Below are 72,089 nucleotides of genomic sequence, written 5' to 3' on the forward strand. Positions count from 1 at the left end.
AGTTTGGCTATTGTGGACATTGCTGCTAGAAACATTGGGGTGCAGGTGTCTTGGCGTTTCACTGCATCTGTATCTTTGGGGTAAATTACCAGCAGTGCAATTGCTGGGTCATAGGGCAGATCTATTTTTAACTCTTTAAGGAACCTCCACACAGTTTTCCAGAGTGGCTGTACCAGTTCACATTCCCACCAACACCTCAAGAGGGGTCCCCTTTCTTCACATCTAGTTGGAATTATAAAGTATTTTGCCTTTTCAAATTTGTTTCTTTCCCTTAGCAATATTCATTCAATATTCTTCCATGTCTTTTTGTGGCTTGATGACTTATTCCTTTTTATCACTGGATGATATTCCTTTGTATGGATGTGCCATAATTTCTCTATCTATTCACCTATTGAAGGACACTTTAGTTGCTTCCAAGTTTTGACTACTATGAATAAAGCTGTTAAAAACAATCGCATGCAGGTTTTTGGTGGGCATCAGTTTTCAACTAATTTGGGTAAATGCCAAAGCAAACAATTGCTGAATCATATGGTAAGAATATGTTCAGCATTGTAAGAAACTTGTTAGACTGTATTCCAGAGTGGCTATACTAGTTTGAATTCTGACCAACAATGAGTAAGAGATTTTGTTGCTCCATATATGCACCACCATTTGCTGACAACTGTTTTGGATTTTGACCATTCTAATAGGTGTATGGTGGTGACTTGTTATTTTGATTTGTAACTTCTTCATGGCATATGATATTAACATATGTTGAACAAATATATGATTATTTGCCATTTACAAATCTTTGGTGAACGGTCTAGATCTCACTGTTCTTCACGTCCCAGCTCATAAGGCACTGATAACCCCTGACAATCAGGAAGCTGAAGCTTTAGTTATTCACCCTGCAATAGATAGAGTGGATTGGGTGCATAGAAAGAGTGGCCACTACAGTGCTCCAATGAGATGGCATATTGCCAGGGATGCTGGATTGCCCTTGAAGTACACTGACCTGATTAACGTAGTAACATCCTGTTGTGTGCTCTAAACAACACCTGGTGCACTTGTCAAAAGAATTTGAGGCCTATCCTGGAGTTTCCAACTGGAGAGGAATTGACAAATTGATAATATTGGCCCTCTCCTTCTGAATAAGGGTTCTAAATATGTCTCGGTTGGTATGAACACTGCATCTGGCCTAATTCAAGCTTTTCTCTGATGCTGTGTAAATGAGGCTCCCACCATTATGGGATTAAATAAATTGAGTATTATGTATGGATACTGATGTCAAATTGCTAGTGATTGGAGGTTACATTTCAAAGGTCATGATGTGCAAATCTTGGTAAAGGAGTGTGACATTGAATGGAGGTTTCATCTTCCCTTTAACCCACAATTACTAGGGTTAGTAAAAAGAAAAATAAATATTAAAGCAACAAATTATATTGTTTTTTTGGGGGGGTTTACATTTTTTTCTTAATTTCTTTTTTTTGTTATTTATTTATTTATTAATGAGACACACACAGAGAGAGAGAGAGAGAGAGGCAGAGATACAGGCAGAGGGAGAAACAGGCTCCACGCAGGGAACCCGATGTGGGACTCGATCCTGTGACTCCAGGATCCTGCCCCATGGCCAAAGGCAGGCGCTAAACCACTGAGCCACCCTGACATCCCCCCCCAAATTATATTGTTAACAGGTAAAACCACCTTGGCCACATGTACTAAAGAATTAACCCAGGACATCTGGGTGGCTCAGTGGTTAAGTGTCTGCTTTTGGCTCAGGACATAATCCCGGGGTCCTGGGATTAAGTCTCATATCAGACTCCCCACAGGGAGCCTACTTCTCCTCTGCCTATGTCTCTGCCTTTATCTCTGTGTCCCTCATGAATAAATTAAAAAACAAAATTAACCCTAGCTTTAATACATTTGAATGACAACCATTTGGGCCTGTGCCCAATATGCTAGTCTAGGGATCTATGACAAGGAACCCAACACCATAAATGTGTGGAAGTCATGAAAAACATCCATTGTCAAAACTCTCACCAAGGATCAATGTGCTGTGCTACTGAGAACACCAAGCCCCATTACACCTGGAAAATGAATTATCTACTGCAATTTGCACTTGAACATCCCCAAAGGATGGGTGAGTTAATTCACACATCTGGGTGAGGGGGAACTGCTAAGTCTCCACTGGGATCCCATTGCCCTGAGGCAAGCCAAACTTATGCAAACTTACTTTACATAAAATGAAGCATGCATCATTGAAAGAGGAGAGAAGATGGGGGTCCTGGTCTGACATATCCCATCCTCAGTCTATCTCTTCATGCCTAACAGTGCTTATTCATGATAAGCACTTATTATGTCAGTCCATATTTATGATATTCATAACAGTTAAAATTCTCAAAGATGCAGCCACATTAACCTCTAAAGAGTATGGCACAGGTGTAATCTTTGTACAAGGGGAAAACCTTCTCATACAAATTTCTACTAAGTGTCTTTTCACCCTTAGACTTCTGCTGCTTCTATGATGTCCAGCAATAGGATGGGCATCTAAAATAAATCAACACTCCTGCTCCTCCGGGACGGGGCTCTCCTGTCCTGGGGACACTCACCCCGGCCTCAGCACTTATTAAACTCAACACCAAAGAAACAAACAATCCAATCATGAAATGGGCAAAAGACATGAACAGAAATCTCACAGAGGAAGACATAGACATGGCCAACATGCATATGAGAAAATGCTCTGCATCACTTGCCATCAGGGAAATACAAATCAAAACCACAATGAGATACCACCTCACACCGGTGAGAATGGGGCAAATTAACAAGGCAGGAAACAACAAATGTTGGAGGGGATGCGGAGAAAAGGGAACTCTCTTACACTGTTGGTGGGAATGTGAACTGGTGCAGCCACTCTGGAAAACTGTGTGGAGGTTCCTCAAAGAGTTAAAAATATACCTGCCCTACGACCCAGCAATTGCACTATTGGGGATTTACCCCAAAGATACAGATGCAGTGAAACCCCGGGACACCTGCACCCCGATGTTTATAGCAGCAATGGCCACGATAGCCAAACTATGGAAGGAGCCTCGGTGTCCAACGAAAGATGAATGGATAAAGAAGATGTGGTTTATGTATACAACGGAATATTACTCAGCTATTAGAAATGACAAATACCCACCATTTGCTTCAATGTGGATGGAACTGGAGGGTATTATGCTGAGTGAAGTAAGTCAGTCGGAGAAGGACAAACATTATATGTTCTCATTCATTTGGGGAATATAAATAATAGTGAAAGGGAATATAAGGGAAGGGAGAAGAAATGTGTGGGAAATATCAGAAAGGGAGACAGAACGTAAAGACTGCTAACTCTGGGAAACGAACCAGGGGTGGTGGAAGGGGAGGAGGGCGGGGGGTGGGAGTGAATGGGTGACGGGCACTGGGGGTTATTCTGTATGTTAGTAAATTGAACACCAATAAAAAATTAAAAAAATTAAAATAAAATAAAATAAATCAACACAACTGTTGGGTATATGTGAAGCTGCCCCTTGCAACCTCATTAAAATTGTGAGTGTAAGTATTGTCACTCCAGGGAAGGGACTGGAAGGCCTTAAAACAGTACATTACAGCAGAACAAGCTAATATAATACCACTAATTCATTTGGTGTTGCCAATACTGACCCAGAAACTTAGCCTGTGGCTTACATTATTAAAGACACTGGATAGGGCCTTTTTTTTTCTCTCAGATAAACTAAAAAAAAAAAAAAAAAAAAAAACAGCTCATCAATTTGCTTATTTAAAAGTTCCTGGAGGGGTGCCTGGGTGACTCAGTGATTGAACATCTGCCTTTGGCTCAGGACTTGATCCCGGGGTTCTGGGATTGAGTCCTATATCAGGCTCCCTGCAGTGAGCCTATTTCTCCCTCTGGCTATGTCTCTGTCTCTCATGAATAAATAAAAAAAAAATAAATCTAAAAAAAATAAAAGGTACCAGAAATATAACCATCAGAGCAATGAGTGACTATACTCAGATTTGGGATGGGTTTGTGTGGTTTACTCTGGGTTATGGATACTTGAACACCTTAGGAATCCCAGGTTGGAAGCAGAACAATCACCCTAATATACGAGAAACATGAGATGAATACCACTGGGGTTGTGTAGTTATTTTGTCATATTAAGGGATAGTGACTGGTTTAGCACTCATTGATTATGACCCCCAGGTATTTATTGGGTAGCATCAAATGAAACCTAATGGCTATGTGGAACAAATCTTTGGCTGTGATTCCCACCTGGATGGTTGGGCCATTACACATTGTGTTCTCCCTGGGGACAGGTAAGAATTCACCACACAGTAACAATGGCTGCCAGTCTCTTTCTCCTCAAGACCAGATTAACATATTCTGTTCTGGTGTGAATTTTTATCAATTAGGTACATTTGAATCACTTGTGCTTCAGCAGTCCAATAAAGCACATACAATGAGGATTGCATTATTTCCATGGAAGTGATTATGAGTGCGATAGAGTTGTAAAATTATTATAGTTATTACTATGGAATAATATATTACTCTTAAAAAACATAAAACAGGGATCCCTGGGTGGCACAGCGGTTTGGCGCCTGCCTTTGGCCCAGGGCGCGATCCTGGAGACCCGGGATCGAGTCCCACGTCCGGCTCCTGGTGCATGGAGCCTGCTCCTCCCTCTGCCTGTGTCTCTGCCTCTCTCTCTCTCTCTCTCTCTCTGTGACTATCAGAAATAAATAAAAATTTATAAAATAAAAAAAGAAAACAGAAAACAAATTTAATTGCATCCTGAATTTCAGTATAACCTATTATCATTAATAAAATTTATAAGTATCAGGATGCCTGGGTGGCTCAGAGGTTGAGCGTCTGCCTTTGGTTCAGGGTGTAATCCCAGAGTCCCAGGATTGAGTTCACATCGGGCTCCCTGCATGGATCTGCTTTCCCCTCTGCTTAATGTCCACCTCTCTCTCTCTCTCTCTCTCTCTCTCATAAATAAATAAATAAATAAATAAATAAATAAATAAATAAATAAATAAAATCTTTAACAAAATAAACTAACTTTATAAGTGTCAACCTAATTAACACTGGTAAATTTTCAGTTCCTTTGGATCTGAATAGTAAAACAATTTCCTTGTTGAGTGAATGCATGGAGCTTAGGTGGGTATTGACAAATTGAAAAGAGGTTTAATCTGAGATTGTTAATAAAATTTTCATTTTGTGATGAAGAAAGTTAAGGGTGTGATTTTAAAACATTATCTGGGTTGAAGTGTTGTATTAATTTATTCTGCATGTCTGGAAGAATGAAAAATAAGAATAAAAATCAAACAGAAACACTACATAAGTTTAAAAAGCCTGATGTACCAAATCTTCATTCAAAGTGGCTCTGAATTGATGGATAGTTTTGGATATACAACATGGGGAAAGGAAGCATTGTTTGTTAGCTAGATATATACCACAAAATTCCTGAAACTTTCAGTCAATCAATAATGTCCTTATTCCAGAAATGGCCATAAATGTGGTTATAACTGAATTAAATATAAAAAATAATGAATATTTAAACAATCTTCATTAAAATATAAGAATTATGTTGTTGCCCAGGACTGTGCTTTTTCAACAATATGTACAAATAAGTGCTGTTTTTAAAAACTGACTGGAAAAAAGAGAGACACTAAAGAGAACTTAGCAAAGCATGAAAATAATTAAGGAATTTACTGTCCAGACCTGCCCTTCTCCAACACCTTCATGGCTGCTCTAGCCACTTCCTTGTTGCGGAGGCTGTAGACGAGGGGATTCGGCATGGGAGTGAGGATGGTGTAGAAGACAGAGACCATCTTGTCCTGGGTGGGGGAACGATCAGAAGCGGGCCGCATGTATATGAACAAAGTTGTGCCATAATACATTCCCACCACCATGAGGTGAGAAGAGCAGGTGGCAAAAACTTTCTGGTGACCCTCTCCAGATGCTATGTGAATGACAGCCACAATAACATGAGTATAGGAAGCAATGATGATCACTACAGGGAAAACAATCATTATTATACAGCAGTAGAAAAGAACTTCTTCAAATGTTGATGTGTCGTTGCATGAGATGATGAGCAGGGAAGGAAAATCACAGAAGTGGTCTATTTCCCGGGACCCACAATAGAAGAAGAAAAATGTAGCTACAGCATCAATGATACAATCAGTAGAGCCCAGGATCCAGGAAGATGCAGCCATAAGTCCACAAATTTTAGGGCTCATAAGATTAGGATATCTTAGAGGGTAGCAAATGGCAATATAGCGGTCATAAGCCATTACTGCCCATAGGAAACGTTCACAGCCAAGTAGTGATGTATAGAGGAAAATTTGTGTAGCACACTCTACCACAGAAATGGAATTGCTGCCAGACAAATAGTTAAAAGCCATCTTGGGTACAGTGGTGCAGATGAGCATGAGGTCCATGAGGGACAGTTGGCTGAGAAAGAAGTACATGGGTGTGTGGAGCTGAGTGTCCAGGTAGATGAGGAGAATCATAGCAGTGTTTCCCATGAAGACCACTGTGAAGATGACCAAAAGCATAGAAAAGAGGAAGATGTGAGTGGGGCTGTAATTGAAGATTCCCAGAAGGATGAAATCAGAGTTAAAAGTCTGATTGTCCAATGCCATGAGGAATGTGTTTTTTATCTAATACAGCAAAAAGTGATGTCACTTCATTAATTTGGTGAACATGTACTCAGTGCCTTACAAAGCATGTGATTGTGGTAAACTATAGGTCAGTGATTATGCTGACATCAATGTTATTAGGAATTTCAAAAAAACAAGAAGGATAATAAAGGGGGAAAATATGTTATCTTGGTACTAATTTATACAAGTGTGGAATTATTCCTAAGCTCAGCTTCTAAACAACTTTTGAAAATTAAGACAATAATATACGTTTTATATAATTGATAATGTGTCTTCAAAAATGGAAATTCCCAAAAGCAATTAGACAGTGCCTTGAAACATCAGGAATCCTTTACAGGTTAGTCAATAGAGAAAGTAAGCATCATTCAGCATGTGGCAGAAAAAGTAACTGAGATAAAAGAGTGCAATATGAAACTTTGCTTTCATGATACGAGGTGATTTTACTGTCAGTTTAACCAAATCTTTACATTTGTCAATTGCTTTGCAATTTAGAGTGTTTTATTTGTAATTTATAGCAAATATTCTATGCAATAAGTGGACAAACTGAGGAAATATTTTAATTACACAACTATAAAAGCTTTGCTCTGTTCTTGTATAGCCCAATGTGGTAGAGTGACTTGTGTTTCCCCCAAAAGAGATGTTGAGTCTTAAGTCCTAGTATTTCAGAATGTAAACTTATTTGAAAATAATTAGCTAAGGGCACAGTTGGTTAAGTGTCTGACTCTTGGTTTCAGCTCAGGTCCTGATCTCAGGGTTGTGAAATAAAGCCCCAAGTGCAGAGTCTACTTGAGTCTCTCTCTCTGTCTCTCTCTCTCTCTCTCTCCTCATCTTCCCCACCTCCATGCTCTCTATCTCAAATATGCAAATATATCTTAAAAAGAGAAAATAATTAGCTAAGATAAGATCATGTTGGAACAGAGCAAACCCCAATCCAATGTGACTGATGTCCTTAAAGACCTCCATGTGAAGACGGACACAAGGATAATGTGTGATGATAGAGGCAGAGACTCAAGTGTTATATTTACATATAAATAATTTTCAATGATTGTTGGTCATCACCAGAAGCTAGGAAAGAGGCATGGAACATATTATCTTTCTTACAGCTCTCAGAATTAACCAACCCTGCTGATATCTCGATTTTAGAACACTAGTAGCCTCCATTACTGTGAGAGAATATAATTGTGTTATTTTAAACCATCCAGTGTGTAACACCTTGTTATGCTTCACTAGGAAACTAATACATCTCATATCTCCTAACTCTGGGAAACGAACAAGGGGTGGTAGAAAAGGGAGTGGGTCGGGGGGGGGGTGACTGGGTGATGGGCACTGAAGTGAGCACTTGATGGGATGAGCACTGGGTGTTATGCTATATGTTGGCAAATTGGACTCCAATAAAAAATTAAAAAAATTACTACATACAAAATGGAAATTCAGAGAAGCTTAAGGTCCACACATTCAAACAATACTTATGAAGATTTATGCATTGGGCACTGGCAGTAAAACAGCACTCAAAAAAAGAAAAAAATATATATCACTTAGCCTAACATATTGTAATCAGATGGTGACAAAAATATCAAAACACTATGAAGCTATGGAAAATAATTGAAAAGAAGATGTTACAATTACATTGGACTGTCCTAATCCAAGGAAGACCTCAGTCATCTGATGGTATCTGACTAAAGACTTGGGGCAAGTAAAAAAAAAAATAGAGAGAGATATAGACCACCCTTTAAGAAAGAGCTACCCACATATAAATTCCACAAAGTGGAACCTACATGCAAAAAAAAGTAAAATGTATAGAAGATATAAAGAAAACAGAGATTTCTAAATTAGACTTATGTTTCATGTTAATTGTAGGATTTAAAATTCCATTTATGAGCTAATTATGCATGCATGAGAAAAGTTCATATATGAAGATGGGTTATTCCAGGTAGTAAATAAATGTCATAAACAGAAAGACAGGTCTGATGATTAGAACAATTAGATAGGAATGCACATTTACTCATTTGTGCATCACATTTTTTTGGACGCCAAAAACAAAACCAAACAAAGAAGCTGTAACCTAAGAGTAGCAAGAGCAAATTAATCTGTAGAAGATAGAACCTTGAATTCTGTCTCATGAGTTTGAATTGAAATTTTTTAAGTGTGGAGGTGGTAAAATACACTTTCTTTAAGTTGTAATTATGTATACAAATTGTGAATGATGCTGTAATAAAGAGAAAAACTCAAAAGTATTTAAATATTTCAAGACATGAATGATCATGACCTGCAAATACTGATCTACCGAAAGGGCATGTCTGCATTTTCATCTCATGATGTCTCAAAGAAGAGTAGCTGGATTTCATGACACAGTGATTTGGTGTACTGTAACAATGGTCCATAACAATGACAACTCATAAACCATGGAAGTCATGCCCAGAAATTAAGAGAAGAATCATTGAGTGAAATAATTGAAAAAAGACATTTACTACCAGGATTTGGTCAAAAAGATAAGTAAAGCATTACAGAAAAATGATGCTGGACACATATTGGTGTCATCAGTTCTGGCTGCTATATTCTTTTGTACAGAAATGATCAGGAAATAAAACAATTGAAAAAAGTTAAAAAAACTCTCACATGATCAAAAGTGACCATAGCAAACCTGTTTCCAATTACAATATACAACCTGCATGAGAATCAGTAACAGGGTGGGATGCCTGTGTGGCTCAGTGGTTGAGTGTCTGCCTCTGGCTCAGGGTATAATCCCCAGTTCCAGGATCGAGTCCCACACTGGGCTTCCTGCATGGGGCCTGCTTCCCCCTCTGACTGTCTCTGCCTCTGTGTGTGTATCATGAGTAAATAAATAAAATCTTTAAATTTTTTAAAAAAGAATCAATAACAGGGTTCATAGCTACACTAACTGAAAACTACACTATCATTAATGAAGCTCAGTACTAGAATGTTGAATTAATAGATGGAAATAACAGATACAAAATACATTGCAGGTAACTTATTCACAAATCCTATGATATGAAGTTTAATACAGATGGTATATTATTTAAGTATATGTGCTGCCAAAGTGAGCACTATTTAAGAAGTGCAGCAGTACTGAAATAATGGTTATCACCAGCAAGGACCAGTAAGGTTATATAATTAGATAGGGTTATGCTAGTTTTCAAAAACACTGGCAATGCTTTTGCAAAAACAATTTGCAAAAATGCTTTATATGTATTAAATTTATTATTAAATTTGAAGTTATATAAAAGAACAAAAATATATATAAAGGTGTAAGGAGGGCACATAACAATGGTAAAGCATCTATGAATGTGAGATGGGCCCATTAAAAGAAAAGATGATGAGGTTTAAACCTGTCTTTCAAATGATGCATTAATGTTCTTATTCTCATCTGCCACTTTTGTCTTCTCACTTGTATTCACCACCAATTTCTTTCTCACTTAAGAATACCAGCATTAGATGAAAAAAGAAAAGAAATTGATTTTTTTTATCCAGCTCATCCATGAGCTAAGGCAAGTAACTTAACTCCTGCCATAATTCTCCTATCCCTACATACAAGATCATACCACATTCTTCAAAATAATATTTAAAAATGAAATGAATGAATGACATAAGGTGTTTAGCATGAATATCACTTAAGAAATATAGTCAATTATCTCCATCCATATTTCTATGTTCACCAAAAGTTTGGCATTAACGTACAAATATTCTTACCTGATTATTTTTTTTTTAATTTTTTATTTATTTATGATAGGCACACAGTGAGAGAGAGAGAGGCAGAGACACAGGCAGAGGGAGAAGCAGGCTCCATGCACCGGGAGCCCGACGTGGGACTCGATCCCGGGTCTCCAGGATCGCGCCCTGGGCCAAAGGCAGGCGCCAAACCGCTGCGCCACCCAGGGATCCCCTTACCTGATTATTGATATAACCTCTTAGTGTGAGTCTAAATAGTATATAATTCAGATGAAAGAGTACGTTACCAGACAGGAGAATTGCATATTTTGCATATCATTGTATTTCTATAACCAAAAAAAAAGGAGCACCTGATATACAATTGGAAACAACAATAGTATTTGTTGTTAAACAAATTGAAACACAAAGTAATGAACTAGAACCAAGAGGCACATCTAGGAATAGTTATTCATAGTATTCATGAGATCAGCCCAACAGCTTCATAACACCACTCATTTAAATATGATTCTAATTCTGATTATTATATTATTTAACATCCTGGAGAATCAACATTACTTAAATGGATACAGTATATCTATGAATATATATATACCTATGAAAATATACTCATCTATAGATATTGTTTTTTTTTATTTTTTTATGAGAGACAGAGGGAGGGGGATAGAGAGAGAGAGAGAGAGAGGCAGAGACACAGGCAGAGGGAGAAGCAGGCTCCATGCAGGGAGCCCAACATGGGACTTGATTCTGGGTCTCCAAGATCACACCCTGGGCGGAAAGCGGTGCTAAACTGCTGAGCCACCCAGGCTACCCTCATCTGTAGATATTGTTAAGCAGAAAATTATTAATATAGTTTTACATAAATTCTAGAAGCACTCACAGAACATGGAAATCATACCTGTTGTGAATTGTTTTGTTGTAAGCTTACCTTCTGTAGCTTCCTTCGTAAGCACAAAGCAGCAGTATAAATTAAAAGGATTATAACTCTTAAATAATCTGTACTTGGCCTGACCATGGTGAAAAAATGGAAAATTAATTTTCTAGCCCTCTGAGGATTCCATTCCCTTGTCTTTAATTATAGAAGTTGGCATTGTTTTCCATCTCCTCTCCCAGGACAAAGAAATGGAATTAGCTTTCCTTTTCCTTTTTCTTTTTTTTTTTTTTTTGAAAATACTTACTCTGGATAGATAGTGATATCTCTCTCCTTAAGTTTTAGTTTGAACTCCGTGGAACTTTCTGCTCCCTCTCATTGACATAATAATAAGACGAAAACATACTGAGTGCCTCCTATGTAATTGGTACTGTGGCAATTTTGTATGTAAAATTACAGACACAAACATTGCATGTGCCAGGCACTCTTATCTTTAAATTTTTGTTTTGTTCTGTTTTTCTTTTTGTTTGTTTTTTACATAATAAAACTTCCTAAGCCAATTGTCCAAGGTAATAAAGTTAATGAATGGTGGACAGAATTTTCCAGTGCTAAAGTCAGCTCCATTTTTGAATTTTATTAGGGCATGATTAGCACATGAAAATTTCATGTATTAAAGTTATTCAACTTGACATTTTGATCTATGGTTGTATTATGAAATGATCACCACAATCAACCTAATTAAAATAACACCCCCTGGCAGGGGGTGGGACAGCTCCCCCAGGTGCACACACATGAGAATCAGCACAGCAGGCCCCTCCCTCAGAAGACAAGCTGGAAGAAACGAAGAAGAACAAGTTCTTGTCTGAGTAGCATTGGAAAACTCGAGGGGGTATTGAGGGATTTACGGCATATAAAACCAGAGGAAAAATCTCCATGTTTTTTGGTTTGTTTTGTTTTTTGGTTTGTTTTGTTTTGTTTCTTGTTTTGTTGTTGTTGTTGTTGTTGTTTTGTTTTCTTCCTTTTCTCAGTACAACTCATTTTTAGCTACTCTGCACTGAGCAAAATAACTAGAAAGAAGAACTCACTATAAAAGAAAGAATCAGAAACAGTAGTCTCTGCCACAGAATTAAAGACTTTGGATTATAATTTGATGTCAGAAAGCCAATTCAGAAGCACAATTATGAACCTACTGGTGGCTCTGGAAAAAAGCATGAAGGATTCAAGAGACTTCATGACTGCAGAATTTAGATCTAATCAGGCCGAAACTAAAATCCAATTAAATGAGATGCAATCCAAACTGGAGGTCCTAACAACCAGGTTTAATGAGGTAGAAGAAAGAATCAGTGAAATAGAAGACAAGTTGATGGTAAGGAAGGAAGCTGAGGATAAAAGAGAAAAACAATTAAAAGATCATGAGGAAAGGTTAAGGGAAATAAATGACAACCTCAGAAGGAAAAATCTATGTTTAATTGGGGTTACAGAGGGCACTGAAAGGGAGAGAGGATCAGAAACATATTTGAACAAATCATAGCTGAGAACCTCCCTAATCTTGGGAGGGAAATAGGCATTCAGATCCAAGAGATAGAGAGATCCCCCTCTAAAATCAATAAAAATTGTACAACACCTCCACACTTAATATTGAAACTCGCAAATTCCAAAGATAAAGAGAAAATCCTTAAGCAACAAGAGACAAGAGATCCCTCATGTATATGGGGAGAAATATTTGTTTAACAGCAGACCTCTCCACAGAGACATGGCAGGCCAGAAAGGGCTGGTAGGATATATTCAGGGTCCTAAATGAGAAGAACATGCAGCCAAGAATACTCTATTCAGCAAGGCCCTCATTCAGAATAGGAGAGATAAAGAGCTTCCAAGATAGGCAGAAACTGAACAAATATGTGACCCCCAAACCAGCTCTGCAAGAAATATTAAGGGGAAATCTGTAAAAGAAAGAGGAAGCCCAAAGAAATAATACACAAAACAGGTATTATGATGACATAAATTTATATCTTTCGATAGTTACTCTGAACGTGAATGGGTTTACTGATCCCATCAAAAGATGCAGGGTTTCAAAAAGCAAGACCCCTCTATTTGCAGTCAACAAGAGACTCATTTAGATATAAGGACACCTACAGCCTGAAAATGAAAGATTAGAGAACCATTTACCACTCAAATGGTCTCCAAAAGAAAACTGGGGTAGCAATCGTCATATCAGATAAATTAAAGTTTATTCCAAAGACTGTAGTAAGAAATGCAAAAGGACACTATATCATACTTAAAGGATCTATCCAACAAGAGGACCTAACAATCGTGAATATTTATGCCCTTAATGTGGGAACTGCCAAGTATATCAATCAATTAATAAGGAAAGTAAAGAGACACTTAGATAATAATACACTAATACTGGGAGACTTCAACGTAGTGCTTTCTGCAAATGACAGATATTCTAAGCACAATATCTCCAAAGATACAAAAGCTTTAAATGATACACTAACCAGATGGATTTCACAGATGTTTACAGAACTATACATCCAAATGCAACTGAATACACATTCTATTCAGGTGCACATGGAAATTTCTCCAGAATAGACCACATACAAGGTCACTTCTCAGGTCTCAACTGATACCAAAAGATTGAGATTGTGCCCTGCCTATATTCATACCATAATGCCTTGAAACTTGAACTCAATCACAAGAAGAAATTTGGAAGAAATTCAAGCATATGCAGGTTAAAGACAATCCTGCTAAAAGGTGAAAGGGTCAACCAGGAAACTAGAGAAGAATTAAAAACATTCATGAAAACTAATGGGAATGAAGATACAACCATTCAAAACCTTTGGGATACAGCAAAAGCAGTTCTGACAGGGAAATACATCGCAATACGTACATCCTTCTAAAAATTGGAAAAAAACTAAAATACACAAGCTAACCTTACACCTAAAGGAACTGGAGAAAGAACAGCAAATAAAACCTACACCAAGCAGAAGAAGAGAGTTAATAAAGATCTGAGCAGAGCTCAATGAGATAGGAAACAGAAGAACTGTAGAACATATCAACAAAACCAGGATTTAGCTCTTTGAAAGAATTGATAAGATGTATAAACTATTAGTCAACCTTAATAAAAACAAAAGAGAAAAGACACAAACTAATAAAATTTCTATTGAAAAAGGAGGTATCACAACCAATATCAGGAAATACAAGCAATTTTAAAGACATATTGTGAGCATAGCCCTGGTGGGCCAGTGGTTTAACGCTGCTATTAGCCCAGGGAGTGATACTGGAGAACCGGGACTCAGTCCCACGGCAGGCTCCCTGCACAGAGCCTGCTTCATACTCTACCTGTCTCTGTATCTCTCTGTTTCTCTCTCTCTCTCTCTATCTCTCTCTCTCTCTCTCCCACTTTCTCTCTCTCTCTGTCATGAATAAATAAATAAAATCCTTTAATAAATAAAAATACAATAAAACACAATACAAATAAAAACATATTATAAGCAGATATACGCCAATAAATTAGGCAATCTAGAAGAAATAGACGGATTTCTGGAAAACCACAAATGACCAAAACTGGAACAGGAATAAATAGAAAACCTGAGCAGGCTGATAACTATAGAGAGGAAATTGAAGAAGTCATCAAACACCTCCCAAGACACAAAAGTCCAAGGCCAGATGGCTTCCCTCTGGAATTCTATGAAACTGATGAAGAAGAAACAATACCTACTCCACTAAAGCTGTTCTGAAAGATAGAAAGGGATGGAATACTTCCAAACTTGCTCTATGAGGCCAGCTTCACTTTAATTCCAAAACCAGACAAAGACTCCAACAAAAAAAGTATACACCAATATCCCTAATAAACACAGATGCAAAAATTCTCAACAAGATACTAGCCAATAGGGTACAACAGTACATAAGAAGATTATTCACTATGACCAAGTGGGAATTATCCCCAGGATGCAAGGCTGGTTCACCATTCGTAAAGCAATCAAGGTGATAGATCATATCAACAAGAGAAAAACAAGAACCATATGATCCTCTCAATGGATGCAGAGAAAGCATTTGACAAAATTCAGTATCCATTCCTGATCAAAACTCTTCATAGCGTAGGAACAGAGTGAACATTCAACAGCATCTTAAAAGCCATCTCTGAAAAGCCCACAGGAAATATCATTCTCAATAGAGAAACGCTGAAAGCCTTTCCCCTAAGGTCAGGAACACAACAGGGATGTCCACTCTCACCTAGTATTAGAAGTCCTAGCTTCAGCAATAAGGCAACAAAAAGAAATGAAATGTATTCAAATTGACAATGAAGTCAAACTCTCCCTCTTTGCATATGACATGATACTGTACACAGGAAACCCGAAAGACTCCACCCCAAGATTGTAGAACTCATCCAGTAATTTGGCAGTGTGATAGGATACCAAATCAATGCCCAGAAATCAGTAGCATTTCTATACACTAAAAATGAGACTGAAGAAAGAGAAATTAAGGAGTTAATCCCATTTACAATTGCACCCAAAAGCATAAGATACCTAGGAATAAACCTAACCAATGAGGTAAAGGATCTATACTCTAAAAACTATAGAACACTTCTGAAAGAAATGGAGGAAGACCCAAAGAGATGTAAAAATATTCCATGCTCATAGATTGGAAGAATTAATATTTTGAAAATGTCAATGCTACCCAAGGAAATTTACACATTTAGTGCAATCATTATCCAAATACTGTGGACTTTCTTCAGAGAGTTGGAACAAATCATGTTAAGATTTGTGTGGAATCAGAAAAGACCCCGAATAGCCAGGATAATACTGAAAAAGAAAACCGAAGCCAGAGCATCACAATGCCAGGATTCAAGTTGTAATACAAAGCTGTGATCATCAAGACGGTATGGTACTTGCACAAAAACAGACACATAGATCAATGGAACAGAATAGAGAACCCAGAAATGGGCCCTCAACTCTACAGTCAACTAATATTCGACAAAACAGGAAAGACTATCCACTGGAAAAAGGACAGTCTCTTCAATAAATGGTGCTGGGAAAATTGGACAGCCACATGCAGAAGAATGAAACTATACCAATTTCTTACACCATACACAAGATAAACTCAAAATGCATGAAAGATCTAAATGTTAGACAAGATTCCATCAAATTCCTAGAGGAGAACACAGGCAACATCCTTTTTGAACTCGGTCACAGATATTTCTTGCAAGTTACATCTATGAAGACCAGGGAGACAAAAGCAAAAATGAATTATTGGGACTTCATCAAGATAAAAACCTCTGCACAGCAACAGAAAAAGTCAACAAAACTCAAAGACAACCTACAGAATGGGAGAAGATATTTGCCAATGACCTATCAGATAAAGGGCTAGTATCCAAGGTGTATAAAGAACTTATTAAACTCAACACCAAAGAAACAAACAATCCAATCATGAAATGGGCAAAAGACATGAACAGAATCTCACAGAGGAAGACATAGACACTGCCAACATGCACATGAGAAAATGCTCTGCATCACTTGCCATCAGGGAAATACAAATCAAAACCACAATGAGATACCACCTCACACCAGTGAGAATGGGGAAAATTAACAAGGCAGGAAACCACAAATGTTGGAGAGGATGCGGAGAAAAGGGAACACTCTTACACTGTTTGGTGGGAATGTGAACTGGTGCAGCCACTCTGGAAAGCTGTATAGCGATTCCTCAAAGACTTAAAAATAGATCTGCCCTGCGGCCCAGGAATTGCACTGCTGGGGATTTACCCCAAAGATACAGATGCAGTGAAATGCCGGGACACCTGCACCCCGATGTTTCTAGCAGCAATGTCCACAATAGCCAAACTGGGGAAGGAGCCTCAGTGTCCATCGAAAGATGAATGGATAAAGAAGATGTGGTTTATGTATACAATGGAATATTACTCAGCCATTAGAAACGACAAATACCCACCATTTACTTCGACATGGATGGAACTGCAGGGTATTATGCTGAGTGAAATAAGTCAATCGGAGAAGGACAAACATTATATGGTCTCATTCATTTTGGGGAATATAAAAAATAGTGAAAGGGAATAAAGGGGAAAGAAGAGAAAATGAGTGAAAATATCAATAAGGATGACAAAACCTTAGAGACTACTAACTCTCTGAAAGGAGAGTGGAAAGGGAGGTTGACAGGGGGTTGGGGTGACAGTGTGACGGGCACTGAGGGTGTCTGGACGGGAAGAGCACTGGATGAAATGCTATATGTTGGCAAATTGAACTAAAAAAATCTAAATGGGACAGTTTTGAGCAGATTCAAAATAGCAAATTTTCAGATATACTAACTATATTGGGCATGTAGTGTAATGAGCATTGGGTGTTGAATGCAACTGATGAATTTTTGAACACCACATTGGAAACTACGTATGTACTAATTGTATTTCACTTTAAAAAAATATGCTACTCTTCTTCCCTAAATTTCTCCTTATAACATAATAGTTGAATCATTGGAGATACCACCATGGAGACTATAATCCAGTAATAGAACATGGTATAATTTTTTTTTCATTTCTTAGATGTATGGAAATACATGCATATGTACCCCTGCACACACACACTCAAACAGAAACACACACAAATACATGAACACTCAGAAGTAGGATAGTATAACTTATTTTTAGAACTCAATTTTATAACAATGACCAGGTATATGGGATTCAGCATATATTTTTGGCAGAATATTAAAGTTTATTTAATTCTTTAAAATATCCTTTACACAGAGATACCATTCCATATATTTTGCAGACAGGTACAGCAAAGATTAAAGTAAAAATAAGACATTTGTCCAACAGCAAAATTTTGTTTCTAATTAGGGAATTGGAAAGTCACAGTCTTTGGTATTTTTCTCTTTTAAGTGTAAGAGTCTCTGACATACAGCAAATCTTCTCTACCTTAGTAACATCAAAGACATTTGGAAACTTCCAAAGTTTCTGTCCTTCAATATCTTGATAGTAATGCTACAAGTCTTAATTTTTTTATAAATTTATTTTTTATTGGTGTTCAATTTGCCAACATATATAAAAAACCCCAGTGCTCATCCCATCAAGTGCCCCCCTCAGTGCCCATCACCCAGTCACCCCAACCCCCGTGCACCTCTCTTTCTACCACCCCTAGTTCGTTTCCAAGAGTTAGGAGTCTCTCCTATTCTGTCTCCCTTTCTGATATTTCCCACTCATTTTTTCTCCTTTCCCCTTTCACTATTTTTTATATTCCCCAAAATGAATGAGACCATATAATGTTTGTCCTTCTCCGATTGACTTATTTCACTCAGCATAATACCCTGCAGTTCCATCCATGTCGAAGCAAATGGTGCGTATTTGTCGTTTCTAATGGCTGAGGAATATTCCATTGTATACATAAACCACATCTTCTTTATCCATTCATCTTTCGATGGACACTGAGGCTCCTTCCACAGTTTGGCTATTGTGGACATTGCTGCTAGAAACATCGGGGTGCAGGTGTCCTGGCGCTTCACTGCATCTGTATCTTTGGGGTAAATCCCCAGCAGTGCAATTCCTGGGCCGCAAGGCAGATCTATTTTTAAGTCTTTGAGGAATCGCTATACAGTTTTCCAGAGTGGCTGCACCAGTTCACATTCCCACCAAACAGTGCAAGACGGGTCCCCTCTCTCCACATCCTCTCCAACATTTGTGGTTTCCTGCCTTGTTAATTTTCCCCATTCTCACTGGTGTGAGGTGGTATCTCATTGTGGCTTTGATTTGTATTTCCCTGATGGCAGGTGATGCAGAGCATTTTCTCATGTGCGTGTTGGCCATGTCTATGTCTTCCTCTGTGAGATTTCTGTTCATGTCTTTTGCCCATTTCATGATTGGATTGTTTGTTTCTTTGCTGTTAAGTTTCATAAGTTCTTTATAGATCTTGGATACTAGCCCTTTATCTGATACGTTATTTGCAAATATCTTCTCCTGTTCTGTACGTTGTCTTTTAGTTTTGTTGACTGTTTCTCTTGCTGTGCAAAAGATTCTTATCATGATGAAGTCCCAATAGTTCATATTTGCTTTTGTTTCTCTTGCCTTCATGGATGTATCTTGCAAGAAGTTACTGTGGCCGAGTTGAAAAAGGGTGTTGCCTGTGTTCTCCTCTAGGATTTTGATGGAATCTTGTCTCACATTTAGATCTTTCATCCATTTTGAGTTTATCTTTGTGTATGGTGAAAGAGAGTGGTCTAGTTTCATTCTTCTGCATGTGGATGTCCAATTTTCCCAGCACCATTTATTGAAGAGACTGTCCCTTTTCCAGTGGAGAGTCCTTCCTCCTTTGTCGAATGTTACTTGACCATAAAGTTGAGGGTCCACTTCTGGATTCTCTATTCTGTTCCATTGATCTATGTGTCTGTTTTTGTGCCAGTACCACACTGTCTTCATGACCACAGCTTTGTAGTACAACCTGAAATCTGGCATTGTGATGCCCCCAGCTATGGTATCTTTTGTAATATTTCCTGGCTATTCGGGGTCTTTTCTGATTCCTCACAAATCTTAAAGTAATTTGTTCCAACTCTCTGAGGAAAGTTCATGGTATTTTGATAGGGATTGCATTAAACGTGTAAAGCCCTGGGTAACATTGACATTTTCACAATATTAATTCTTCCAATCCATGAGCATGGAATATTTTTCCATCTCTTTGCATCTTCCTCCATTTCTTTCAGAAGTGTTCTGTAGTTTTAAGAGTATAGATCCTTTACCTCTTTGGTTAGGTTTATTCCTATGCATCTTATGCTTTTGGTTGCAGTTGTAAATGGGATTGACAAGTCTTAAGTTTGAAAGTCAAGTAGTTTGGTGAAAAAGTAAAATTAAGGGGAAAATAAAAGAAAGGGTAGTAAAACCGTATTTGAGAACCTTTATTCTTCCCAAAATAGATTAAATCCAATAGGTTGTTTTTATTGTTCCCATGTTGTGCTAGGCACAAATAAATTACATCATCGGGTAATAGAATGAGCCTCGTATTTGAATGTGTTCTTTGAATTAGGAATTTAATAAGGGCCTGATATTTATCTTGAATTTTACTTATATATAGTTTTATAAACAGGTAAGCATGAGTACAAACCAAGCAAATCCCAACTAACATGGAGATACAATCCTAAAGTGGTTATGAAATTTACATCTAGGATTTTGTCTCTCACTATGAGTTGATCTTCTGATTCTATTAATCAGAGAAGCAGAGCAGAAACTTGGAAAATATTATTTCATTACACAGATCAGGTCCTATCCTAGTCCTATAAGATTCAATTTTCTAAAGTATAGGGCTTGGACACATTCAGGTGAAAAATTTTCCATATGTGATTTGACATCTATCTTGGTTAAGAAGCACTGGATGAGGGCATCTCCAGTGGCACAGCGGTTTAGCGCCACCTGCAGCCCAGGGTGTGATCCCGGGGACCCGGGTTGAGTCCCATGTCAGGCACCTGCATGGAGCCTGCTTCTCCCTCTGCCTGTGTCTGTGCCTCTCTCTCTCTCTCTCTCTCTCTCTCATGAATAAATAAATAAAATATTTTTTAAAAAAAGCACTGGATGATATGTGAACCTGAATTGGCTTGGAGCAGTCTGTGTCTTCCATGACCCTGGTCCAGATACTCCTCCACTTTTATCATCCATGAGTTACTTTATTTACACTGGTTCTTTTTAAATTTAAATTCAATTAATTAGGAGCACCTGGGTAGCTCAGTGGTTGAGTGTCTGCCTTTGGGTCAGGTCATGATCCTGGGGTCCTGGGATCAAATGCTGCATCAGGCTTACCATGAGGAACCAGCTTCTCCTTCTGCCTATGGCTCTGCCTCTATGTGTCTCTAATGAATAAATAAATAAAAATCTTAAAAAATAAAAATCAATAAATTTAATTAATTAAATATAGTATATTATTAGGATTTCAGAGTGAAGATCAATGACCATTGGGTATTATATATAATACCCAGTGCTCATTACATCTCATGCCCTTCTTCATGTCCATTGCCCAGTTACCCCATATCTCCACCTTTCCTCCCCTCTAAAACCCTCAATTTGGTTCCTGTTATTAAGAGTCTCTTAGGGTTTGTCTCCCTCTCTGATTTCATCTTGTTTTATTTTTTCCTCTCCTCATTTATAGTCCTCTGCTTTGTTTCTTAAATTCCACTACAAGTGAGATCATATGATAATTATCTTTATCTAATTGTCTTATATCACATACCATAACCCCTTGAGTTCTATTGATGCCACTGTAGATGGCAAGGTTTCATTTATTGATGACTGAGTAATATTCCACTGTATATGTATACCACCTCTTTTTTATCAATTCATCTGTCAATGAACATCTTGGCTCTTTTCATAGTTTGGCTATTGTTGGACATTGTTGCTATAAACATTGGGGTTCAAAGTGCCCCTTTGGATCACTACATTTGTATATTTGTGGTCATCCTTGGTAATGCAATTGCTGGGTCATGGGGGTAACTCTATTTTCAACTTTTTTTAAAAATTTTTATTTATTTATGATAGTCACAGAGAGAGAGAGAGAGAGAGAGAGAGAGAGAGAGGCAGAGACATAGGCAGAGGGAGAAGCAGGCTCCATACACCGGGAGCCCGATGTGGGATTCGATCCCGGGTCTCCAGGATCGCGCCCTGGGCCAAAGGCAGGCGCCAAACTGCTACTCCACCCAGGGATCCCTATTTTCAACTTTTTGAGGAACTTCCATAATGCTTTCCGGAGTGGCTGTACCACCTTGTATTCCCAACAACAGCGAAAGATGGTTCCCCTTTCTCCAGATCCTTACCAATATCTGTTTCCTGACTTGTTAATTTTAGCCATTCTGAAAGGTGTGAAGTTGTATTTCATTGTGGTTTTCATTTGTATTTCCGTGATGACAAGTGATGTGGAACATTTTTTTCATGGCTCTATTAAACATTTCTATGTCTTCTTTTATTTATTTTTAAAAAATATTTTATTTATTCATGAGCAACAGAGAGAGAGAGGCAGAGGGAGAAGCAGACTCCATGCAGGGAGCTGATGCGAGACTTGATCCCAGGACTCTTGGATCATGCCCTGGACCAAAGACAGCCGCTCAACCGCTGAGCCACCCAGGTGTCCCAAGACATCCATTTTAAACACCCAAGGAATTTTGACATTTGGTTGAGTTTGGAGTCTTCTGGACTGAAAGACTTTCATTTCAAAACTTTGAATGGAGACCTTGCAGTGTTGGTATATATATTGTTTCTGTTTGTCATGGAAGCTTTTTTTTTAGATTTTATTTATTCATGAGTGAGAGAGAGAGACAGAGAGAGAGAGAGAGAGAGAGAGAGAGAGGCAGAGACACAGGCAGAGGGAGAAGCAGGCTCCATGCAGGGAGCCCGACATGGGACTCGATCCCGGGACTCCAGGATCACACCCTGGACCCAAGGCAGGTGCTAAACCGCTGAGCCACCCAGGGATCCCCTGTCATGGAAGCTTTTTATCTCTCCTTCTATTTTGAATGACACCCTAGCAGGATAAAGTATTCTTGGTTGGATATTTTTCTCATTTAGCACCCTGAATATATCATGTCACTCCTTTCTGGGCTGCCAAGTTTCTATGTATAGGTCTGCTGCAAGTCTAATAGCTCTACCCTTGTAGATTATGGACCACTTGTCCTGAGATGCTTTCAGGATTTTGTCTTTGTCTTTGAGATTTGCAAGCTTCACTGTTATATGTTGAAGTGTTGCTATTTTTATTGATTTTAAGGGGATTCTCTGTGCCTCCTGTACTTGATCACCTGTTCCTTCCCTAGATTAAGGAAGTTCTATACTATAATTTGCTCCAATATACTTTCTGCCCCCTCCTTTCCTCTTCTTCTGACAACCCAATTATTCTAATATTGTTTGACTTTAGGGTGAAACTTATCTCTTGAATTTTCCTCCTCATGATCCAGTAGTTTTTTATCTCTCTCTTTCTCAGCTTCTTTATTTCTATCATTTTGTCTTCTGTATCACTAATTCTCTCTTCTGCCTCACTTATTCTAGCGGTTAGACCTTTCACTTTTTATTGCATCTCATTAATAACCTTTTTAATTTTGAATTGATTAGATTTTAGTTCTTTTATTTCTCCAGAAGGGTTTCTCTGGTGTCTTCTATGCTTTTCTCAACCCCAGATAGCATTTTTATAATCATTACTGTAAACTCTAGTTCCAACATCTTACTTATGTCCATACTGATTAGGTCCCTGGAAGTTGGTAATTTAGCCTCTTGTTCATTTTTTTTTTTGAGGTGAGTTTTTCCATATTGTCATTTTTTTCCAGAGAATAGATGATTGAGAAAACAAAATACTAAAATGGCAAACCCCCCAGTGTAATATATACTAAACAACTCAGAAGAGACCCAAACCATATATATATATTTGTAATGCCATAATTCCTTCACACATCTGGGCTCTCATTCTCCTTTATGCAAAAATAGGGGAGAAGAAAAAGAAGAGACTCATTCTCCTTATGATTACATTATGTTAAATTAATTAAAAATATTTAAGCCTTTATGGTGACCATAATTATCTTCCAGTTATTAGGTATACACCTCAAAATGTCTTCACAGAAACAGTTCCATCCAATGACCTGTATATATTGCTTTAAAAAAGAATTAATGAAAAATCAGACCTGAAACACTCCTTAAAAACCACCTATTGCAAATTTTTAGTTTTTAATTATTGGGAGGAAGTTATTTGACTCAAAATAAATCCACTTTCCTTATTAATGTTCTGTATACTTCAGAAAATACATCAATTAATGAAATTTTCCAATACTGTACATTAAAAGTGAAACATAATTTAATGAACCTTGATTTAGCTAAATTGTACAGTGTGTGAAAATCTCCTAAACCTGGAACTATAGAATATTCTTGGATGCATAGATGGGGACCTTCAGGTCAGCCTATATCACCAGAGGAAGAGCTAGATCCAGTGTTGTAGATAATTCTCCCAAATATCTGTGCTCACGTAGGTCCTACCACTAAGTCTGTGATTTGTATTGTCTCTCTTTCTTCCATTTCCATTAATATTTCAAAGTCTCTAATTATCACAAGCCATTTGTCCCCAATTTTTTCCTTTTTATTGTCAGCTCTATTCCTCTACTTCTCTTCCCTATACTCCATTTCCTTTTCTTTAAGAAACTTCTCTTCTTCAGAATATTTTTTTTCTTTTCCCTTGGTCTTCTTCATTTTCCATTAACAGTTGGCATGAAAGAATGGAGAATCACCAAGATGCTCTAACTAGGATGTGAGAATTCTTGAAATTTCATATAATATGGTGACACTTATGAAACTATAAATCTTATTTTGACATTCAGAGAACAAAGAAAGAAGTTAGCAATTCTTTTATGTTGACTACCTTGGGAACAAGACTGTATTTGTTATATATTTAAATAGTTATCAATATTTTTTTATAAATTTTTATTGTAGGAAGCTTGGATTTTCTCAATAATATTTATCATTAAAATAGGTGAAAATACCAAATACATAACAGTTATGCAAATAAATAAATGTGTAATCTAAAAGGAGTTATTCTCCTTTTCAATACTTGGCATATGTCATTCTTTAAGGCACTTTTCTATGCCAAAATATTAGAGCTGCGAATGAAATTATTTTCCTGAAATACTAATATAACATTTTTTTAAGTTGAGGGTTTTTTTTAAGATTTTATTTACTGGGCAGCCCCGGTGGCTTTTCTTTAAAAAAAAAAAAAGATTTTATTTATTTATTCATGAGAGACACACAGAGAGAGAGAGAGAGGCAGAGACACAGGCAGAGAGAGAAGCAGGCTTTATGCAGGGGCCCTGATGTGGGACTTGATCCTGGGACACTAGGATCGAGCCCTGGGCTGAAGGCAGGCACTAAACCATTGAGCCACCAAGGGATCCCCTGGTATAACATTTTAATTCTGTGAAAATAAATAAGGTCATTCCATTTCTGTGTGTCATTAAAATAATCCAAAAGGTCTTTATTAATTAGTTTACCTATTTTTAGAAGATTAGTTAAAATTAACAGAAGTTCATTTCAAATATCAGTATATAAGCAAAATATTTCCTAGGAAAAATTAAACAGCAAACAGATTTCAAACTAATTTGCCCTTATGATGGGTAGAATATTGTGATAGGCACAGGGCATATACCACTAAAATGTAACTTATAGGATAGTTCTCAGGCACTTGCTTTGTCCTTAGAGGTATACATTAATTTATATAACACATGTAAATTGTGGTGCTACATAGAAAACATTTCTTTGATAATCATTTAAAAATAAAATTGAGTTAGGTTCTTCTGGCTCTGTGATCTATTTCCTATACATATTGTGGCTCATTTTGCAGTGTTATCTAGTACATTCCTGATTCTACCCATCTTGAACTGCAATAGGTTTGTAAGTGATGCCTTCACTTACTGTGGTGTAACTCATTCCCCTTCTCCCCAAAATAGCACATTGCCATGAAGTTTTTAAAGTGTACAAAGGGGTTTCTCTTTTGTTCCCAAGAGATGATGCTACTCAACTTATCTAAGTGTAACAATATGAAATCAATTTCTCAAAACAAACAAGAAAGGAAAACAAACAACAACAACAAAATGATGGCTCCCTTCTCCAAACAGGTTGATAGAAGCAAAATTATTCTCAAAAGAGAAGTAAATATCCTTTTATTTCTTGGGAAAATAGTTTAATGGATGTTTATATTAAGATGGGACTCCAAAGCTTTGTCTAAGGTGAAAAAGTTAAAATATGCAGTATAAATCCTTCTGCTAATTAAGGAAGGAAATCCTTCTTCTAATTAATCCTCTACACATGTAATGATATTGATCCCATACACCCTTTCACTGGGCTGGTGTGACACAATGGGAAGAAGATAGGATTATAGGGGGAATCAAGAGAGCAGGAATTCTGTAGTTATTGAGAAGACAACCAGGAGGCATGATAAGACAAAACTATATAAATGTGAGGAGGTAATTTCCTTTGATCAGGGACACTGATAAAATTTAGCAACAGAAATGCATAACCTCTTTTTCTACTGGGTTCTCTATTGACCTATAACTGTGGGTAAGTCAGTAAAGTGACTACATGAGAGTCAACTGAAGTTTGGATGACAGGGTTGTACACATGCATCTAGTACACTACCAACCTGGGGGCATTGTCACAGTATGCATTTGAAAATTAAGCAGACAAATAAGCTTGTGTCTTCTCTGAAAATTCCAGAAAACACAAATTACCTAAAATGGTGTGGAGAAACCAGACCATCAGCTCTGACTCGATCCTGCTAAGAATCTTTGATTACAGTCCCACTCACATATTTTTTTTTCTCACTGGTCTTGGGCATCTTTTCAATGGCCTTCTTGGGAAACACTGTCCTGGTTCTTCTTGTCTACCTGGACACCCATCTCCACATCTCCATGTACTTCCTCCTCAGCCAGCTCTCCCTCATGGACCTCATGTTCATCTGCACCATTGTACCCAGGTGGCCTTCAACTACTTGTCTGGCAGCAAGTCAATATCTCTGGCAGATTGTGGAGCTCAGATATTCTTCTATGTGTCCCTGCTTGGAGCTGAATGTTTCCTGTTGGTTGTCATGGCCTATGACCATTATGTGACTATATGCCACCCACTTTGATACACCATCCTCATGAATCAGGAACTCTGTGTCCTCATGACTGTTACTTCCTGGATCTTGGGCTTTTTTGATAGCATTATTGTGCTAGTAGCAGCCCTGTCACTGTCTTTCTGTAGCTCTCCGGAAATTCATCACTTTTTCTGTGATGTTGCTGCCCTTTTCCCTCTATCTTGCACAGACACCTCTGCTTTTGAAAGGCTGCTTTTCCTCTGCTGTGTGGTGATGCTAATATTACCAGTGTCTGTGATCATTACTTCCTATTCATATGTCCTTCAAGCTGTCCTCCACATGAGCTCTAGAGAAAGTCACCTCAAAGCCTTCACCACCTGTTCCTCCCACCTGACTGTGGTTGGACTGTACTATGGTGCTGCTATGTTCATGTATATGAGACCAGCTTCTAACCATACACCAGACCATGACAAGATAGTATTTATCTTCTACACCATCCTCACCCCCATGCTGAACCCTCTCATCTACAGTCTCCACAACAAAGAGGTATCCAGGGGACTTCAGAAACTGTTGAGGAAAGGAAAGTTAATGTAACTTCATCAAGTATCTTTGAATGTCAACTCTGCTCAACATCTTTCTTCTAGTTTGACTTTTTTCCCTCCATTTTTTGTTCAGTTTTAAAATAGCTTTATTTGGTATAATATAATGTAAAAATTACAGGTAAAGTAGGTTGGATTTAGAAATAATCATAGATTATCATTTTATCTCCAGTGAATTTCAGTTATATCTGTAGTTGTTAGCCAGGAGTACTTAACTTTGGAATGCCTGACTTTGAACCCGGTAGGAGTCTGATTATCTTTGCTTTATCTAAGAAAAAAAAATAGAGTTCATCCATTGATTTTTGCTGTGCTTTCTCATTGCTTAAGGATTATTTAATCATATACACTTGTTTTCAAGTATACTTTTCCTCAGACCTGTGTATTGCCTGTTTTGTTCCTGACTGTTCTCAACCTAATTCCCGAACTTTTAGCGGGGGGTAGTTAGTATTATCAACTCCTTCAATCAAGCTTTAAGGCCATGTAAAATAGTTCTTAGAAGTTCCTACTTTGTTAAGCTTTAAATTAGAAATGGCTATTATAAGAAGTTTATATAAAATGTCTATTTGGTTAGACTATACACTCTTCGTTTTTATTGTGATTGATTCTAATTCTCACTTATCCTTATAGTAATAACTAGAATAAATTTGAAGATATTAGAAAATTATTATTTCCTGGATATGCCAGCCATGGTTTTTATACAGCTTTGAAAATATAACAGTTTATATAAAATATAAACGGGATTTATATTATCCGAAAAAAGGAAATTAAAGTTTCCTTAAGAGAATTTATGGTCTCTAAATGTTCACAATGATTATTTTATTTTATTATTTTATTTTATTTTCTCCAATGATTTTAATGTTCCATAGAGTTTCCATACTTTGATGTAACTAAATTGTTATTAGTTTATTGCAATTTGCATATCTGAATTATCCACATTCTGAAAATTGAAAGTAACTTTTGCCTGCTTCACTTGGTTTATCTTAATTTCTCTATATTTTATCATTAACCTAATCTCCATTTTTCAATATATTATTGCTCTATTAATGCATGCTTCTTTTTGCTAAAACTAGATTTTATGCTTTAATGATATGCATCTTGTGTTACATTTTTTGCACCTTTTTTATCAAAATGGCAACATTTTGGTACAAGTTGAATATTCTCAATAAAGTGCTTTTGTTTGGGTTTATTTTTTTGAGATATAATTCATATACCATGAAAATCAACTGTTTAATGTGTACAATTCCGTGATTTTTTTGTAATAGATTCACAGGTACTCAAACATCAACATTGACTAATTCCAAAGGTTTTTATCTCTCCAAAAGAATATCCACACCCATTAATATTGATTTCCTTTGCATCCTCCACCAACCTTTAAAATAACAGTGCTTTTTTCTCTCTACTGTTTTGCCCTTTTAGGAATTTACATATTAATGGTCTTTTGTAACTGGCTTCTTTCACTTAGCACAATGATTATAAAGTTAATATTGAAGTATGTATCGGTATTTATGGATGTATCATTCATAAGAATAAATAATATCCCATTGCAAAGCTAGGTCACATTTTGTTTATCCACAGAACAACTGATAGACATTTGAAATATTTCTTTTTCATTATTATGAATAATACTACTACAAACATTCACATTTTTGTATGTACATGTTTTCCAATCTCCTGGGTATACGTCTGGCAGTAGAATTACTCAATCATATGATAACTTCAACTTTTTGTATTACTGACAAACTGTTTCCAAAATTGGCTACAAAATTTTACATTTCCACCATCAATGTAAGAGGTTGTTATTATTTTCTGATTCTCAACATTATAGCTATTCTAGCAGATGCAAAGTGGCATTACATTGTCATGTCAATTTTCATTTTTTAAATGACTAATGATGCTGAATAACTTTTCATGTGCTTGTCACTTTAACCTCTTATTTGAAGAAACAGCTACACGAGAACAGGCAAATTTAGGAACTTAGGAATATGGCAGAGTAGAAGGACACTGAGTTTATTCCATCTCATGTTTACAACCAAATATTATCCACATAGAAGTCAATAAAACAGGCAGCCATCCAAAAACTGACAGAATTAACTCCACAACTAAATATAGAGAAGTTGCATCGGATAGGGTAAGAAGGTCAGAAAGGTGCAAGGGAGACGGCCCTCAGGAAGGAGGGTGATGCACACATGGAGAGGCCAGAGAAATGGGCCCTCACACAGGGAGTTCATATGGGGAAAACTAACCCCACAATAGGTGTCTTTAAAAACCAGAGAGAGCTTCTCCCTCTGCCTGTATCTCTGCCTCTTTCTCTCAGTCTGTGCCTCTCATGAATAAATAAATACATCTTTAAAAAAATAAAAATTAAAAAAAAACAGAGGGGCTGAATTCTGTGAGATTGTAAAAGCAATGGGACTTGGGTCCTGGAGCTTTAAAAGTCAGTTGACTCAGTATTGGGCAAGCCATGAGAACAAATGATAGCTGCATCACCATGTATAAGTAACAGCAGCCTGCATGGAGAGGCAACAGAAAAATGTTAATTTAAACAACACCATAGGCAAAGGGGAGACAGATCTCTTCATACTGATCTGAGAGCTTATTGGGGGACTTCTCTGAAAATGAGGGAGCTGACAGGTACCATTCCCCTTCTCTTCTCCAGCATAAACACAAGGCCATCTGCCAAAGGTGGGGCTGCACAGACACATACTATCTAACCAGCTAGCAGTGAACACCACCATAGATCCTCCCAAGAATTTGCCCATTCCAAGCCTGCTAGTTTCAGCCCTAAGCTCAGAGAAAATTTTGTTAAAGCCACACACATGCCTTGCCCAAATACTAGGCACAGAGCTACTGCCTCACCAAATTTCCATTTGCCATATCATACCTAATGATGCACCCCCACCTGCTATCATGCACCATGCCCAGCCTCATTCCCCAAGCAGCTCCTGCACACAGTCTCCAGATGCTGCAGCACTTGGGGACACAACATAGGACTAGTGGCCCAGTACAAATTTTGCTAACACCACTGCCCAATTCCTAATTTCTGTGGTGGACATATCCACCACAGGCAGATAGTCAGTGCAGAAGACAACACTGAAAAGAAAGGTGAGTCACACAGAACAGCAGGGCATAGGCAATAAACATAGAATATTTTCCTGAAGTGCCAGGTTCTAGTGAACAGGAGACATTGTACTGCAAGGATCTCAGGGTCTCTTTTTTTATAAAGTCACTATTTTCCAGAGCAGAAAGCATACATGGCTTTCTTGACACAGAGAAACAGACACAGAGAAGTAGACACAATGAGGAGAAAGAGAAATTTATCTGAAAAGAAGAAGAGAGAGAGAAGTGGGAAGAAAATTCTTTTGAGGAAATAATAGCCGATGACATCTTCCCTGATCTAGGAAAGGAAACAGACATCCAGATCAAGGAGGACTAGATAACTTCCATCAAACTCTACAAAAGCAGACCCAAACCAAGGCATGTAGTAGTTAAATTTGCAAAATATACTTCCAAATTTTTTTAAAGCAGAAAGACAAAAGAACCCCCTAACTTACAAGCAAATACCCACAAGATTAGTAGGAAATTTTTTAAAGATTTATTATTTATTTATTTATTTATTTATTTATTTATTTATTTATGTATTTATTTATTTGAGAAAGTGAGCACACAGGAGGAGAGGGAGAAGCAGACTCCCCCCTGAGTAGGGAACCTGATCCCAGGACCCTGGGATCATGACCTGAGCCAAAAGCAGACACTCAACCAACTGATCCATCCAGGTGCCCCTAGCAGATTTTTCAACAGAAACTTTGTAAGCCAGAAGAAAATGACATGATATATTCAAAGGGCTGAATGGGAAAAATATGCAGCCGATAATACTCTATCTAACAGGGATATCATTTAGAATAGAAGGAGATATGAAGAGTTTACCAGACAAACAAAAATTAAAGGAGTTTATGACCAGTAAACCAGTCCTGCAAGAATTATTAAAGGGGAAACTTTGAATGTAGAGACCAAAGATGACAATATAGTTACAGGACACAATAACAGTAAAAATGAATATTTTTGTAAAAACAACAGTCAAGGAACTAAAAAAAAGATATAAAGCATAATAACATATATTTAAAATGTGGGGAGTAGAAAAGAATGGGTTCAAAATTAAATGATCATCAACTTAATACAAACTCCTATGTAGAGAAGTTATATATAAACCTAATGGTTTCTATATATCAAAAATGAACAAAAATATGCAAAGAATAAAGAGAAAGAAATCCAAATATATCATTGAGAAAAATCAGCAAAGCATGAGAAAAAAACGAGGAACAGAGGAAGTCTTTAGAAACAACAAAATAAGTAATAAATGGCAATAAGTACAAATCTATCAATAATTACTTTGAATGTACATGGACTAAATACTCCTATCAAAAGATATAGGGTGTTAGGGGTTCCTGGATATCTCAGTCAATTAAGTACCCAACTCTTGATTTCAGCTCAGATCATGATCTCAGGGTCATGAGATCAAACCCCACATCAGGCTCCTCCCTGGGCATGGAGCCTGCTTGAGTTTCTTTCTCTTCCTCTCTGTCTTCTCCTCTCTCTTTCTTTCAAAAACAAAACAAAACAAAACAAAACAAAAATATAGGGTGTCGGAATGGATTTAAAAAAGACCTATCTAATTACCTATATGCTGACTACAAGAGACTGAATTTGTTTGTTTGTTTTAGTTGAAAGAGAAAAAGAGAGAGATGGTGAGAAAGAGAGAGAGCATGTCAAGAGAAAAGGGAGGGGGGAGAGGGAGAAGCAGGCTGTCCTCTGAGCCAGGAGCCCAACATGGGGTTCAATCTCAAGATCCTGGGATTATAACCTGAGCCAAAAACAGATGCTCAACTGACTGAGCCACCCAGTAGCCCCCAAGAAAATCATTTTAGACCTAAAGACACAGGCAGATTGAAAGTGAGGGGATGGAGAACAATCTATCATGCTAATGGATATCAAAAGAAAGCCATAGTAGCAATTATTTGGGATAAAATAGACTTTAAAACAGACTATAAGAAGAGACAAAGGACAATATATAAAAATAAAGAAGATAATCCACCAAGATAAAAAAAAATTGTAAATATTTACGCACCCAATATACGGGCACCCAAATACATAAAAGTTAATAATAAACACAAAGTAACTAATTAATAAAAATACAACAATAGTAGAGGACTTTAATACTATTGTAAATATACAGATAAACCAAACAAAAATTCAACAAGGAAAAAATTACTTTGGATGACACATTGAAACAGATGGATTTAACAGAGATATTCAGAACATTCTATCCAAAAATAGCAGAATATACATTACTTTCAAGTGCACATGGAACATTTTACAGATATGTAAAATGCACAAAACAAACCTAAACAAAATCAAAATGATCAATAACATACCATATATATTTTATGACCACAACACAATGAAACTAGAAGTCAACCAAACAACAAAAGGAGAAAACCACAAATATATGGAGGTTAAAAAGTATGCTACTAAATAACAAATGGGTCAACCATGAAATAAAAGAAAAAATAAAAAAATTATATGGAAACAAATGAAAATAAAAACAAAGCAAGCAGGCCTAAATGTTTTGGAGTACAATAAAAACAGTCATAAAAAGGAAATAAATAACAATAGGAGGTAGAAAAGGAATAACAAACAAACCTAAAAAAGCAGAAGAAAGAAAATATTAAAGATTAGAGCTAAAATGTCCACAATAGCCAAACTGTGGAAGGAGCCTCGGTGTCCATCGAAAGATGAATGGATAAAGAAGCTGTGGTCTATGTATACAATGGAATATTACTCAGCCATTAGAAATGACAAATACCCACCATTTGCTTCGACATGGATGGAACTGGAGGGTATTATGCTGAGTTAAATAAGTCAATCGAAGAAGGACAAATATATGATCTCATTCATTTTGATGAATATAAAAAGTAGTGAAAGGGAATAAAGGGGAAAGGAGAGAAAATGAGTGAAAATATCAGTGAGGTTGACAAAACATGAGAGACACCTAACTCTGGGAAATGAACAAGGGGTAGTGGAAAGGGAGGTGGGCAGGGGGTTGAGGTGACTTGGTGACCAGCACTGAGGGAGGCACTTGGCGGGATGAGCACTGGGTGTTATGTTATATGTTGGCAAACTGACCTCCAATAAAAAATTAAAAATTAAAAAAAAATTAGAGCTGATATAGATGATATAAAAATAAAAATAAAACAAAACAAAAAAAGAAAACACAATATAGCAATGAAATCAGGAGCTGTTTTGCCTTTTTAAAAATCAATAAAATCAATAAATTCTAACCAGACTTTTCAAGATAAAAAGATAGACTTAAATAAAAATCACAAATAAAAAGGAGAAATAACAACCAACACCACAGAAATATAAACAATTATTAGAGAATATTCTGAAACACTGTATGCCAACAAATTGGACAATAAAGAAGAAATGGAGGAATCCCTACTACCATATAAAAACAAAACAAAACTAAAACAGGAAGAAATATAAATTTGAACAAACCAATAACCAGCAGTTATGGAATCAATAATCAAAAACCTCCCAACAAACAAAAGACAGGACCAGATGTCATCATAGGTGAATTCATCCAGACATTTAAAAAAGAGTTATTAAAGAAGAGTTAATTGTTTTAAAGAATAGCTATTCTCAACCTACACCAAAAAATAGAAAAGGTAGAAAAACTTCCAAATACATTCTATGAATCCAAGATTACTCCAATACTAAAATCAGATACAGACACTACTAAAAAAGAGAAATTCAAGGCACTGTCCCTGATGAACATGGATGCAAAAATTCTCTATAAAATATTTTCAACTAAATTCAACAATACATTTAAAAAAATCATTCACCATGATCAAATGGGATTTGTTCCTGGGCGGCAAGTGTGTTTTGATATTTGCAAACAATAAACATGATATATTACATCAATAAGAGAAAGAATAATAACCATTTTACCATTTTAATAGATGCATAAGAAGCATTTGACAAAGTATAACATACTACCCAGTATAATACGGAATTCAACAGTTCCATATAACACCCAGTGCTCATCACAAGTGCCCTCCTCAATCCGTATCACCTATTTAACCAATCCCCCTACCCACCTCCCCTCTGGTGACCATCAGCTTGTATTGTATAGTTAAGAGTCTATTTCTTGCCCCCTTCTCTTTCTTCCCCTCTGCTCATTTGTTTTGTTTCTTAAGTTCCACATATGAATCAAATTGTATCACATTTGTTTCTCTAACTGATTTATGTCACTTACCATAGTACTTTCCTTTCCTGCTTTGTTGAAGATTAGTTGACTGTAGAGTTGAGAGGCCATTTCTGGGTTCTCTATTCTCTTCTGCTGATCTATGTGTCTGCTTTTATGCCAGTACCATACTGTCTTGATGATTATAGCTTTATAATACAGCTTGAAGTCCAAAATTGTGTTATTTACAGGCTTTGGTCTTCTTTTGCAAAATTATTTTGGCTATTCTGAGTCTTTTCTGGTCTCATAGATTCTTCGAAAAGTGCTGCTGGTATTTTGATAAGAATTGCTTTGAATGTGTAATGTGCAATAAACCAATGTTTGTTTTTTATCCAAATTTGTCTACTCTTGGAAGTATCTTACTTTGCTGTACAGAAAGTCAATTTTTTTTTTTAAAAAAAGGTTGTTTCATAAGTAAGAAACTGAAGTTTCAAGTATGTAATGACTTCAACTTGAGGTAGTCAACATTTTGCTAATTTTAGTTCATTTATGAATATTTAAGGTGTTGTTATTTTTGAAAGTTGTTGTTCATTTTCAGAAGTCCTCAAATATCTAACTATAAATGGAGAGAAGTATGTACAAGTATTTATCTTTGTAGGGTAAGTGATCTAACTTGAAAATAACTGATCACATAAGTCTTTTAAGTAAGTTATGAAAAAAACAGGTTGTTTACTGATGGCAAATGACTATTTAACTTAGGAAAGCTTTCTCTTTTTATAAAAGGTTTTATTTATTTATTCATAAGAGACACACACACAGAGAGAGAGAGAAAGAGAGGCATAGGTTGAGGGAGAAGCAGAGTCCCTGTGGGGAGGTCCAATGTGGGACTCAATCCCAAGACCCCAGGATCATGACACAAGAAAAGGCAGATGCTCAACCACTGGGCCACTCAGGCACCTTTAGAAAAGCTTTTATGTGTCCTACCTGTGAATATACAAATACTTTTCAATATTCAGATTTTGACTGATTAAAAAGTTGTAGTCTTCAACAGAAAAAATATATGCATTGTTTAAATTTATTATAATGGAACAGTTGTATGAAATAAAACAAAGTAATATTAAAAATAAAAAAATGATGACTGGGTTGCTCAGTGGTTGAGCATCTGCCTTCAGCTCAGGGCGCAACCCCAGGATCTGGGATTGAGTCCCACATCGGGCTCCCTGCAGGAAGCCTGCTTCTCCCTCTGCCTGTGTCTCTGCCTCTCTCTCTCTCTCCCTCTCTCTTTCTCTGTGTGTCATGAATAAATAAATAAGATCTTAAAAAATAAAAATAAAAATAGAAACAAATGTTTGCATATCCTCAATTTATATGTTAACAAAATATCAAACCAATGAGTGGGACGAATCAAGCTAGAAAATATGCAAACTATTATCTTGTCTGGAAAAATAAGTGTTAATCTTATTTATAAAATCAATTCATGAGATATATACTGAGTTTCTCTATGCACAAGAAAATGGAAAAACATAAGTCTGGTGGGGAAAGTAAAAATATATGTCTTTATTTCTATAGCTGTTTACTGGCTTCCAAATAATTTCATTTAACTGACCAATGCCAGATCACTTCCTGAAATCACACACTTTCTCACAGATCATATTATCCCATGAATTTTCATCAAAACTCTTAAAATTAACTGAAATATTTAATTTTTCATCAAATTTTAGCTCCTAACAGGATGATTTCATGGGAGTAGGGACTTAGTTGTTTTATTTTTATTCACAAAACTCTTGATGTATATAAATTTGAATAAAAATATTATTAAAAATACTATAGCATTGACATCATTATCCTGTTTTTACAGATAAAGGAAATACATGTTAGGTGAAGTATATTTCCAATTTCACAGGCCTGGTAAGTGGTGGTGATATTTCTCAAACCTACTGTCTATTCATTCTAAAGCCAAGGTCCTAGTGACTATTCCATAAGAGCATTTTGGATACATGCTATATATGCCTAATGTAATCATATATAAAACTTACATAAGCAAAATTATAATTAGTGCATTATTATAAGAGTGTACAGACATTCTTTTGGAAACCTATAGAGGCATTGAACTGGCCAATTCCCATCTGTCTCTTTAATGCAGCTTGTGTTTGAGAAACATGTGAGAAACAGTTTTTGCAATGAAACAACAGCTGGTAAACTTAGGCAGGATTTTTGTGTCTGTAAAATAGGGATATTCACAGGTAACAAATACTACCATTGAGAGACTTAAAACTGATCTATAAATTTTACTTAGAAAATGTCTGACAGGGGCACCTGGGTGTTTCAGTGATTGAGCCACTGCCATTAGCTCAGGTCGTGAATCTGGGGTCCTGGGATCAAGTCCTGCGTTGGGCTCCCTGCAGTGAGCCTGCTTCTTCCTCTGCCAATGTCTCTGCTCCTCTCTCTGTGTCTCTCATGAATAAATAAATAAAATCTTTAAAAAAAAAGAATAATAGAAGAGATCCAGGTAAATATAGGTACCCCAGGTAAGTCAAGATGAAAGTTGGTTAATATATCCAATGATGAATAAAACAGAGGACTGGTAACATAAGCAATAAAGGTGTGGCGCAATGACCAACAATTTATTAAGTGATGTAGAATCAAAAGAAGAAATTTTAGAAAATCGGTGAACAGCTGAAGATTATTTTTTCTTTTTTAAAAAAGATTTTAATTATTCATGAGAGAGAGAGAGAGAGAATGAGAGAAAGAGAGAGAGAGAGAGGCAGAGACACAGGCAAAGGGAGAAGCAGGCTCCATGCAGGGAGGCCGAAGTGGGACTAGATCCCAGGTCTCCAGGATCACACCCCGGACTGAAGGCGGTGCTAAACTGCTGAACCACCTGGGCTGCCCCAACAGCTGAAGATTAAAGAGAGAAAAACAAAATCTGTAATTTAACAGAAAAAAACTAAATTAGTATTGTAAGATATTGGGCTATAATTTTGTTGTTTTGTTTTTCAGCTAGTAGAATCAAAGAAGTTATGAAAAGCTGGAAAATCGAAGATGATAAAGAAGGAACAGGGGTAGGTTAAAGGGGTACTCAGGAAATAATAATACTTGGCTCATTCAATCTCTCTTTAAAAGAAGAGAGAATGGCTGAGTAATATTCCATTGTATACATAAACCACATCTTCTTTATCCATTACTCAGCCATTAGAAACGACAAATACCCACCATTTGCTTTGACGTGGATGGACCTGGAGGGTATTATGCTGAATGAAGTAAGTCAATCGGGGAAGGACAGTGTATGTTCTCATTCATTTGGGTAATATAAATAATAGTGAAAGGGAATATAAGGGAAGGGAGAAGAAATGTGTGGGAAATATCAGAAAGGGAGACAGAACATAAAGACTCCTAACTCTGGGAAACGAACTAGGGGTGGGGGAAGGGGAGGTGGGCGGGGGTGGGGGTGACTGGGTGACGGGCACTGAGGGGGGTTCTTGATGGGATGAGCACTGGGTGTTATTCTGTATGTTGGTAAATTGAACACCAATAAAAAATTAAATAAATAAATAAATAAATAAATAAATAAATAAATAAATGACTAAAATAAATAATTTGAAGTATAAATATGTAACAAAAAATTAGGAGTAAAGTCGGTGGAGGTAAATGTATCAGCTAATGAGATTATACTCCATTTGAGGTATTGGAGTATGTAAAGTTTCATATTAATATTTTGTCATAGGAGCAGAAAATTTTGACACTATTATCCATAGAACATTATACCTAGAATTATTTTTCCTCATATTGTCTGTACTCTCCAATAAAAATGTAAGTTTGAAAACAACCAAATATTTTATTCTAATTATCCAGAGTTCAGCAATATTATCTCCAAAATTTCATTCAAATACAACTGTATTTATATAATCTATACCTATATTTATATTTGATTAACCATAAGAAAATCACATCTTCCAAAGGAAATGTGTAGAAATATGTATTGGACTTTTATGTTTATTATAAGGTTGGAACTGTCACTCCATTACAACAGTAAGAATAAAATAATAACAAGGGGTAGTGGAAGGGGAGGTGGGCAAGGGGATGGGGTGACTGGGTGGTGGGCCCTGAGGGGGGCACTTGATGGGATGAGCACTGGGTGTGATACTATATGTTGGCAAATGGAACGCCAATAAAAAATATACAAAAGAAAAGAAATTGAGACATTGCTATTAGAAAAAATAATAATACCATGTAAAAAAATAATATGTAGACTAAAGAAGGACAAGTAAATTTTCTTTCAAAACTAAATTAGAATCAGGTTTCGATATAAATTAGAATTAGATAGGGATCAAGATTAAAATATTTAAGAACTATATTTCCATAATTTGTTTCTTCTTGAGCTCAGGACTTCACTTCTTACTTTTCAGGTACAAATTGTATTACCCACCATAATGATGTCAAATTCCACCATAATGATGGGATTTCTCCTCACAAAGTTTTCTGATGTATTGGAACTACAAGTTTTTTATGCCATAACCTTCTCTATAATGTATGTAGTCACTCTGATGGGGAACATTCTCATTGTTACTGTCACCACCCTTGACAGGAGTCTTCACATAGCCATGTACTTCTTCCTTAGAAATCTGTCCATCTTGGATGTCTGCTACATTTTTGTGACAGTTCCTAACTCATGTGTCAATTCTCTGCTTAACAGCAGCACCATTTCAAAGGCTGGGTGTGTAGTTCAGGTCTTCCTAGTGGTTTTCTTTGTATATGTGGAGCTTCTGTTTCTATCATGGCCCATGACTGTCATGTGGCTATCTGCCAACCTCTTCACTACCCTGTGATCATGAACCCTCAAATCTGCATCCAAATGACTCTGGCATCCATACTCAGTGGTCTCATTTATGCAGGTGTGCACACTGGCAACACATTCCGGCTCCCCTTTTGTCAATCCCATGTTATCCATCAGTTTTCTTGTGATATTCCCTCTCTTCTAAAGCTCTCCTGCTCTGACACTTTCAGCAATAAGATGCTGATCTCATCTTCTGGCTGGGGATTGGTGGTGGCTGTTTCATCTTTATCATCAGATTTTACATTCACATATTTTCTACTGTTCTCAAATTTCCAGGTGGAGCAGACAGAAAAAAGGCTTTTTCTGCCTCTGTCCCTCACATCATTGTGGTGTCTGTCTTCCTCAGCTCAGGCTTTTTTGTATATCTGAGACCATCTGAAAACTCTTCCATAATGCAGGACATGATCTTTTCTGTTTTCTATTCCATAATCCCTCCACTCTTCAACCCTATTATCTACAGTCTTAGAAATGAACAAATAAAATAAGCCATTAATAAAATGAAGAGAATGTTTATTCAGGAAATGTACAGGAAATTGCTGAGGTTCACTCTAAACTATTGAATAAAATTCATGTTTTCAGCAATAAATTGAGAAATTGATTGGAATTGTACCAAAATAACTGACATATATTTAATCTATAATGTCACTAAAATATATCATTTATCAATATAATTTCATTTCTGAAGATGTTGGATTATCTGAATATAGCACTGGGTAAAGAATCTGGAATTACAAATAAGAACTCTCTATTTATGCTTTGACAGATTAGAAGCACTCACTAAAAATTTAGTCCAAAAATACCCCAAAAAAGTTATCTCTAGAAGTATTTTATATTAAGCCCTGTTTTGTATTTGTTTACTATTTAAATATTTATAAACCTAGTATTAAACAGTAGTATAGAAGAAATGGTCACAATCACTCAAAAATAAATATGAAAAAATATAGTTTCTTTTGAATACCATAAAATATGAATGCAGTATAGTTGTGAAAAGAGAAGTGAATTTGGTAGGAGTATGGAGTCATGTATGAGAGGATCAGAAATATTTTACATAGCTTGTTCATAGGGCAAGGGAAATGTAGATACATTATACTTCTTATCACACCAAAATTTTGCTAAAAATGTGTTCAAGTGGCTTAAGGATACATTTACTTGATTATGCTTTAAACATTATTTGCTAGGTTGATTAAGGAATGGAAAATGGTTTTTCCCCACTTTCACATGGTTATCCATGGGCATCCATTAAGACCACCGAGAAGTAAAAAGAATGCTATTTTGCTTTCTGTTAGTGTCATTAAAATATTTATCTTTATTGTCAATAATATTAGCCATTATATAGTAGCTTGTACTGCAAAAATTAGCAACTCCAAAGTTTTAGTATATTAATACAACGAAGATTTACTTCTTGCTCTTAGCATAAGCTAAATGGAAGCCATCAGGGAGCTCTCTGAATTGGATTCATTTGACAGATCCATTGAAAATGATAGTTAGGGGCAGCTCCAGTGGCTCAGCGGTTTAGCGCTGCTTTTCACCTGATCCTGGGGACTGGGGATCGAGTCCCACATCGGGCTCCCTGCATGGAGCCTGCTTCTCCCTCTGCCTGTGTTTCTGCCTCTGTGTGTGTGTGTGTCTCATAAATAAATAAATAAGACTTTTAAAAAAGAACATAATAGTCTCATTGAAATGAGTTTTAAGCATTTTCTTAAAAAAAAAAAATCAAATAGAAAAAGTGGGAATATTCTCCAATCAGAAACCAAGTAACTACTACTGACCTGAAAATATCAGCTTTGTGAGTTATTTCATTAATATGGATAAAATTTAAGGTAGTCCTTGGACACCTTGCAAGAGGTTTTGACCTCCACAGTGGAGATCCTTGAACTCTCAAGGAGACAAACATAAAAATATTAAAAAGCAATCCAAGTATGCACTTTGAAAATAGGTTCTAATAGCAAACAAAGTAAGGTATATATTTGAAAAGAGATCCAAACATACATTTTGACATCACAATAACAAAGATATGGCACTCATGTAAAAAAAAAGTTTTGATGTACATACGAAAACAGAGTCATGGCAGTTTTTTTATTGTTTTAAAATGACAAAATTGAGAATGGAAAACAGAATCCCATAGTCAAAACTCAGTCACAGGGAGAAGAAAAATGTAGAAAAGTGCACATGAGTTCCTTATATCACTACCAGTCATTTCTGTGCACTTTTTTTTTTTTTTTTTTTTACCAAATAAGTCACATGGCCACATTTGCTGTCAAAGGGAGAGGTGGGCAATCCACCCACACTTTAGGAGGGGGAGATGAATGATAATGCCATTAAGTACTAGAAATTATCTACATCTTCCTGACTGAAAGGATGAAATGTGAGGTTCTGAATGTCTGTTGTCCATGCAGTTATTATTAGCATTATGGTCACTGTGCATATTCTAAGCCACTTGTAACATACAGTGGCATGAATTGTGCAAAGCCGTGCAATGCATTATCAACTCTTCAATAACCTCATGCAAGCAATAATAATGTTCCCACATTTTACAGATGATGCCCTGGTTTAGAGATATCTGATGGCCTGAGTGCCTCAATCGGTTAAGCATCTGCCTTCAGCTGGAGTCATGATTCCAGTGTCCTGTGATGAAGCCTGGTGTCAGGCTCTCTGCTCACTGAGGAGCCTGCTTCTCCCTCTCTCAGTGCCCCTCAACCTTGTCCCCACTTGTGCTCTCTTTCTTTTTAAATAAATAAAATCTTAAAAAAAAAATGGGATGAGCCCTGGGTGTTATTCTATATGTTGACAAATTGAACACCAATAAAAAATAAATTTATTAAAAAAATAGAAATATATGAGGTTGTCTATTTTTCTAGTATTTATTTGTGCTTTCATTTCTATGGTTTTCTCCCTACTTTGGGTTCGATTTGTACTTTAAAAAACATTATCTTGGCCTCTAGGCCTAAACTTAGGTCTTTAATATAGATATTATTACTATAAAGTTCCCTCTAAGTACTGCTTTTGCTGAGTCACATAACTTTTACTATGTTGTGGGATGCCTGGGTGACTAAGTGGTTGAGCATTTGCCTTTGGCTCATGGCATGATCCCAGAGTCCAGGGATCAAGTGCTGCATCAGACTCCCTGCAGGGAGCCTGCTTCTCCTTCTGCCTATGTCTTTGTATCTCTCATGAATAAATAAATAAAATCTTTAGAAAAAAGTTTTACTATGTTGTGTTACATTTTTGTCTTTACTTATTGTTACATTTTTATTTTTACAAGATTTTACTGATTTCAAATTTGATTATTTTTGTCCTATTGACTGTAAAAGACTATATTAATTGCCAAATATTGACTTTTTTCTTTTATTATTAATTTTTAGTTTTATTTTATTGTGGTGGAAAAATATATTTTGTATGATTTCAATGTTCTCAAATTTGTTCAAACTTGTTCTTTAACCTAACATAATCTATCTTGGAGAATGTTGCATGTGTGTTTGAGAAAAATGTATATTCTTCTGCTTTTGGGTGGAATGTTCTATATATGATCATTAAGTCCATTTAGTCTACAGTGATGTTCATGTTATTGATTTGCTTATTTATTTTTCTGTATGGATGATCTATTAGGACTGGATATTGTGGCCTGGGAATACTTCAGGACCTCACTCTGAGTCCTTGGATTTTCTCTCTACTTCTTTTGTAATAAATAAACTGAGTTTGGAATAAAGACTTTTTAGCCTGATTTTCACAAAATTCAAATAATCTAAAAACCTTTTTTTTTTAATTTTATAAAAGGTCTGTTCCTATATGGTATATGAACTTCTCAAGACCATCTTCACTTCTGATGCCAACTGAAAGTTTAAGGGTCCCACAAACCATGCTCAGTTTCAATAATTTGCTAGAAATATTCACAGAATTCAGAAAAGCCTTTAGCCAATGGTTATGTTTCATCACAACAAGAGGGCTACAGATCCAAATTACCCAAGGGATACAATATATCAAGTGGACTAAAGATCAAGAAAAACAAATAAACTTATGAAGCAAGACATTTGAAGGGCTTATAAATCACAACACAGGACCTGAGGGCAAAGGGCAAACATGTCTTTAAGAATGCCTAATCCAGGGACACCTAGGTGGCTCAGTGGTTAAGTGCCTGCCTTTGGCCCAGGGTGTGATCCTGGAGTCCCAGGATTGAGTCCCAGGATGGAGTCCCAGGATCTAGTCCCACACTGAGTGCCACATTGGGCTCCCTGCGTGGGGCCTGCTTCTGTCTCTGCCTGTGTCTCTGCCTCTCTCTCTCTCTGTGTCTCTCAAGAATAAATAAATAAAATCTTAAAAAAACAAAGTCTAATCCATTACTGAATAATTCCCTTTAGTCCATGCTGACCATAAAGAAAAAAATATATATATAATATTTTTTAAGATTTTATTTATTAAGATTTATTATTTACAGAGAGAGAGAGAGGCAGAGCCATAGGCAAAGGGAGAAGCAGGCTCCTTCCAGTGAGCCTGATATGGGACTCGATCCGGGACCCCCAGATCATGCCCTTATCCAAAGGCAGATTCTCAACCACTGAGCCACGTAGGTGCATAATCCATTTATATTTAAATTATAATATTTAATATTAATATAATTTTATAATTATTTAAATTTATTATTTAAATAATATTTAAAGCTTTACAGCTTTTCTGAAACAAAAAAACATAGAAAACTTGAACAGACCAATAATTGGTAAAGAAATTGAATCAGTAATCAAAAATTTCCTAACAAAAGTACAGAGCTGGATGGCTTCACTGGCAAATTTTATCAAATGTTTGAAAAAGAATTAATAGTCTTTCATGTTCTGTCTCCTAACTCTGGGAAACGAACTAGGGGTGGTGGAAGGGGAGGTGGGCGGGGGGTGGGAGTGACTGGGTCATGGGCACTGAGGTGGGCACTTGACAGGATGAGCACTGGGTGTTATTCTATATGTTGGCAAATTGAACACCAATAAAAAATAAATTTATAAAAATTTAAAAACATAAAAAGAATAGCGATTCTTCTCTGACTATTCCAAAAAAACAGAGATGAAAAGAAAACTTCCAAACTCATTCAATGAGGTCAGCATTACCCTGATAACTAAATCCAAAGACTCCACTGAATAATAGAACCACAGGCCAATGATCTTGATGTGCATGGATGCAAAAATTCTCAACAAAACACTGGCAAATTGAATCCAGCGGTACATTAAAAGAATCATTCACCATAATCAAATACAATTTATTGCTGGGATGCAAAGTGGTTCAATATTTGCAAATCAGTCAACATGATACACCAGGTTAACTAAAGAAAGGATAAGAAACATATGGTACTTTTAATAGATACAGAAAAAGCATTTGACAAAGTATAACATTCATTCATAATAAAAGCCTTGAAAAATAAATGTTAAAGGGAATGTATCTCAACATAATAAAGTCCATACACAAAGATCCCATAGCTAATATCATCCTCAATGGAGAACAAATGAGAAATTTTCTTTGATGGTCAGGAACAAAACAGGAATATCCACTCTCACCATTGTTATATATCATAATATTGGAAGTTGTAGCCACAATAGTCAGAAACAAAAAATAAATAAATAAATGGCATCCAAATTGGCAAGAAGTCAAACTTTCACTATTTGTAAATGACAGGATATAAAAAAAAACAAAACACGGGATCCCTGGGTGGCGCAGCGGTTTGGCGCCTGCCTTTGGCCCAGGGCGTGATCCTGGAGACCCGGGATCGAGTCCCACGTCGGGCTCCCGGTGCATGGAGCCTGCTTCTCCCTCTGCCTGTGTCTCTGCCTCTCTCTCTCTTTCTCTCTCTCTCTCTCTTTCTGTTACTATCATAAAAAAAAAAAAAAAACCAAAACACTGCACCAAAACATTGCTGGAACTGATACATGGATTTAGAGTTGCAGGATACAAAATCAACGTATAGAAATCTGTTGTATTTCTACACACCCAAAGTGAAGCAGCTGAAAGAGGAATCAAGGAATCACTCCCATCTATAATCTCATAAAAACTATAAGATACTTAGGAATAAGCCTTACCAAAAAGTTTGAATGTCTGTTCTGTGAAAATTACAACACTGATGAAAGCAATTGAAAAAGACACAAAGAAATGGGAAAAAATAAACTTTATATGCTCATAGATTAGAAGAACAAATATCATTAAAATTAACCAGTGCAATCTATACATTTAATGCAACACCCATCAAAATGCCACCACAATTTTCACAGACCTAGAATAAACAATCCTAACATTTATTTGGAACCACCATAGACCCCTAATAGCCAAAGCAACCTTGAAAATGAAAAGAAAAGGTGTAGGCATCACATTTACAGAATTCAAGTTATATTACAAAGCTGTAGTGATCAAGACAATATGATAATGGCACAAAGTAAGCAAATAGAGCAATAGAGCAGAATAGAAGAGCTGGAAATGAACCAACAACTTTATGGTCAACTAATCTTTGACAAAGTAGGAAAAAATATCCAATGGAAAAAGACAGTATATGGTCTTGAGAAATGGTGTTGAGAAAACTGGGGAGTAACATACAGAAGGATGAAACTGGACCAATTTCTTACAGCATACACAAAAACACATTCAAAATTAATAAAAGGTCTAAATGTGAGATACGAATCCATCAAAATCCTAGAGGATAACACAGGCAGTGACATCTTTGACATCAGGCACAGCAACTTCTTTCTAGATATGTCTCCTGAGATTAAGGAAACAAAGGCAAAAATAAGCTATTAGGACTTCATCAAAATAAAAATCTTCTGAACAGCAATGGAAATAATCAACAAACCTAAAAGGCAATCTGCAGAATGGGAGATGATATTTGCAAATGACACATCTGATAAAGGGTTAGCATCCAAAATATATGAAGAACATATAAAACTCAACACCCTGGGATGCCTGGGTGGCTCAGGTAGTTGAGCGTTTGCCTTCAGCTCAGGTCATAATCCCAGGGTCCTTGGATTGAGCCCCACATCTGACACATTGATCAGATGAATCTACTTCTCCCTCTGCCTCTGTCACTACCCCCTGCTTCTGTGCTCTTTCTCTCTCACTCTCAAATAAATAATATATTTTTAAAAACTAAGGTTCATATAGATAGAGCAAAAACTGCTGTTTTTCAAAGAAATAATCATCTACCTAGAAAAATTAACATCAACAGATACTTTTATTAACCTAAAAAGAAAATTCATCAAGATCAGTCTACAAAATTCCTTAGCATTTCTGCTACATCAACAATGGTGATTTAGGGAAAATAAAATACTAGTCACAATGAAAAGTAATTATAAAATACATATTTTAATGTAACTTAAAATACAAAACATATCCTATATGGATAAAATAAAGGACATGAAAAATGATTAGAATATATATTCTGTGTTCAAGGACGGCACCACAATATTACAACAATGTTAATTCTCTTCAGGAATATATTTTAATATTTATTTTACAGATCTAATACTAATTAGTGGTAAATCATAACTATATACAAAGAAACCATTTGGAAACTATTGATCTCAAAACTCAACTCAGAGTATATAGAATCTTAAAATCTGATAAAGGAGAAATTATATATTAAAGGTACAAAAACTGGGGGGTACCTGGGTGGCTCAGTGGTTGAGTGTCTTGCCTTTGGCTCAGGTCATGATCCTAGGGTCCTGGGATCGAGTTCTGCATCAGGCTCCCTGCAGGGAGGCTGCTTCTCCCTCTATGTCTCTGCCTCTCTCTGTGTGTCTGTCATGAATAAATAAATAAAATATTTTAAAAAGTACAAAAATGACTATTAACTTGTTCAATACAAGGAGAAAAATAAATTTATAGTCCTATTTAAATAGATACAGAAAAATGACCCCTGATTGGTTAAGATATTCTATAAGGAATGTTATATTATTGAGTTATTTGAAAATAACACAAAATAATCTACTTCTTATAAGGAATGGACAGATTTATTCAACAAAAGATTAAGAAAATCGTATTTAATTATGTTAAAATTATGAATATCTTGTAAAAGACATCGTGGCCAAAGTTAACACAATGATACAGACTGAAATAAGATAATCTAAAAAAAAAATAAGATAATCTACATGCCTAAAAACAAACAAAATTATGTAATCTAAAATGTTTAAGAAATTTCTACATATCATTGAGAAGGCTTTATTTTAATTAAGAATCAGAGAAATAGGGCAGCCCCGGTGTCTCAGTGGTTTAGTACTGCCTTCAGCTCAGGGTGTGATCCTGGAGACCCAGGATCGAGTCCCACATCGGGCTCCCTGTGTGGAGCCTACTTCTCCCTCTGCCTGTGTCTCTGCCTCTCTCTGTGTCTCTCATGAATAAATAAATAAATCTTTTAAAAAAAGAATAAGAGAAATAAAAATTAGATAACAATAGAGTAGTACTCTGTTAAATAGAATGCAAGACTTCAGAGGCTAAATAATGTTAAATGGTGCAATGAATGTGGGCAGATAAAAATTTTCCAAATTGTCATTTATAACATAGTTGGATGTTGGCATCTTTGGGTGCAGTCTCCTGGTATCAATTAATTTACCTTTAGGATTGGGCAATTGTGTTCATGATCATTTAAATGAGAGTAAATTCTCAGAAATATCTAAATAAGAATATGCAAATAACTTCAAATTGGCTTATGGCTATGAATAACAGGTTCCTCAAAAAAAAAAAAAAACAGGTTCCTCAAAGCAAGTGATTTAACCACAAAATTATTTATTTTTAATAAAAATGTCTTTATTTAAGGAGTTTGTAATGGAATATAAAATAAGCATTTCCTAATAAATCTTACATTAAAAATAAAATAAACAATAGATGACATTTCTAATGACATCAAGAATTATTTGTAAGCCATAGAAATAAAAAAGCAGGTAATTCAGTAATAAATTAATTAATTAAAATAATGACTTCAAATAGATAATTCCATGTATGAGGATAGGAAAAATATTAAATGGCATTATAAATCACTTTAGAATGAGTCCAATGCAAGACATAATTTTGTGAAAATTGGAAAATCTATATAAAAATATGAAATCATACTATTAGTTTGCTTCCAGAAGAGATACATTAAAGACTTTTAATGCAATTCATTGAAAAGCATATCTGAATGGCCAGTAAATATACAAGACAGCAGTCCAAATCCATAAAAAATGCATATTAATGAAAGACTGATAAACCATTTCTTACGAATAGGTTCACAAATTTCTTTTTAAAGATTTATTTTATTTATTTTAGAGAGAGAAAGAGAGCACAAATGACAAGTGGGAGCAGGGGCAGAGCGAGAGGGAGAGAGAGAATCTCAAGCAGACTCTCCATTGAGCAAGGATCCGGACACTGAGCAAGGATCCAGACACAGTGCTCCATCTCAGGACTCTGAGAACATGACCACACCACTTAATCAATTGAGCTACTCAGGCACTCCAGGTTTAAAAACTCAAAAAAAAAAAAAAAAAAGCAAAAACAAATTATTTTGACAAGGTAATGAAAGAAAATGCTCTTTCCCTTTGCATAGCTAGTGAAAATATAAAATCCTGCCAAATATTCTTGCATACAATTGGATGGAATTTTTGAAATTTCAGACATCTTCCTTCTAGGATATTGTTTCTATCCTATATAACTCCTAAGTGGAGAACATCATTAACAAGACGAAGCATTACCTAGAAGCTGAAGTCAACATTAAGTGAATAGTAGGTTCATAGGGAAGTAATGGTTTAGAACTGGACATGGTAAATTTAAGATGTGAAAGGAATATCAAAACAATACAAATAGGAACATTTGGTAGCACCTGGAATTTAGAAAACAATATTAAATGAAGATGTATATCAGTGATTATAAACGTGAAAAATAACAAAAACAAAAACAAATGGAAAGACAAGTCTGAAAATCTGGAGGAGTCTAATTATCCACGAAGGAAAAATTAACCAAGTACTAGTATTTGGAGATAATCAAGAGATAACCAGTAATAGAATCCAAATAGAGTAACCGCAAATAGCAAATGTTCAGATAAAGGAAACAAATTAAAATTGTGTTGAAATTTCCAGTGTAGAAATCTCTAGTCAAATGACTCCCCAAATGGAATCACTTGAATAATCAATTTGGAAATAATTAGTGAATTTTAACGGAGTTCTACTTAGTGGTAATCAAGCCCAAATCTCAATGAGTATCTCTATTCATTTTATTTTAGAATCAGAAAACTGTCTGCCTGTTTGTCATTTAATCTTATGGAGTTAGTAGTGACATACTTTGAAATTACAAAAATAATTTCAAAAAAAGATTTCAAATAGAGTCAAATATATGAATGAGGGAAGAGAGACAGGGAGAAATAGAGGTTATACTATAATCTAGAAAGTAAGTGCATTTTATTTTGATCTCAAATAGTATTAAGATTCACATTTTCAAAGTAGAGAACTAATTTTATATAAGGACTTAGGAGAAAAAAGTAGGTGATGACGTACATTACTATAATTAAAGACTAGGGACTGGATATCCTGGAGGAATTGCAAGTTGAAATCACAGATGACTAGGAAGAATGTCTTACATGGGTTTTCTCTAGAAATTTAAACGTTTTCAGTTGCTTAGTAAGTAGTTCCATGTCTTCCTAGAAACATCTAGAAGGTAAGTTCAAGGAAGATGGTATATTTATCAAACTGTCCTTCTGAAGTTCAGTAAGCTGGAATTACATCTCCTTCAGAAGCTACATATTAGAAGTTTTGTTACTTTGAAGTCCTTTAGATAGAGAGTTGACCTGCAACTTATATTTTATATTATCTGTAAAATTAGAGTAATATATCTCTTATATTCAATACAGGGAATTGTAAATGTTAAGTTAAATAGTAACTGTGATGATCCAAAGTAAATGTGAGACATTTAGAGCAATACAAATATTCTAGTTAGGGAGCTTTGCAAGACTCCAGTGGATCTACTCTATTCAAGTTTTCAATCACTTGTGAGAATCTTATGGATTCCACCTGTGTGCAAACATCTATTGTTTACTCATTCAATAAAAAATTAAATATAAAAAATGAATATATAGTTTACCAATCAAGAACCAACAATATAGTAAGAAGACGGAATATTTTTTGAAATAATTGCAAGTAAGTAGCAGTGGGATTACTGGAAGTATTAAAAAAAAGTGTGATAAGATATGTGCAAGGTAATTAATGAGCATACACAGAATGACAGTTTGATGAGGAATTCATAAGAATTAATATATTCTATATTAGAACAACTCTCTGGGGCAGCCTCAGTGGCTTAGCAGTTTAGCGCTGCCTTCAACCCGGGGTGTGATCCTGGAGACCTGAGATCGAGTCCCACTTTGGGCTCCTTGCATGGAGCCTGCTTCTCCCTCTGCCTGTGTTTCTGCCTCTCTCTCTTCTTCTCTCTCTCTCTCTCCCTCCCTCTCTCTCTCTCTCTCTCTCATGAATAAATAAATAAAATCTTAAAAAAAAACACAACACTCTGATGGCGGCAAGAGGATAAAGCAATATCTGAAAGGTTAGTTAACTTGCCTGATGACACAGGATTTTTTTTTCATTATTATTTTTTTATTTATTTATGATAGTCACAGAGAGAGAGAGAGAGAGTGAGAAGCAGAGACATAGGCAGAGGGAGAAGCAGGCTCCATGCACCGGGAGCCCAATGTGGGATTCGATTCCGGGTCTCCAGGATCGCGCCCTGGGCCAAAGGCAGATGCCAAACCGCTGCACCACCCAGGGATCCCCTGATGACAAAGGATTTAGTGGTAGAGCAAGATAGCAAACTCATGTTTATCTGATCTTAAGGTTCATAATGTTAGCTTTTTATATAGAGCAGAGGTAGATGCCACACATCTCTAAATTTAATATATGCAGAACTTTCTGTCTACAGAATGAAGAAAGAAACATAAAGTCACATGTGCACTGATATGATATGGTTTACAAAGACAAAAGATAGTAGAAGAGGAAAGACATTTTGTCTATTGCTCAGATTCTGAGGAAAATAAAACTCTTTAGTAGGGACCTCAGCTCAGATGTATATGTTGTATCTTTGGGATCTCTAAGTAGAAATGTGTGAAGTTGGCATTGGGAAATGGAGAACACATGACTTGAAAGAAAAGCTTGAATCACTTTCTGCAATACCTCACAAACAACATCAATAAAGAGATGAAAGTTTGTTCTGCAGAACATCTGAGCCATTTAACGCTTTTGAGAAAAGAGTGATATAATCCAATGGCACTTTGGAGTAAAAACTCAAAAGGGTTGTGTCAAATGATTGAAAAACAGAGAATCAGGTTTATGCATAATGTCCATGGGTGCAGATGCAAATAAGATGTTGCTGTTATTGTTGTTGTTTTGAAGTACTGATGAACTTTTTCAAAAGGAATCAGCAAGCCTTTAGTAAGAAATGGTTTAACCCTCTCTTAGGAAGCAAGAGCAGTTTTTAAGCATCATTTTATATGTAACATAGTGCCTAGTTGTTGTGTCTGGTGGTGGGATCATAATGATCATTCTTTGAATGCAGCACATCTAGCACAGAAATAGGCCCAGTGACCCAATCTGCATTCAATCAACAATCTCTTGCTTTGTTTTTCTTTCCTTTGTTCCTCTCAGTTTCTCTTCAGTCCAAGATTGTTTTTCCTTTATTATTCACTGCTTTTAAGCATTCTATTGTTGCACACTGTCTTTACTTAGCCAAGACTCTTCTCTGTTCACCTCACTTCTTTTAATTATCCTTTTAACCTGTAAGTATAAAATATAAATTAACTGTTTAGATACAATTCTGTTATGTTTTTCAAAGTATTTGTGGTGAACAATGACTTTTTATTCCACAATATGAGGATTTGATGATAATTCACAATATTCATAAGTTTGTGAGGAAATTATTAAACTACATATATAGTGAAATAATGTGCATTACATCCTTAAGTGCACACATCTAAAATCCATACCAAGCCATCATATATTAGGTATATAAAAGAAAATGTATTCCTCTGAATATAATATAACTAAGGCTTTTCTTATGTAAGTTTCAATGGGAGATGTCTGATTTACTGTTTGGAAATAAGTGCCCTAATGACTATAAAACATTGTTAATCTAGTTTCCTATGAGAGGGCAGTAAAGGAACTGAGAGGTTGTGGTGTGGTTTTTGACAGAAAATGAGGTAATGAAATATAACATAATAGCATAATATTCTTGTATCCTTTTATTCATGTTCAGCTTGAAGCAATAAAAAATTGGAAAAATTAGATTAGATAGGGTCCACTACTAAACTTAAATATTGTATTGCTTTATTGATAAATAACAATTCAAGACTTTGTCTCACATATAGAGACCATCTACTCTCGATTAGTCCTACTGTCCCCACACTGCTATTCTTCAGTGGGGTTCCCATATAGACTAAATAAAAAGATGATTTCATTTGTGTGAAGAGACTGTGAAGAGGCATAGTATTAAAATACACCAGAGTTTGTTACTGCACATGGATTATAAAACAGTTATGAGCAGAAAATGGGATGGTAAATGAGATCTAATCATAGAGCCAGTCCCTGTCATTTCCTAATAATGGAGACAAGGGCATCACAGTACTAAGTGACTCCAACACTTCCTTAAGCAATTTCTCTTTGATAAGCTATTCCAAAGAAATCTGCTTTATTTATTTGAATATAGAATAAACTGCTGGATGGATGCAGTATTTCAGTTCCTCTGATAATCTCAGCTGTGTCAATAGGATTGGAGCTTCACAGCAGTATATGGCCCTAATTAAGCAGGAATATAAAAAAAGAAGAAATTAGATACAGATTTTAAAAAGGCACATGCTCCATGGAGTTTCTCAGGCTCTGTAGGTTTCTTGGCATTCCTAATCTCCTAAAGACTAGTTAATTATGTAATTCTGGTCCAACTTGAAAAAGCCAATGGATCTGACATTTTGTGTATATTCAAGGATGAAGCACAATTGCTTAAATTCACACCGTGTAGAAAAAGAATAACCAAAGATCTGTTAGAATTAAATGAATCAGACTATTTGGGGGTGCTCAGGCTTCTAAGATTAAATAAGCAGCCCAATAAAGCTTTTCTCCTTTTCATATTTGTCTCCCTCAGATCAGCAACCCATTTCCCAGCCATGATACAAAGTTTAGTAAATCATCCAGGCCAGCACACAATACAGGACTCCTAAACCAACAATCCTCTGAGAAACAGGAGGACTAGAGCAGAAAAGAAGACATCTGAAACACAAAATGAAAATCACAATCATTTCCTATAAAAAAGTCTTGATTCACTAAGTATCTATTGAATATGACTCATTAAATCTCTGCTTTCATTTACTTTACATACTAATGAAGAAATACAGACAAAAATCAGATAAATCAGAGTCCTGTTGGATGGGAGAAATACTAAGGACAATAAAAACAAAACAATATTTAGAGAGAGGTCATAAGAGCTTTATGAAACAAAGTGCATATAAGAGCCTGAATGTAGTGAGGGATTGGTCTAAGGAATAGAAAATGATCAGAGAGAACAGCCAGCACGAACACACTGTTAGAACATTCCAAGAATGTTCCAGAAATGAAGAAGCCAGTGTGGCTGGTGGTAAGTGAGCCAAAGAGTAGGTAGATACAGGAGATGAAGGTACGGCTGTAATGGGTTCTATTTTGTGCACACGAAAGACAACATGCTCTATTATTTATGTGAAATCAAGGCAAAATATCAGGAAAAACATAAACTTTAGAGATATGTATTAAATTATAGGTTGCATGTGGGGGTGATGGACTATGAGAGAATATGATGAAATTTTTTGGAAAACATCAGACATTTTTATCTGAGTTAGTAACATAGGTTCAAACATGTATCAGATTTCATCCATGGTATATTTAAGATGAATTCAGTCAATTCACCTTTCTAAATGTATGTTTCGCTTACATAAAGAGTTTGTACAAATGTCAAGAGACAACAGCATAATATTGCCATATTATTTATTTATTTATTTATTTATTCATGAGAGACAGAGAGAGAGAGGCAGAGACACAGGCAGAGGTAGAAGCAGGCTCCATGCAGGGAGCCCAATATGGGACTCGATCCCAGGACTCCAGGACCACACCCTGGGCCGAAGGCAGGCACTAAACTGCTGCCATCCAGAGATCCTCCATATTCCCATATTATATATTATATATATAAGTCACCACTAATAAAATTAAAACATCTGGTTTTACTGGTTATGTTAAAAGATAAAAACTAAGTATGCAGCAATATTTTTATGTCATAGAGATTTATTTCATTAGTAATTCATTTAAATATTTTATAGAATTGTTTCATATATATAAAATTTATGATAGGACAGGTTTTTGTTAATAATGTAGTGGCAAACAAAACAAAACAAAACAAAAAATAACTTAACAGCATGGAATGTGTTATAAACAGATTGCATATGTAACATATAATACTTTATTAATATACAATATTATACATATAGTGTATCTATCCCTTCCCTGTCAGAGAACCATATTTACATTAGTTAAAATACTTTTGGGGCAGGTGTGTGGCTCAGTCAGTTATGCATCTGCCTTTGGTTCACATCATAATTCCAGGCTCCTGGGATAGAGCCCCATATAGAGTTCCCTGCTCCACAGGGAACATACTTCTCTCTCTCCTTCTGCACCCCCCCACTCATGCTTGGTCTGTCTCTCTAGTGTTCTCTCTGTCTCTCAAATAAATAAATAAAATCTTAGAAAAAGTAAATACTTCTGAGTGCATTGAAAAATCATTGATTTTAATTTCAAATATTTTCCACACTTATTGCATGATAACATATTCGTTACAGTTTAACATATTTTAAATCTAAAAGGGCCTTTTTAGTGGTATTAAGCTAACATAATTGCTTTTGCCAGCCATTAATACAAAACAGGTAACTGATTTCTTTTCTCTCTGTTTCCATGGCCTAGATCATTAAACCTTTAAGTCCTAAACCACATCAGAAGTTATTAAAATTCTATTTAAAGTTTTAAAAATACAAAACAGGTAAAACAACGTACAGTAAAATCATGTTTTTTAATAAATTTATCTTTTATTGGTGTTCAATTTACCAACATAAAGAATAACACCCAGTGCTCATCCCGTCAAGTGCCCCCCTCAGTGCCCGTCACCCATTCACCCCCACCCCCTCCCTCCTCCTCTTCTACCACCCCTCGTTTGTTTCCCAGAGTTAGGAGTCTTTATGTTCTGTCTCCCTTTCTGATATTTCCCACACATTTCTTCTCCCTTCCCTTATATTCCCTTTCACTATTATTTTAAATTATAGTTTGTCAAGTAAAATGTACATTTTCAGTAAATCTGGCACAAGTACATGTACACTTTTCATTTTCTAAAGCCTAAAACTGAAACACCAAACACACTTTTCTAAATGACTCTCAGAGTAGAGAAAGCACATACAAATACAAAGAAAGAAACCCAGTGCCTTAATCATTGAAGAGAGAAACAAGAGAATTAAAAAAATGATTGTGACAATAGGAAATCAAAAATGTGCTACTGTGTAGGTGAAGAAATCCCCTGCAAGAGTCTTGCTAAGGGCATGAGAGAGATCAATTTTATACAAGAGAGAATAGTCTAAAGATAAAGTAGGAGCCATCTCTCTTTTCTTCAAGAGTATTCATTTAAAAAATTCTCACATGTTACAAACTATATTCAACATTACATTTTGTACTGTACATTACAAATATGGTCTCATTTGTCTTAAGAGCACTCTACAATATCAATATTCACTATATTCAATATCAAATACTAGTGGAAAATGAGGCTTGGAGAATTAATCTAAGATTACACAGGAAAATAATGTTTGAGCTGTTTGGATTATGCTCTTTCACTATAACTAGCCACCTTCACCAGTACAATGACCCATACCAGAATATCTCATGGGTACACCAGATTTTAAGAGATGGAGTAAGAGATGGGCATATTGGTGAGGAAGTGTTTTCTCTACAAATTACCATTATTTTCAATAAGTATTATTTAAGGTACTTCTAACTGATGATTTCTTAATGTCTTCTGTTTACTTGATGTTTGAGTAGTCCCATTTCATTTCCACTAGTACATAATCCTTCTATACTTTGGTAGAAAAAAATTTGTATCATAGGGTGATATGCTATGTTCAAAGGAAAAAACACAATGGAAAATCTCATTGACTTCCTAGCAATTCATGAGTCTTCTTGTGACTCTTAGTGTATTTCCTAAGGGATTATCCATATTATATAGCTGAGCTGACTTAGTTGCTAAAAATTAGATTATATGCATCTTGGGAAACTATGTTCTAATGATGAAACTTATTATATGTGTTATCTACACTTATTTCTAAAAATCACATCAAGCTAACAATAAACTTTAATAATCCTAGGCTGTAAATTGAAAACAATATACTGAGAAAAATATTTTTCCATATATATATTATGTTGTAGATGTGGTGATTTAAGCTAGAAGTCCTTGATATTTCCATGACAGAGTCTTGACCACTGTTTGCGTGTTATATTCTCTACAGTGAGTATATTTATCATGGCATGGGGGAATCAGACCTTCAACTCAGGCTTCATCCTGCTGGGAATCTTCAATTACAGCCCCACCCACATCTTCCTCTTCTCCCTAGTCTTGGGCATCTTCACAGTGGCCTTCATGGGAAACACTGCTATGATTCTCTTCATCTACCTGGACACTCAGCTCCATACACCCATGTACTTCCTCCTCAGCCAGCTCTCTCTGATGGACCTCATGCTTGTCTGCACCACTGTACCCAAGATGGCCTTCAACTATATGTCTGGCAGCAAGTCCATTTCTTTGGCTGGCTGTGGAGCCCAGATTTTCTTCTATGTGTCCCTGCTTGGAGCAGAATGTTTCCTGTTGGCTACAATGGCCTATGACCGTTACGTTGCCATTTGTCACCCATTACGATACTCAGTTCTCATGAATCAGAAAATCTATTGTGTTATGGTTGTTTCTTCCTGGACCATTGGCTTTCTTGATGGTATAATTGTCATTGCAGTTGCACTTTCTTTCCCATATTGTGGAGCCCGGGAAATACCCCACTTTTTCTGTGATGTCCCTGCTCTTCTCACTCTCTCATGTACTACTACATTGCTCTTTGAAAGGTTAATGTTTATTTGTTGTATAATTATGCTTCTCTTTCCTGTAGCAGTAATCATTGTTTCCTATGTTCATGTTATTGTGGCTGTCATTCACATGGGGTCTGGAGAGGGACGACAAAAAGCTTTTGCCACATGTTCCTCCCACCTCATGGTGGTGGGAATGTATTATGGAGCAGCTATGTTCATATACATGCGGCCTGTTTCTGATCGTTCCCCCACCCAGGACAAGATGGTGTCAGCCTTCTACACGATCCTCACTCCCATGCTGAATCCCCTCATCTATAGCCTCCGCAACAAGGAAGTATCCAGAGCATTCATGAAGATGTTGGGGAAGAGCAAGTCTGGAGAGCAAATTGCCTAATTAACTTTTTTCCTATCTACTTTATGCAGAAATCTATGTATTCAACTGATAGAATTCAGCACCCAATATTTACCTATCTTTGTATCAAAAGTTTTACAGACAAGTACATAAGATTTAGAAAATGAAAAACTGTGAGCATGCTTTTTTCATTGAATATTATATTTCTTTTGTTACAGAAATTTCAAATGATGACTATAGGTAAATATTTGCTATAATATGCACAATTGTATCATCTGTGTTATGCAATACCAGTTAACAATGGAGAGATATTGGCCAATCATAATACCACATAATATTATAATAAAACAAAGCACTGATAACCTTTTCTTTTTAATAAATAGTTTTACATTTGTCCAATCATAACATTCTTCAGAGTCCAATATCATACCTTGGATTAATCAGTTTGTTAAAATGAATAATAAGCTTAATTATAACCAAGTTATAAATTTATAAGATTATTATAAAAATTAACATACTTTACCTAGATAAAGAAAAGAGGTATCAGAATGATGATTAAGCATATTGAGTCTACCTTGTAATGTACATTGTCCTTCTTCAGGATATCAGAGGATTAGGGAACTTGTATTTATTTCCTTTTTCTATAGACATCAGCCTTTTATATGGGAGACTGAAATGTGATTCCTCGATGTTTGGTCTTTTCATTTTTAAATGTATTGATCATTATAGGGGTTTTGTGCTATAAGGAAAAGTGATCAATATTGTAATAGCAAATTTTAGGTTTTCTGAAGTCTGTATTTTTTTTAAATAAATCACATGTCATGTGTAGCATCGCTATACATAGTGTTGTAATGATATGAAATATAGTGCAATTCTGGGGATTCTTTTGGGGTTTTTTAAATAAATTTATTTTTTATTGGTGTTCAATTTGTCAACATACAGAATAACACCCAGTGCTCATCCCGTCAAGTGCCCTTTCAGTGCCTGCCACCCAGAGGATTCTTTTGTTTTATGAAGAACAACTGCTATTTGAATTTTAACTATTTTCTTAAAACTCCATTGTAATGAAACTGAATTACTTTTCCTTTGCTGCATAGCAAGTGAAACACAAACTCAGTAGCTCTAAATAACAATTGTTTATTTAGCCCAGTATAGATAGGTAGGAATTCTTGCATGGTTAGCCTGGGTTTTCTGCTTAAGGTGTCACAAGGTGGCAATCCAGGTGTTGGCCGAGGGTGCAGTTATATATAAGGCTCAGGGTCATCTTTCAAACTCATATGGCTGTTGAAATAATTCATTTATTTGCACCTGAAAAACTCATTATCTGACTTCTTCAATGCCAGCAGGAGAACCTGTCACCTAAAGAAAAGCCTAAATCCTCTTTTAAAGGTCTGCCAACTGGTTAAGACAAACCAACTCAAGATAATCTACATTACATAACTTGAAATTAATTAATTTGGGATCTTAGGTACATTTCACTCTCTCCTTATATAATAACCTAATCATAGGATAAATGCCAGGAAGAATAAATCATAGGGAAAGTTTAGGATACTACCTACTATATACACCCACATAACTTTCGGGCTCCCATTTATAAAAGGCATAACAAGGTAGTTACAATAACTTTTTCCTCAAACACAGGTTTACTATTATTAAATACATGTTTCACATCTCATATTGTTTTTTTTTTTTAAGGCTAATATGGACAGTTTTATTCTTTCATTTTTTTTCCTCACCCTACTCCTCCTGAGTCACCTTCTCCCCTCCCTGCTAAATATGTATCTCCTTTCTTCTTTTTTTTAATTTATTTTTTATTGGTGTTCAATTTACTAACATACAGAATAACCCCCAGTGCCCGTCACCCATTCACTCCCACCCCCCGCCCTCCTCCCCTTCTACCACCCCTAGTTCGTTTCCCAGAGTTAGCAGTCTTTACGTTCTGTCTCCCTTTCTGATATTTCCCACACATTTCTTCTCCCTTCCCTTATATTCCCTTTCACTATTATTTATATTCCCCAAATGAATGAGAACATATAATGTTTGTCCTTCTCCGACTGACTTACTTCACTCAGCATAATACCCTCCAGTTCCATCCACGTTGAAGCAAATGGTGGGTATTTGTCATTTCTAATGGCTGAGTAATATTCCATTGTATACATAAACCACATCTTCTTTATCCATTCATCTTTCGATGGACACCGAGGCTCCTTCCACAGTTTGGCTATCGTGGCCATTGCTGCTATAAACATCACATCTCATATTGTTGACAGATTTGAGAGTTAGTTAAAGATGGGGCAAGAAAGGGCTACCCTCACTACTGTGAATTGGGAATATTAAGGGTGATTATCCCAGAGTGCCATTTATCATTTCATCTTTCCACTAATGACTTAAAACTGCTAGGAAGAATATAACATGATCAATAGACATACATTCTCTTATGACTAAAAAATAACATAAATAAAATTTTATGTATTCAGACCAACACTACAAGTTTGGTAGGGATATGAAGTGAAGGTTTTCATTACAGCAAAATCCTCATAAGCATCATATAGATTTCTAATTTACATAGAGTTTAAAGGTAACATATTTATGTCTTAATTTTTGTGGTAAAATGAGTATGCAGTATTGTGGAAAAATAAGTGTTTTTTATTCCTTGGTGGAACCGTGAGTTGCTAAATTCTTCCATGAAGGCAATTTAGCCTTACTCATCTAGATATGTAATTTTTTGTAGCTTTGAACAAATATATATATTTTTAAAGATTTTATGTATTTATTCGTGAGAGACACAGAGAGAGGCAGAGACACAGGCAGAGGGAGAAGCAGGCTCTATGCAGGGAGCCGATGGGTACTCAATCCTGGGACTCCAGAATCACGCCCTAAGCCAAAGGCAGACGCTTGACCGCTGAGCCACTCATGCATCCTTGAACAAATATTTTCTAAGTTAAAATATTATCTTTAATAATTAACAGTCTAATATTGACATACAAGTAAGAAAGGAGAAAAATTATAAACAATATATATGACCAATTGTAGAAGGATTGAATAAATACTATATAAACTTCTACCTTTATTGTCAATTTCATACTAACATTGTGTAATTCATGATTCCTAAAGAAAAAAAATCTGTGTGCCTGACCATCTTTTTTTTTAAAGATTTTATTTATTTATTCATGAGAGACATAGAAAGAGGCGGAGACACAAACAGAGGGAGAAGCAGGTTCCCTGCGGGGAGCCCAATTTGAGACATGATCCTGGGCCTCCAGGATCATCACCTGAACCAAAGGCAGACACTCAACAACTGAGCCACCCAGGCATCCCAAATCTTGAGATTCTTCATGGTCTTTCCAGTCATTACTAAGTAATAGGTACTATTTCCCCAAAGCCCTTAACAGTAAATGGGCTGGTCTATCCACTTTTTTCACTTACAGATATTTGGGAATAAAAATTATGGTTAGATCAAACCATATTGTATTCCAATGATTTCCATACCTTGATTTTATTGGAAAATCACTTTTATATACTGGGGAAAATCTGTTTTCTCATTATTAAACATATACATTAACTAGATGATTTAAGTCTCAATGACTTCCTTTGGTTCTACATCAGCTGAGATGATTTCTTATGATGTGTTTGGTTTTCCTGCCTCATTTGCTCCCTTATTCCTTCCCTCACCCCTTTTTATACCAATTCCATTTTCTCCTTTCCTGTCTTAAGTCCCAACTTTCTTCTTCTTTCCCATTCACACATTGTGTTTCAGCTGACTACTCCACATTCACAGTATTCTGTTCCTATGTCTGTCTTTATATCTTTGCTCTTGCTGTCAAAGGGATTCTCATGAAGAAACATACACAGATGTTTACAAGATTGACTTACAGTTATCTGGTAAAACATCCTGAAATCAATCTAATAACTAATTTGTAAGTGCATATTGGAAGCTTTCAGTCGGACACTGATGTATGGAGGTAATTGATATAAAGAGGGTTTACTGGTGATTTTCAAGATATACAATGTCTAGAGATGGAATGTATTCTAGATATTGTTATTTTTAAAAAGATTTTATTTATTTATTCATGAGAGACACAGAGAGAGTGAGAGAGAGGTAGAGACACAAGAGGGAGAAGCAGGCTCCATGCAGGGAGCTCGACGCAGGATTCAATCCTGGGTCTCCAGGATCAGGCTCTGGGCTGAAGACAGTGCTAAACTGCTGAGCCACCTGGGCTGCCCCATATATTCTAGATATAAAAGGCAGCTGTATTTAGTTAGCAGGGAGAAATTAAAATAAAAGGGAGAATATGAGCATCATAGCAAATATAGGAAACCTAGGGAATGGGAGCAGATATTTGCCAATGTCTTATCAGATAAAGGGGAATTATCATAAATCTATAAAGAAATTATCAAAATCAACACCCAGAAAAGCAAAAAATCTAATGAAGAAATGAGCAGAAGATGTGAATAGACATGTCTCCAAAGAAGACCTACAAATGGCGAGCAGACACATGAAAAAATGCTCAACATCACTCAGAATCAGAGAAATACAAATCAAAACCACAATGAGATACCACATCACAACAGTCAGAATGGCTAAAATGAACAACTCATGAAATAATAGATGTCAAGGATGTAGAGAAAGGAGAAGCCTTTTACATTAGTGGTGGTAATGCAAACTGGTGCAGACACTCTGGAAAACAGTAGGAAGCTTCCTCAAAAATTTAAAGATAGGGGCACCTGAGTTGCTCAGTGGTTGAGCATCTGTCTTTGGCTCAGGTCGTGATCCCAGAGCCCTGGGATTGAGCCCTACATCAGGATCCTTTCTTACACACATGAAACCCAGTTATAGCTTTACTCATGAATTTCCTCTACTCAAATAATGTGAGATATTAAAACCATAATGTTGTATTAAAGAATTGAAATGTAGAGTTCTTATTTGAAGTTCCTCTTATCCGTGGGGTTGATAAAATCTCAGCAATAGTTGATGGTGGTGCAGCTCTTAACTAAATAGAGGCACTAAGAGAGACAAATGAAATAGGGTGGCATATGGTAAGATAAGACATACAAAATACAGAATAAGGGGCAAGATGGCGGAGGAGTAGGGTCCCCAAGTAATCTGTCACCACCAACTTACCTAATAACTTCCAAATCATCCTGAAAACCAATGACTTTGGCCTGAGACTTAAAGAAAGAACAGCTTGAACACAACAGAGAGAAGAGTTTGTGCTTATAACAAGGTAGGAAGATGGAAATAATAAGAAAGAATTGAGTAGGGGACTGCCAGAGGAGCCAGACTAATGCCAGGCACAGACAGCCTCCAGGACAGGAAAGGCCAGTCCCCGAGAGGCAGGAACTTTAAAAATCCACACCAGATTCTTCCTGGATGGAAAGGTGCTTAGCATGGAAACCAGGCAAAATCACAGGAAGAGCAGTGGAGCCTCCAGGTTCACAGGGTCACTAAGAGAGGAAGTGCACCCGAGGGAGAGGCGTCACAGACTGTGGGCCGAGCTCAGTAAAGGGTGGGAGTGCGTGCCCAATGGGTGGTCCAGAGAAACTCAGGTCAGCTCCGTTTGGAGGGGGCTGCGCCCTGCATCTTTCAGGAGCAGCGGCCCGGGAGCCTGATTCCAGCAGCACAGGCCCCAGATCCCAGGGTGCTGAGCAGACACAGCCCAAGATCCTGTGCTCCCTCCAGAAACAGCAAGGGCAGGGTGGGCACAGGACAGAGAGGATGCTCCTGCCGCTGGGCACAGCCAAGCTGTCCAGGTCAGCGACCCTGCCCCCAGGAGCATCGGCCAGTGCAAACTGAGAGACTGCGCGGGAGTTACTGTGGGAGCGGACTCCAGGGCTGGACATCAGGCTACCACCAGCGTTGTTGTTACTCCAGGTGTCACCCTGTGTCTGGGATGGAGCGGGGCTGCCAGGAACAGGGGCCTCACAGGATAAACAGCTCCCACTGAGCCATGCACCTGGCAGGGGAAGGAGCAGCTCCCCCAGGGGCACACACAGCAGGCCCCTCCCCCAGAAGACCAGCTGGAAGGATGGGGAAGATCAAGTTCTTGGCTGAGCAGCACTAGAAAGTTCCATGGGAGGTAGAGGGATTTACGATATATAGAACCCGAACCCGAGGATACTCCTTGTTTTGTTTTTCTCCTTCATTTTTCCAGTACAACTCATTCTTAATCACTCAGCACTGAGCAAAATGACTAGAAAGAATTGCCAATTCTCTCACCACAAAAGAAAGAATCAGAAACAGTACTTTCTCCCACAGAGTTACAGAATTTGGATTACAATTCGATGTCAGAAAGCCAATTAGAAGAACAACTATAAAGCTACTGGTGGCTCTGGAAAAAAGCATGAAGGATTCAAGAGACTTCATGACTGCAGAATTTAGATCTAATCAGGCTGTAATTAGAAATCAAATAAGATGCAATCCAAACTGGAGGTCCTAACAACGAGGGACAATCAGGTAGAAGAACAAGTTAGTGACATAAAACACAAGTTGATGGCAAGGAAGGAAACTGAGGAAAAAAGAGAAAACCAATGAAAAGATCACGAGGAAAGTTAAGGGAAATAAATGACAGCCTCAGAAGGAAAAAAAATCTACATTTAATTGGGGTTCCAAAGAGGGCTGAAAGAGACAGAGGACCATAAAGCATATTTGAACAAATCATAGCTGAGAATGTCCCCAACTTGGGGAGGGAAAGAGGCATTCAGATCCAGGAGATAGAGAGATCCCCCCTAAAATCAATAAAAACTGTTCAACACCCCGAAATCTAATAGTGAAACTTGCAGACTCCAAAGAGAAAGAGAAAATCCTTAAAGCAGCAAGGACAAGAGATCCCTAAGGTATATGGGGAGAAGGATTATGTTAACAACAGATCTCTCCACAGAGACCTGGCAGGCGAGAAAGGGCTGGTACGATATATTCAGGGTCCTAAATGAGAAGAACATGCAGCCAAGAATACTCTATCCAGCAAGGCTCTCTTTCAGAATAGAAGGAGAGATAAAGAGCTTCCAAGGCAGGCAGAAACTGAAAGAATATGTGACCACCAAACCAGCTCTGCAAGAAATATTAAGGGGGACTCTGTTAAAGAAAGAGCAAGTCCAAGGAAATATTCCACAAAAACATGGACTGAATAGGTCACATAATGACACTATATTCATATCTTTCAATAGTGACTCTGAACGTGAATGGGTTTAATGATCCCATCAAAAGACGCAGAGTTTCAGACTGGATAAAAAGCAAGACCCATCTATTTGCTGTCTACAAGAGACTCATTTTAGACAGAAGGACACTTACAGCCTGAAAATAAAAGGTTGGAGAACCATTTACCATTCAAATGGTCCTCAAAAGAAAGCAGGGGTAGCAATCCTCATATCAGATAAATTAAAGTTTATCCCAAAGACTTTAGTAAGAGATGAAGAGGGACACCCTATTATACTTAAAGGATCTATCCAACGAGAGGACCTAACAATCATGAATATTTATGTCCCTATGTGGGAGCTGCCAAGCATATCAATCAATTAATAACCACAGTAAAGACATACGTAGATAATAATACATTAATACTGGGAGACTTCAACTTAGCGCTTTCTGCAAATGACATATGTTCTGAGCAAAACATCTCAAAGGAAACAAGAGCTTAAATTATACACTACACCAAATGGATTTCACATATATTTACAGAACCTTATATCCCCAAAAAAATTGAATACAGATTCTTCTTAAGTGCACATGGAATATTATCCAGGATAGACCACATACTAGGTCACAAATCAGGTTTCACTGATACCAAAAGATTGGGATTGTCCCCTGCATATTTTCAGACTATAATGCTTTGAAACTAGAACTAAATCACAAGAAGAAATTCAGAAGAAATTCAAAAACGTGGATGTTAAAGACCATCCTGCTAAAAGATGAAAGTGTTAACCAGTAAACTAGAGAAGAATTTAAAACATTCATGGAAACTAATGAGAATGGAGATACAACTATTCAAAATTTGGGATACAGCAAAAGCAGTTCTGAGAGGAAAATACATCACAATATAAGCATCCTTCAAAAAATTGGAAAAAAAACCTCAAATACACCAGCTAACTTTGCACCTAATGGAATTGGAGAAAGAAGAGCAAATAAAACCTACACCAAGCAGAATAGGAGAGTTAATAAAGATTTGAGCAGAGCTCAATGAAATAGAAACCAGAAGAACTATAAAACACATCAACAAAACCAGGAGTTGGTTCTTTGAAAGAATTAATAAGATAGATAAACCATTAGCCAGCCTTATTAAAAACATAAGAGAAATTACTGAAATTAATAAAATCATGAATGAAAAAGGAAAGATCAGAACCAATACCAAGGAAATACAAACTATTTTAAAAACTTATTATGAGCAGCTATATACCAATAAATTAGGCAATCTAGAAGAAATTGATGCATTTCTGGAAAACCACAAATGACCAAAAATGGAACAGAAATAAATAGAAAACTTTAACAGGCCAGTAACCAGAGAGAAAATGGAAGTAGTCATCAAAAGCCTCCCAAGACACAAAAGTCCAAAGCCAATGGCTTCGCAGGGATTTTCAATCAAACATTTAAAATAGAAATAATACCTATTTTACTATAGCTGTTCTGAAAGATAGAGATTCCATCTCTTTCTATTGGAGATTCCATTGGAAGTATTCCTACTTCTCTCTATTGGAATACTTACATTGGAAGTATTCCTACTTCCAATCTCATTCTATGAGGCCAGTATCACCTTAATTCCATAACCAAAGACCCCCCAAAATGGAAGTATAAACTAATATTCCTCATGAACACAGATGCAAAAATTCTCAACAAGATACTAGCCAATAGGATCCGACAGTACATTAAGAAGATTATTCACCATGACCAAGTGGGATTTATCCCCAGGATGCAAGGCTGGTTCAACACTCCTAAAGCAATCATTGTGATAGATTGCAATCAACAAGAGAAAAAACAAGAACCATAGGATCCTCTCAATAGATGCAGAGAAAGCATTTGACAAAATACAGCATCCATTCCTGATCAAAACTCTTCAGAGTGTAGGGATAGAGGGAACATTCTGCAGCATCTTAAAAGCCATCTATGAAAAGCCCACAGCAAATATCATTCTCAGTGGGGAAGCACTGGGAGCCTTTCACCTAAGATCAGGAACATGGTAGGGATGTCCACTCCCACCACTGCTATTCAACATAGCACTAGAAGTTCCAGCCTCAGCAATCAGGCACCAAAAAGAAATAAAAGGCATTCAAATTGGCAAAGAAGAAGTCAAACTCTCTCTCTTCGCAGATGACATGTTAATGTTCATAGACAACCCAAAGGACCCCACCCCAAGATTGCTAGAATTCATACAACATTTTGGCAGTGTGGCAGGATACAAAATCAATGCCCAGAAATCAGTGGTATTTCTATACACTAACAACGAAACTGAGGAAAGAGAAATTAAGGAGGAAATCCCATTTACAATTGCACCCAAAAGCATAGGATACCTGGAAATAAACCTAATCAAAACGGTAAAAGACCTATACCTTAAAAACTACAGAACACTTCTGAAAGAAATAGAGGAAGACAAAGAGATGGTAAAATATTCCATGCTCATGGATTGGTGGGAATGTGAACTGGTACAGCCACTCTGGAAAACTGTGTGGAGGTTCCTCAAATAGTTAAAAACAGAACTGCATATGACCCAGCAATTGCACTGCTGGGGATTTACCCCAAAGATACAGATGCAGTGAAAGACCGAGACACTTGCACCCCGATGTTTATAGCAGCAATGTTCACAAAAGCCTAACTGTGGAAGGAGCCTCGGTGTCCATTGAAAGATGAATGGATCAAGAAGATGTGGTTTATATATACAAACGAATATTACTCATCCATTAGAAATGACAAATACCCCCTTTTGCTTCATGTGGATGAAACTGCAGGGTATTATGCTGAGTGAAATAAGTCAATCGGAGAAGGACAAACATTATATGGTCTCATTCATTTAGGGAATATAAAAAAAAAGTAGTGTAAGGGAATAAAGGGGAAAGAAGAGAAAATGAGTGAAAATATCAGTGAGGGTGACAAAACATGAGAGACACCTAACTCTGGGAAACAAACCAGGGGGTGGAAAATGAGGTGTGGGGGTGAGGTTACTGGGTGATGGGTATCGAGGGGGACACTTGACAGAATAAGCACTGGGTGTTATGCTATATGTTGGCATACTGAATTCCAATTAAAAATATATACAAAAAAAGATAATTTAATAATACTATTAACAGTCCTATGCTAAGACATTTGATAACATACATGAAATAAACATCTTGCTTTAATACACATTGTGGTAAAACTCACACAAGAATAAACATACAATCTTAGTGTGTCTATAACATATTAAATAATTTGCATCAATAATCAATCACTTTCCAAAATAGAAAGAAACAAGCCTAGAAATGGTTCAGTGGTATATTTTAGTGAACATTTATGGAAGAATTCATGTTAATTCTCTTCAATCACCTACAGCCTATAGAAGGAAAGGGACTACTTCATAAGTCATTTTATGAGATCAGCATTCTCTAATGCTAAAACCCAACAAAACGTTTCAAGAAAAGGAAACTGTTGGGGGATCCCTGGGTGACTCACCGGATTAGTGCCTATCTTTAGCCCAGGGCGTGATCTTGGAGTCCCATGTCAGGCTCCCTGCATGGAGCCTGCTTCAACCTCTCCCTGTGTCTCTGCCTCTCTCTTTCTCTGTGTCTCTCATGAAAAAAATAAATAAAATCTTTAAAAAAAGAAACTATAGACCAATATCTTTCATGAATATTTTTCTAAAAATATTCTATTAAATATAATTCAACAATGTATAAGCTTAATTAAACATTGTGACTTAATGGGATTTATTTTAGGTGTGTATGTCTGATATGTCTGATTGAACCTTCAAAAATAAATTAATACAATTAATCACATCAACAAACTAAAGTAGAATAACACGATCATATAAATATATACAGATATTTTTTGGTAAAATTAAGCACTTGATTTTACATAATAAATACTCTTAAACAAGGATACAGAATTCCTTCAACTGTTTAAGAACATCTGCAAACATCTACAACTAATGTCATACTTACTAATGAAAAATTAGTATCATTTCCCTTAAGATAAGCAACAGGATGTCACATCTACTCTTACTCAACATTGTATTGGCAGTGCTAACTAGTGGAATAAAAGAGAGAAATAAAAAGAATACAGATTGGGAAAAATAAAATAAAACAGCATCTATTCATGAGGACATTATGTCTATAGAAAACACAACAGAATCAAGCAAAAGCAAAACAAAACAAAACCTCCTGGCAGTAATAAGTGATTATAACAGTCACATGATAGAAGATTCGTATGCAGAAATCCATTGTTTCTTATATATTACCATTGAAAAATTGTAACTTAAAATTAAAAACGCATTACTATTTGCATTAGCAATACTGAAAATAAAATATTTGGTATTAATCTAACAAGGGTCTATTATGAAGGAACTAGAACATTCTGATGAAAGATACAAAGAAAAACTAACAACAACAACAAAAACCAGAGATAATCCATGTTCATCGATAGGTAAAAATGCTCCTATTTTATTTGTTTTTGTTTTCAAGTTGAACAGATTCAATGAAATTTTATTCAAAATCCCTGAAGTTATTTTGTGTATATCAACATTTTAATAAAAGTTTATAAGGAAGGCAAAGGACCTGGAAAAGCCAGAAGTGTTGAATGAGAAAAAGAAAATTGGAAGGCCGACATTTCACCAAGATGTACTATAAAAAGAAAATGATCAAGACGATGTTGTATTGACAAAACAGACAGATAAATGGAACATAAGAGTCCAGGTATCGACCCTCAAATAAAATAAAATCTTAAAAAATATATTAAAATTTTTTTTCTCCTTAGAGTTTTATGGATTTCTGTCTTGAAGAATGTTGAAAGAATTAAACTGTTTTCCCTGACATATCTAAATATGCATCTTTTACATTCTTGGCCCAACTTCCTTCTTTTTTCTAAAGATTTTTATTTATTCATGAGAGACACAGAGAGAGAGAGAGAGAGAAAGAGAGACAGAGAGGCAAAGACACAGGCAGAGGGAGAAGCAGGCTCCATACAGGGAGACTGATGTGGGACTCGATCCCGGGTCTCCAGGATCAGGCCCTGGGCTGAAGGCAGTGCTAAACCACTGAGTCACCCAGGCTGCCCAAGAAAAACAAATTTTGATTTTTACTTAATAGTATATGTGAGATGGACTCCAGATTGGTTAAAGATTTATATATGTTATGTAATGTCACAGAATTATTTGAACATAATATAAAATTATCTATTTCATATAAAGAGAAATAAAACTAGTTAATAACAAAAGATTAATGTTATTTAATTCCTTGAAGATTAAGAATATTAATTTACAAATGGAGATCATGGCAAAAGCTAACACACTAACACAGATTGGAAGATGATATTTTTCAAGTCTAAAATGAACAACCAGTGGTGTCTTTCTCAGTCTGTTAAGTGCCTGACTCAGCTCAGGTCTTCATCTCAGAGCCATGAGTTCAGGTCCTGCATTGGGCTCCACAAAGGGTATGGAGCCTACTTAAAAATAAATAAATATATATACACAAAATGAACAAATCAATAAAACTAAAATATTCAAGGAAATATTACACATTAAAATTTGTGAAACAAACAAAAATATTTTTCTGGAGATATATACAATTTAATTAATATTCAGACAAAGGGCCTACTTAAAAATGAATGAGTGAATCAATTAATTAAACGAACAAATCAATAAATGCTAAAATATTCAAGGAAACATTACACATAAAAATTGGTGAAACAAATCAAAACACGTTTTTTCTGGAAAGATACATAATTTCATTTATATTCAGACAAAGGGCAATTTAACAATGATTAAATATTTCTTTTTACTCAATAGATTAGGAAAATTTCAAAAGCTGGATAATATTAATTAATGGCAAGGATATGGACAGATAAAGTTTCTCAGAATTGCTTTTTTTTTTTTTTTTGCTTTTGAAAGTATATCCTGATAGTGACAATGTGGAGAGCAATCTGCTGATACCTACTTAATTTATATTTGCATGTAAAGTAGAAGTTAGCAGTTTTGTTCATAGCTATTAATACGAAATAAATTATAATTGTGATCCAGAATTATAAAATGATTCAAGTACTTTATAAATTATTTAATTATGAATAATTGTTTTTCAAACATATGACTTCATATGTGACTGAAATACAAAATCATTTATTTTATTATGTTAAAATCTGGACTTAAGGGATTGCTCAAAGTCTTCAGGAACCTACATATATTGCAATTGCAACATAAATACCACAACAGTTTTGGGAGAAATTAACTGTTTCTAATATTAATATGGAAAATAAAGTAAAATCATAGTTACTAAAACTTTAAAAAGAATAATGACAAAAGATGAAATCATCAGTGACAAACATTTTTAGCCATAGGAATAAAAACCGAGTTACACTTTAAATTAGGCATTAAGGAGGGCACTTGATGTGATGAGTACTGGGTGTTATACTGCATGTTGGCAAATTGAATTTATATTTCAAAAAAGAAAAAGAACTAAAACCAATAAAATCAGAAATGAGACAGTAAAAGTAACAACCAACACCACAGAAATACAAATAATTATAAGAGCATATTATGAAAAGCCATATGCCAACAAATTGGACAACCTAGAAAAAATAAATTTCTAGAAACATATAAACTACTGAAACTGAGACAGGAAGAAATAGAAAACTTGAACAGACTAATAACCAGCAGAGAAATTAAATCAGAAATAACAAACTTTCCAACAAACAAAACTCCAGGGCCAGAAGGCTTCACAGGACAATTCTACCAAATTTTTTAAAGGAGTTAAAACCTATTCTTCTCAAAATATTCCAAAAAATAGAATACTTTCAAACTCATTCTGAGATACCTGATACCAAAACCATATGAAAGTAACTGAGATGTTCATTGACAGATTAATGGATAAAAATGTCGTTTATATATACGAAGGAATATTACTCAGCCATGAGAAGGATGAGTACTTGCCATTCATATTGGCGTGAATGGAACTGGAGGGTACTATGCTAAGTGCAATAGGTCAATCTGAGAGACAATTATCATATGTTTTC

At 36.1% G+C, this 72,089-nt stretch overlaps 2 protein-coding genes, 1 long non-coding RNA gene and 2 pseudogenes across 3 annotated transcripts; 4 read left to right on the top strand and 1 right to left on the bottom strand.

The window, feature by feature from the left end:
• Positions 1 to 5,703: 5,703 nt before the first annotated feature.
• OR2M9 (olfactory receptor family 2 subfamily M member 9) lies at positions 5,704 to 6,639 on the bottom strand. Its single transcript, NM_001388542.1, is given in 1 exon segment — positions 5,704 to 6,639. A coding segment is annotated over 1 exon segment (936 nt).
• Positions 26,458 to 27,381, top strand: OR2M8P (olfactory receptor family 2 subfamily M member 8, pseudogene; annotated as a pseudogene).
• On the top strand, positions 36,223 to 42,173 carry LOC119867572. The gene is made up of 4 exons (XR_005369141.1): positions 36,223 to 36,534; positions 37,627 to 37,688; positions 37,816 to 37,886; positions 41,998 to 42,173. It is a non-coding gene; the product is annotated as an uncharacterized LOC119867572 (long non-coding RNA).
• On the top strand, positions 39,040 to 41,051 carry LOC106559671 (olfactory receptor 14C36). The gene is given in 3 exon segments (XM_038556367.1): positions 39,040 to 39,393; positions 39,396 to 39,653; positions 39,656 to 41,051. Coding segments are annotated over 3 exon segments (960 nt in total). The 5' UTR covers positions 39,040 to 39,056; the 3' UTR covers positions 40,021 to 41,051.
• OR2M11P (olfactory receptor family 2 subfamily M member 11, pseudogene) lies at positions 57,002 to 57,949 on the top strand (annotated as a pseudogene).

Source organism: Canis lupus, chromosome 14 (assembly GCF_011100685.1).
Source record: "Canis lupus familiaris isolate Mischka breed German Shepherd chromosome 14, alternate assembly UU_Cfam_GSD_1.0, whole genome shotgun sequence".
NCBI lineage: Eukaryota > Metazoa > Chordata > Mammalia > Carnivora > Canidae > Canis > Canis lupus.